A 72,089-nucleotide genomic window follows, 5' to 3' on the forward strand; every position below is an offset into this window, starting at 1 on the left:
ACATTGAATTCTAGAGGCTGACTTGATTAGAATGTATGAGGAGCTAGGGAACGGAAGTCTAACATTTCAACAATATAAAGCATGTGTGCATGTTTCTGCTAAAGTCAAAAGTTGTTTTAAGATAAAGATATCATATATATATGAAGATGCTATCTGTTCTTTCAGACATGTCCGAAAGAACAGGCACCATCTTCATATATATATAATTAAGGTTCACCGGCCATTTGACCATCTTGTTCAGTGCGGATGCACAAACAGTGCCCGAACGCTTAAGGGAATGGGCAACAAGCAGCGAGTAATGAGTATAGTGGGCAAGGTCACTATGAATATAGTGCGGGACAATAAGTTCGGAATGTGGGTCTCACAGGAGGCATGCCAGAGATAAGCCCCTGCAGTCACACTATTCCCTGTGTCCTCAGTGCCTCAGAAGAATAGAGCATCTGCCATGTAAGCAGGAGAGCCCGGGTTCGTGTCCCGGTAGGACACAGATTTTCAACTGTCCCAATTGACTTACATCAACGCCTATATGAAGCTAGGGGTATTCATTTCATTGTAATAACGATATCGATCACCTGTCCTGGCAGGCACGTAGCAAGGACTACGAACCCTAACAAAATCATTGCCGAAGAGATTTTTTAAGGTAATTAGGAAGAAAGTACGATCAATGCAATAAGACAGCAGGGCAGTGAGCACCTTTACACCAGTTTTCACCCAAGAAATGCAGACGCCTTATTTTGTTACTTGTGTTACGAAATAAACTATGTAGTTCCGTCATGACTGTATATGTCATACGTATTTAAATACAAATGGTTCAAATGGCTCTGAGCACTATGGGACTTAACACTGAGGTCATCAGTCCCCTAGAAGTTAGAACTACTTAAGCCTAACTAAGGACATCACACACATCCATGCCCGAGGCAGGATCCGAACCTGCGACCGTAGCGGTGTGTGTGATGTCCCTAGGTTAGTTAGGTTTAAGTAGTTCTAAGCTCTAGGGGACTGATGACCTTAGAAGCTAAGTCCCAAAGTGCTCAGAGCCATTTGAACCATTTGAATGCACTCGCGAAATTTGATAGAATATAAGCACAGATGTTCATAAACCAAACGTTGTTTTATAAAGTCGATGCAAAGAGACACTGCTGAGCTGTGAAAGAGATGTCCCTTAGCAGAGCACCCTTGATGGTGGTGTCTATGTTTTCGACAGGGCGACGCCGCGGGAGCGGGCGGAATCTGGCTGCGAGTGAGGGGGCCAACGAAGGCGAGGCACCGTTTTGATTTGGAGCTGTTTACGCAGCCACGCAGACCGCCCCTGCACCCGACGCCATCACAAGTCCCTGCCTCACAGCCAGCGCTGCACGGCCCACGCCCATCAGCGACGCGTCAGCCGCTGCACGCGCCTGCCGGAGCGGCACAAATGCCAATAACAGCTGGCGCGCGGCGCGCGACATCCCTGGTTCGGGCCGCGCCGAAAAACTCCTCCCGATCCTCCTCCCCCCCCCACCGCCCCCTCCTCACACCCTGTCAGAGGACGGCAGCGCTGCCAGGCCACACACCCGGCACGTGCGGCGGTGTAGCGGCAGCCACTCATAACTGTGACCCCATGCATATTTTATGGCTTTTAATTTACGACTTTCTAAAACCCTGCCGGTTTGTCATGTGGCTCAATTCCCGGCCGTGAATTTTAAAATTATAACCGTAGCGAGGGCGGCAGCTAAATGTTCATCGCGGACAGCGCACTCGCACGAGGCAGGGCAATGTGCAGCACAGCAAAGCGATTCGACACGTGCCCCTCCAACTGTCTGCAGGAGGTCGCAAATATCACACTGGGTGGTTGCGTCAGGCTATTTTTTTTTTCCTTTATTGTTATTTTCATACCTGATACAGGTAAGCCAGCAGCGACATATTACGCCGCTCTCTGGCCACAAAGAAAACTAAGGATACAAATGAAGACAGTCGTAGAACAGACAGGGTGGATATACAGACGTAGACATACAAAATTAAACACACGGAGCCGTTCATGGGCGCAGATTCCAATATCAGAATGGTCAGGCACATGGACACGCACAGAGATCACAGATGGCTCACGCGAACTTTGGATCACACACGAATAAACTCTGGAACACTTGAGCACAAACACGACGCCACACACAAACACTAGGCGATGATCTCCGGCGCGCGAATGTCCACGTAATGTGTGAGAGTCCGGGGACCTGCCAAGAGGGGAAGAAGCGGGTGGGGGAGGGAGAGGGGAGGGCAAAGATGCCAATGGCAGAGGAGATGGTATGAGGAATGGAGGTATGGGGGTAGGGGAAGCCCGGGGGAGGACTGGGGAGAAAGGGAGGAGGTAGGGGAGGGGGAGAGAAGGGAGAGGGGGTGCCCATAGGAACAAACACAGGAAGACGGAGGGAGGATCAAAGTTGGTAGGAGGAGTAGATGGAGGGGAGGAGGGCATCATCAGGGAGGGGGAGCTGGCGGAAGCCACCTTGGGAGAGGGTATGGAGAGTGGAGAGATGGAGAGCAGGTGGGACATGGAAGTACAGGCGTGACAGAGGTCGGGGCGAGAGAGGATGGAAGAGACCAGTGGGTGAGGAGAATCGAGTTCACTGGAGGTGTAGAGGATTAGTATCTGTTCGAGGCATAGGAGGAGGTGGGGGAACGGAATAAGGTCGTACAGGATCCGCGTGGGGGAAGGGGTCAGGCTGTTATCAGCACCTTTCCTTACCTACATGGGAAAATGAAAAATAAATAAAATTTGAGAAAGCGTTCTTGACTGGAGCACAGCGATCGGTATAAAATGTGAAAAATCAGTAAAAACGCTCTCGATAGCCTCTTCAAATTTTTTATTTGTTGCCAACCTGTTTCGTCCCTTTCCTGAGACCATCTTCAGGTTTACACCACCATTATGGCTGCTGGCGGTGCAGGCGGAGCGAGATTCGTCGAAGTACGGTTACACAACCATACTTCTATGGATCTCGCTCCGTCTGCCGCCACCAGCAGCCATAATGGCGGTGTAAACTCGAAGATTGTTTGAGGAAAGGGCCGGAACCGGTTGCCTACAAATAAAACATCTGAAAATGCGTCGAGACTGTTTTTATTCATTTTTAAAAATAAACTTACTTCTTAACGGTGTCTTTCCGTCTATTCTGCCAAGTTGTTGTTTCCATTTTATACTCAATATTTCTACGACCGACCCACAGGCCTCCTTTAGGTGCTGCCAGTCTTCCTGTTAGGTGAACTCGGCGCCTGCGCTCCAACCACAATGCGAACTATTATTCATCCCGCAGCGCTATTCGTAACCGAGTCTTATTCTCAGTGTTCGCTACGCTCTTTGATGCACTTTTGTGTTTCAGCTCGCACTGATATTCTGTGAAACGCGTATTCTCTGAGCATTTTCCGGCGCTGGTCGATAGGGTGGCCGGCAAGAGAACTAAGAAACAGCAGAAGCCCCAAGCGTTATTTAAATTGGAACCACGGTCCCTGTTTATTAGATCTTCTGACATCTACATTTCGATAGACACCTTAATTAATATCTCCCAGAAACTTGATATCTGACGCACGATACTTTTCTCATCGTATTTAATTTCATGATTATATTCTAGGCTCAGCGGCGGCTGTTGTGTAAGAGCACAAGACCACGTGAATAATTTAAAATTTGACGCCTTGCGGATTGGTTGTTTTTATTTGAATGCTGTTAAACGTAATGTAGATGTGGTAATCTGAAATAAACATGCAACGTTGATCATCCTCTAGACTCCTTGAAACTTGACGTCGGGCTCGTGAGCACACCTTCGCTTGTACACTTTTTAAGGAGCTTTTGCACATGCACAAGTGGCGTGACGTAATCGTCTTGCGAGCGAAACCCATACGGCTTTGATAGAGAACTTGCACAGGTAGCCCGTACCACTCAGCTGCACGTTTACGTCAATGTCACCAGGTGCACTGCAGCAGATTTATCCCCTTTCGTTTGACATAAATCCCGCTAGTCAGCAGCATCTTCTGCAGATATGCCAATTGACTCACTATATAGTAAAACTAGGTCGCACATTAGTATATGTTATAGTTACACTGATAGAAAACCTATTTTGTGGGATTTTGAATGAGGCATGGTATATTAAGTTTTGGATTTTATCATATATTAGTCTATTTGAGGCACTGACAACCATACAGCAAATCATCGTCGATTGTGAGACTGTAGCATGTATTAATGTTTCTGAAATCTGTTTATCTCATGGTGGGTCAGGTTTATCTGTAATGTAGACCCACAGTGTACATTCACGAAAACTTTCTCTGATATTCACTTAAATGTGAGATCGAAGACGATGTGCTTTTGGTCTTTACGGTTCGTAGCGCCGCATTTGCATTTTAGTGAAGTGCCATTATTGATAGACAGTACTGCTTGTATTTAATCATTTCCACAAGCGGATGTTTGTATTTGGAGCTGCTTGTTTACTTTGTAGGAATCCGATTTTGTATGCAGTGTCAACATGAACTCTGTTGAATCTGTTTTAAAAGCCAACAGAAAAGAAAATGGCCATGAAAAGTTAGCCGCAAAGGAACTAGGCCCCAGACCAGATCTGTTGACCGAGAAAGTTCTAAATCATGTAAACGTGACTACCAGGGAACATTTAACAAAGAAGTTTCTGTGTGCTTGAACTTAAGAATGTCTCATTTTCACCCCGGATGTTAATTCGGTAACTAATACATAGCTTAGGTACCGTGTACATTTGTCCGAAAAATAAAGCTCGAAAACTCCCACTTATGCGAAACTGCGAAACAGAGAATAGCGAAAAACAACAAAATTCCACCAAAACAGTTCTTTCTGCTTTCAGAGAAGTTACGCATATTATTATTATTATTACTATTAGCAGTGGCTGTAGTTGTATAAATATGTCGATAGGCATCATTGTTATATAGCAGATGCTGTTACTTTTACGTTCTCATATTTATCTGAATCTCAAAATTTGTGAACACCCAGAATATATACTGTCGAGCCACCACTGTCTAGGATATGCTCGGCAAAAGCATATTTGCTTGGCTGTTTGAATGCGGTGTGTCGCTGAGCTTTCATGCAACTGTCCACGACTGTTCTGATAGCCTGCTCTACGTACGACAAGTTACATTCGCAAGGTGTACCATGCTCACCTAGCGTTCGGAGAGCTAGATCGTCTCAACTTACAAAAAAAACTTTTTATCTTAAGTAAAAGAAGCAAAAAATTAAAACACATAAGAATAGTAATACGGAGAAATCGGCAACCAGGCTATTGAACTGAAAAAGCAATACAGTCAAAATGATGAGAAAGAGGTTGAAATTGACAGCAAAGAAGAGAAGCCAAAAATCGCTTAGCTCTCGTATGCTGAACCAATATCCGGAATCATCGATTGACTCCTACGGAAACACAGCATGCTATTTGTTTCGCTCCGTTCAACTATGATATAAACTGTGTTCTGTTATGATAAGATATCGGACTCTGAAAACTGGGTGTGCATCACATTCCTTGCGACTGTGGCGCCTTACGTGGGGCAGACCATCAGAATAGTCGATAAGAGATAGAAGAAACATCATCAGCGACACACAATACCAACGAAGACTGTCACCGAGCGCAGCCTCGAATATCGCCATCACATGAGATACGAGGAGACGATTATCATGGTGCGAATACCAAGTTTCTGGTTAGCATAGTAAGGAGTCTATTGAGACACAGACACTGACCTCAGAAAATCTAGTAAACAGTGACGAAGGTTTCAATTTAAATCACGCTTGCATACGGCACTCAGTTTAGTAAGGTGTCGCCAGCTACCACGTCCGCCAGAAACGGAAAACGCATAACATCAGTGCAAGGTCCCCGGAGCACTATTAATCAGTCGCACCGATAAAACCTGAGAGACCTTATCCCTTTTTGTCTTGCCCGATTGAATTTTCTGTGATACGCTTTTCCCTGTGTGAGGTACGGTCACGTTGAGAATGTAGCCGTTACTTTGTTGAAATGTTATCGACAGCTGGTCAGGTCACGACCTCATCTACGTGGGCTAGGCAGCATCAGACAAGAATCTGAAAAGTGTTTTGTTTTCAACACAGCTTATAATTTTGCAGAATTTATTATCATTTTGAAACTTTTAGATTTCATACTATTTTCAAGCTACATAGATGGGTGGATCACATAACTAATGAGGAGGTATTGAATAGAATTGGGGAGGAGTATGTGGCACAACTTGACTAGAAGAAGGGATCGGTTGGTAGGACGTGTTCTGAGGCATCAAGGGATCACCAGTTTAGTATTGGAGGGCAGAGTGGAGGGTAAAAATCGTAGAGGGAGACAAAGAGATGAATACACTTAGCAGATTCAGAAGGATGTCGGCTGCAGTATGTACTGGGAGATGAAGAACCTTGCACAGGATAGAGTAGCATGGGTAGTAGCATCAAACCAGTCTCAGGACTGAAGACCACAACAACACCAACTATTTTATTCTGTGAAGTTAGGTGAGAGGTTCGTAAACTGGTATATATACACTCCTGGAAATGGAAAAAAGAACACATTGACACCGGTGTGTCAGACCCACCATACTTGCTCCGGACACTGCGAGAGCGCTGTACAAGCAATGATCACACGCACGGCACAGCGGACACACCAGGAACCGCGATGTTGGCCGTCGAATGGCGCTACCTGCGCAGCATTTGTGCACCGCCGCCGTCAGTGTCAGCCAGTTTGCCGTGGCATACGGAGCACCATCGCAGTCTTTAACACTGGTAGCATGCCGCGACAGCGTGGACGTGAACCGTATGTGCAGTTGACGGACTTTGAGCGAGGGCGTATAGTGGGCATGCGGGAGGCCGGGTGGACGTACCGCCGAATTGCTCAACACGTGGGGCGTGAGGTCTCCACAGTACATCGATGTTGTCGCCAGTGGTCGGCGGAAGGTGCACGTGCCCGTCGACCTGGGACCGGACCGCAGCGACGCACGGATGCACGCCAAGACCGTAGGATACTACGCAGTGCCGTAGGAGACCGCACCGCCACTTCCCAGCAAATTAGGGACACTGTTGCTCCTGGGGTATCGGCGAGGACCATTCGCAACCGTCTCCATGAAGCTGGGCTACGGTCCCGCACACCGTTAGGCCGTCTTCCGCTCACGCCCCAACATCGTGCAGCCCGCCTCCAGTGGTGTCGCGCCAGGCGTGAATGGAGGGACGAATGGAGACGTGTCGTCTTCAGCGATGAGAGTCGCTTCTGCCTTGGTGCCAATGATGGTCGTATGCGTGTTTGGCGCCGTGCAGGTGAGCGCCACAATCAGGACTGCATACGACCGAGGCACACAGGGCCAACACCCGGCATCATGGTGTGGGGAGCGATCTCCTACACTGGCCGTACACCACTGGTGATCGTCGAGGGGACACTGAATAGTGCACGGTACATCCAAACCGTCATCGAACCCATCGTTCTACCATTCCTAGACCGGCAAGGGAACTTGCTGTTCCAACAGGACAATGCACGTCCGCATGTATCCCGTGCCACCCAACGTGCTCTAGAAGGTGTAAGTCAACTACCCTTGCCAGCAAGATCTCCGCATCTGTCCCCCATTGAGCATGTTTGGGACTGGATGAAGCGTCGTCTCACGCGGTCTGCACGTCCAGCACGAACGCTGGTCCAACTGAGGCGCCAGGTGGAAATGGCATGGCAAGCCGTTCCACAGGACTACATCCAACATCTCTACGATCGTCTCCATGGGAGAATAGCAGCCTGCATTGCTGCGAAAGGTGGATATACACTGTACTAGTGCTGACATTGTGCATGCTCTGTTGCCTGTGTCTATGTGCCTGTGGTTCTGTCAGTGTGATCATGTGATGTATCTGACCCCAGGAATGTGTCAATAAAGTTTCCCCTTCCTGGGACAATGAATTCACGGTGTTCTTATTTCAATTTCCAGGGGTGTATGCATAAAAAAAACGAAGACTTGCATTAAAAAGCTATCAGTTCCCCACATTTTCACAGGTTCGTCATCCGACGGAAAACTGGATTCATGAAGCTGTTCCCCAGTCAGGTTAAAAAGAAAAAATTGCTTGTAACTAGGTAGGACTCTACGATAGATGCACCAACAGTTCAGAACGAATGCTTGGAATGCATCAATAAGGAAAAATTGCTTGTAACTAGGTAGAACTCTACGATGGATGTTCCAACTGCTCAGAACGAAGATTCGGAATGCACTGGATTATTTTTCCAGGTGAAAGACTGCGGCAAATATTTGAAGCAAAATTGTTCGTTCTCTTAATATCCTCCTGCTATTTATTTTCGCTTTGAGCTTTAGCTTTCACAGCATCTCAAAGCAGCTAATCGTCATTATTAACTGTTGAGCAAGTGCAATGATATACTAGACGGCCTTTCATGACCCAAGACTCTCATTTTTTTCCATAGTCGAAGATGTATGTTTCTATGTCTCTGACTCTGCGATTAGACGGATCTGGTGTTGTATAGTGACATCGTGTTCCTGCAAACCGAAAGGTTGTGGGATCCTCTCAATAATGTGAAAATTTTCCAGACAAGACAAGTGGTGCGGATACTACATTTAATTGTAAGTACCATTTCGACGACACAAGTATTAGAGTATGATAGAAAGACGCAAGCTGCCAAAGTGGCGTCCAGTTGATAGCTGCCTTTGAGCCACTCGAAATTATAATGTTTTTGCTGCTGGTAATGTTCATGGGTTTCAGGCTAAACTTCTAAGGTCATCAGTCTCCTATTCACCCCCTCCATTCCGGCCCCCTTCCCCCCTCCCCTCCACAGGACAGTATCACTGTACCACCTCAGTCAGCGTTTCGACTGAATTCAAAGAGCAAGTGTGAGAAAGTTTCTCAAAATGTTTACGTAGCGTGTATCTGAATCGGGACATGGTTACCAGAAAGCATTCACCTTGTAAAGGTGGGAAGCCGTATAAAATCCACATCCAGGCTGACCTGGAAACGGCCCTCGTTTTTAATCCGCCGAGTGGATTCGAACCGTGGCCGGTGTACCAAATATCCTGGAATTTGTGACAGGCACGTTATTTCGCGTGGGTATTGTCATACATTCAGTCACATTCAGGTGACCACCTGTCAAAAGCCTGAAGCATAGATGCATACTTGTGTTGACCCACGGTGCCTTCAGAAAGGTGAGATCACCCAGGGAATGTCATGAAGACTTTTCCCAGATAGTAACTCTCCGTCCTGCTGCCCGGACCATTCTGACGATTGTTGCAAGGCATTTTCTTCCATAACTTTCACACCGTCCTATAATGTTCCATCAAGTGTTAGCGGATTTCGTGACTGTGTGTTTTAGTGCAGTAGCTCTCAGACGATTTTATCCTTGAAATGAAAAAAAAGGCACTGTGATTACAACGAACTTAATTTTTCTGTAATTTAAATGAACAAGGACAACCTTTTTTGTTCTCGAACTTCCTTTTCAGCTATTGTCTGGTACGGTCACAAAAATATGCTTCTGAGCACTATGGGACTTAACTGCTGAGGTCATCAGTCCCCTAGAACTTAGAACTACCTAAACCTAACTAACCTAAGGACATCACACACATCCATGCCCGTGGCAGGATTCGAATCTGCGACTGTAGCAGTCTCGCGGGTCATAAAAAATATTACGTGGCTTATGTTAAGTAGAGATTTTGTTGTTTGTGCTCATTTTGCAGTGTGGGGATGTCTGTTAGTGGATGATCGCGTATTAATGGCGCCAATCAGTGTGATGCGTTTGGTTTGCTTTCAGAACAGAACCAGCATCTACAGTTTCACTTTTCACAAAACTAAGTCCGATAGCTTTAGGCCTAAATCACGTCCCAATGTTATATTCACCATCAGACAATCCGAAAGAGGATTCTAGCTAAAAAATATGCACCACGATGGTGGTAATTATATTCCAATTTCAATGTTAAAAAATGTTTCTACATGATTTTTCAATTAGGTAATTTTTCGTGATTCAGACATGCATTTGAGTTCAAACATTTTAAAGCCAGAATAATACATAGTTAAATAATAATGAAAAAACAAAAGAAGCCACCACTAGAGTACACGCCAATGACCGTAAGTCCGATGGAGCATAGAAGGTGAGTCATCTGAAAAGGCCACTTGTTGCCACTCAGTGGAGGCTCTTACAATACCACCACTTGCAAAGTAGGTTAGAAATCAGATTAATAATGTTGCTCACGCAGCATATGTTCGCTTTATCGGGCAACAACCAAGTTATTGACTGTGCATGGTATCGTCAGAATGGAAATAATGAAGTCACTGTAAAAAAGTCAATAATTTTGGCACTTATGTTGAATGGATTCGCACGTAGATTTCGTCGAAGTTGTTATGGCTCATCTTGTTGATTCGAGGGTGATTCCATTTTGACTGCTAGAAGGATCAGATCTGTATTTTAGCAATATTTGAAGACCTAACAAGTACGTTTTTCAGGAAATTCTTAATGATCAAACAATCCCAGATCAGAACAATGGTATGGTAGAAATAATTTTTGACTTGGTGCTCACGAGCTAGATTTTTATTAAACTTGTTGTAGATTCACATATACTTCTTCTTAACTGTCACATCATCAAGAAAACAGTTTTGTATCAATCTTCTTATATTTAATTTCAACCTTAACCAAACACAAGACTTGACTGTTCTTCTACAAAGCGTAATAACAACTTAACTTCTGCAAAGTGAAACAAAGACTGCTCTGTGCGCATTCGCGTCAAAACGGTTACAAGTGAGTGAAAGATTATGACAGTGTCGCAGAAATGAATACACACAAGAACCATATCACTGTAATATATCGATACATCGGAGTACCTATACATTAATAAAACCAAATGTGAATATTGTCACAAAAATATGTCTGTTACTTCGCAGAAAAGTAGTAGGATATTACTGGTATCGAGAATTGGGGTTGGAGTGCCGTAATGGTCACGTAAATAAAGAACCATTATAAGGTGCAGCTGCGTGCTAATTTCAGCCTTCGTCGCCGGCGAACAGCAGTCAGCATAGGTGAATGAACCAGCAGCTCCTGAGGAGACCCATACGCGGTAACGTGTGGTGAACGGTTGTTGAGCAATTCTTTGCTTCATCTTGGCGGTCAGCTGCTCTAGACTTGCGTGTCTATTCGCTCGCTCCTCTCCACACCTGTCCTTCACCCGTGACGTATTGCACCACTCGGCCCTGGTTTTTGAGAGCTCCATTATGCCATGCACGGTATCCTTTAACGACGGTGACACGCGAACAGTTTACAGACTTAACCGTTTCGGAAATGTTTCCACCCTTGGCCCGAAAGCCAAAGATCGTGCCCATGTACACGGAAATAAAGTGTTCCGTTTCTGCATTTTGACAGTGAATGCACTGTTTGCCGCATCCCTCTCCCCACCCCAAACAAGCTTTGTGTGCCCTCCGCTGCCACTTGTCGTCTGTGAGTCGATATTGCACTTTGACGTGGAATATAGGCGGTGGTCACATTAATGTGTCTAGACTATATATTACTCTATGTTTCGTACTGACTGAGCCAGGCCTCATCAAAGGTAACTATGCCACTGAAACAGCCGGATACCACGTTTAATTGTAAATTCCATTACCAGTACACAAGTATTACAGTACGTTAGAAAGACGAAAGCTACCGAACTGGCGTCCATTTGAAAGCTGCCGTTGAACCACTTCCAGACTCCATTAAATGGACGCCATTAAATGTGATTTCAGATTTCATTATTTCGAAGCAGCCCTGTTTGCTTTAGTCAGCCAGTTTATATGGTACCCAACGAGCATCAACTTCGCAATATTTTAGAGGTTAATGGAAGATGGGAAATTCTGAGCTGTGACAAATGTTCAGAGTAAATACACTCCTGGAAATGGAAAAAAGAACACATTGACACCGGTGTGTCAGACCCACCATACTTGCTCCGGACACTGCGAGAGGGCTGTACAAGCAATGATCACACGCACGGCACAGCGGACACACCAGGAACCACGGTGTTGGCCGTCGAATGGCGCTAGCTGCGCAGCATTTGTGCACCGCCGTCGTCAGTGTCAGCCAGTTTGCCGTGGCATACGGAGCTCCATCGCAGTCTTTAACACTGGTAGCATGCCGCGACAGCGTGGACGTGAACCGTATGTGCAGTTGACGGACTTTGAGCGAGGGCGTATAGTGGGCATGCGGGAGGCCGGGTGGACGTACCGCCGAATTGCTCAACACGTGGGGCGTGAGGTCTCCACAGTACATCGATGTTGTCGCCAGTGGTCGGCGGAAGGTGCACGTGCCCGTCGACCTGGGACCGGACCGCAGCGACTCACGGATGCACGCCAAGACCGTAGGATCCTACGCAGTGCCGTAGGGGACCGCACCGCCACTTCCCAGCAAATTAGGGACACTGTTGCTCCTGGGGTATCGGCGAGGACCATTCGCAACCGTCTCCATGAAGCTGGGCTACGGTCCCGCACACCGTTAGGGCGTCTTCCGCTCACGCCCCAACATCGTGCAGCCCGCCTCCAGTGGTGTCGCGACAGGCGTGAATGGAGGGACGAATGGAGACGTGTCGTCTTCAGCGATGAGAGTCGCTTCTGCCTTGGTGCCAATGATGGTCGTATGCGTGTTTGGCGCCGTGCAGGTGAGCGCCACAATCAGGACTGCATACGACCGAGGCACACAGGGCCAACACCCGGCATCATGGTGTGGGCAGCGATCACCTACACTGGCCGTACACCACTGGTGATCGTCGAGGGGACACTGAATAGTGCACGGTACATCCAAACCGTCATCGAACCCATCGTTCTACCATTCCTAGACCGGCAAGGGAACTTGCTGTTCCAACAGGACAATGCACGTCCGCATGTATCCCGTGCCACCCAACGTGCTCTAGAAGGTGTAAGTCAACTACCCTGGCCAGCAAGATCTCCGGATCTGTCCCCCATTGAGCATGTTTGGGACTGGATGAAACGTCGTCTCACGCGGTCTGCACGTCCAGCACGAACGCTGGTCCAACTGACGCGCCAGGTGGAAATGGCATGGCAAGCCGTTCCACAGGACTACATCCAGCATCTCTGCGATCGTCTCCATGGGAGAATAGCAGCCTGCATTGCTGCGAAAGGTGGATATACACTGTACTAGTGCCGACATTGTGCATGCTCTGTTGCCTGTGTCTATGTGCCTGTGGTTCTGTCAGTGTGATCATGTGATGTATCTGACCCCAGGAATGTGTCAATAAAGTTTCCCCTTCCTGGGACAATGAATTCACGGTGTTCTTATTTCAATTTCCAGGAGTGTACAATAACACCAATTACGGCACAACGATTATCACTACGAGTATTATTCACTAAGCTATCTCGGTGTTCCTGTCCGTTACGAGTATTATTCACTTGGTGTTCCTGTCCGTTTTCGAGATCAAGCGACGCTGACTTGCCTCCATAATTTGCTTTGCTCAGCACTACGTCTTATTGTGGATATTATGCGAGATGCGTTGAATGGAAGGAAATATAAGGTATCACAAGATTAATGTCAAAAAGAAGAAAAGAAAAGTAATGCGAAGCATCTGTCAGTGAGTGGAATTTCTCTCTGTGTATGCTCGTTGAACAATATGGCAGCAGAATAATTTTAGACAACAACAAAGCTGGATTATTGTATTTTACCATCCGAATTTGCTTCACTGGAGAAGTTAACAACAAAGTTCCAAATACAGACCGTTGCACAAACGCGATGATCACAGACTTAAAAGCGTCTGCCAGTGGTCTGGCTGGCTCGTTTCATGGGATACTAATTCCCGCCACTCTGACAAAAAAAGAACTGATGTGGAATTAGACAAGTGTCAGAAATAATTTCTTAAGACTAAATGCTAGTACATCCCACACATGACCATCCGTTTGTACTTTAGATGCATCTCGAGGTGGAGGCAAAGCATTAGCGATTTTTCTATTCGTTACGACGTCTCGATTCGTTGCCAAATCTGTATAACCATCGTGACTCACGCTTCGTCGGAGGCCCCACATATCCTGATTAAACATACCTCTGCGGGATCCATAACCAGGCCAGTGTCTTCTTTTGTGTTCCTTCACATTATTCAGCTCGTTTACTTTGCATTTACTAGTTCTCTAGGGATGGAAACTTCGAAGGAGGGACGCCATTTACGCACTGAGGGACTTGCTGTAAGACGTCATGTATCAAGAACACGCCTCCCCCTTGAGTGTTGGAAAAATTGGCATTACAAACTGGAGAACTTTTTCGTCATCGGCTCGTTGAGACTGAGCGGCGCCATCCCCCAAGTTTCTCATTTCTTTGTAGAGACTCTGGCTTGGTCGGGTCTTCAGTAGTTCTAAGTGAGGAACGCTATCCTTGCCCCGTGAAAGTTTGAATGAAGGTGTGAATCGGCTGACACGCCCAGAGACGAAACTTCCTTGTTCTTCTGAAACAACTAGGCTGTCGAATTTCGAAGTTCCTTAAGACATGTATATTTTGATAAATGGATCCAGCTCTCTCTCTCTCTCTCTCTCTCTCTCTCTCTCTCTCTCTCTCTCTCTTCTTGAAAGGGAACTTTCAGTTGAATATTTTCAGAATTTTTTTAAGACAATGTTTCGAGGAATCCATCTCCCCTTTTCTCTTTGACTGCCTATTAGTCATGTGACTTGGTTTTAGAGCGCTGCTTTTTACTGGAACGATAAGGGGGGTAGCGAAACGGTATTTTTCGGCACTTAGATATCACACTGCGACAGACGCAGACACTGCGTCTCTGGTGGCATATCTTGAGAGGCTCAGATGTTCTGACTCTGGAGCGAAATTCCGTCCAGGTCGGAATATTCCTGGATACTGGAGCCGACGGGAGCGGATGCTGCCTTCAAACTCTGGCGCCAGTCTTTGTTAGTAAACTCTCCTTTGAAGGACAGGATATAGCTTCGAGCAGGCCTTCGTAATCCTGAAGAGATTTTCAGGAGGCGTGTGATTTATTTAGTTACACGCCAGTGATTGCATTTGTTCCTTTGTCCGACTGGTGAGTGGGTGTCGCCTTATAGAATCGTGTCCATACGTTTCCGAAAGATTCCTCATGCAGTGACGAGTGCATGCCCTTAATTTCTCACGTGTGTGATTAACATTTCTTTCAGTTGTCATAATCAAAGCAATTATTTCTGCAGCACTGGAGAATATAAATATGCCAGAGATCCTCAGAGCTGCAATATTTCTTACCATACCCATTTTCCTTTGTCCTACCCATAAGCCTTTCATCTACACTATTGGTCATTAAAATTGCTACAAGAAGAAATGCAGATGAGAAACGGGCATTCATTGGACAAATATATTATATGTAACAGTTGTGTTACTAAATGTAACTGGGTTTTCTCTTTTGATGCTGTCAATTGTCAGGATGAGCATTCTAAAGCATTCTGTCAAGGTGAACATATTAAATAAATTAACTTTTCTCTCTTAACAATATGTGGGCACGGTGGGTCCTTCCTTGGCTCGGGTATGAGGTAGAATGAAACAGCATTTTTACATGAGATAACTTTTATTGAAAGTTTCGTACAACTGTATCTTACTGGATGTTCTGGTTCGGAGAACGGCAGCTGTGTCGTTTGCATAGCCTTCTGCTGCGGCAGCGGCGGCGGCGGCGGCGTCTGATTACGCGTAGCGGTGTGTATCTCGTGTCGCCGTCTTGCCCAGCTGACCGGAGACGCGCAGCGCTAGGTGGCCCGTTTAATTATTGCGAGCGAAGTCGTGCATCGGATGGTGATACCTTGGATGAGGCGTCCCAGTGTGTCTCTTCTCTAAGCGGCCGCGTGTGTTGTGCGTCGGCCAGCGGAGCGGCGCGGCGGGGGAAGGCCAGTGTCCCGGACTCGAACAACGGACTCCTGCTTGCCAGTCTTCGGCTGTCAGATCTTCATCCCAGCTCACAGGTGACTGCTGATGTGAGGCCTTCTCCTTCCCGTCCTCACGAGTCACCCGGGTACGTAAAAATCAGACTTTAATACCTTTTAACTTCTGTCTTCTGGTGCCGAGGCTGCTGCTTGCTATTCCATTACAGCGGCGGACTTGGTGCGTCTGTGCATGATGTAGTCTCTTCTTGCATGACGGTCTTCAGCACCGAAACTGACTGAAAACTACTGCTACACTTCTTCGTTTTCTTCGTCTCTCGTCCCCGTCTTCGTCTTCGTCTCCGTCTCCGTCTCCGTCTCCGTCTGTCGGGCCCACCGCGTCTCGCGTATTTATTCACTTTAGGTCACTGGAGGTGAACGACTTCACGGCCATTGCCTCTTCTGTCACGTTGAAAAGCTTCTCGAAGAATCTTCTTAACGTCGGTCATTGGCTCTTGAGATGTAGGCGAAGGCCTCTGCTCACATGTGACAACTGAGAAACACGTGAGCCGGTCGTTGCCTCTTCTGTCACGTTGAAAATCTTCTCGAAGAATCTTCTTAACGTCGGTCAGTGGCTCTTGGGATGTAGGCGAGAGCCTTTCCTCACATGCGACAACTGAGAAACACGTGAGCCGGTCGGGCAATGCCCTGACGGCTGAATCGACAGCGCCCGCTTATGTGGAACTTGCTGACTTCATGGTCATTGTCTCTTCTGTTCTGTCCGCTGTTTGCCAGTATATAACTCTCTAAACTAAACCAAGTTTTTCATTTATATTCTAATTTCTACTTCACTTTGATTTCACTAATTTATTTACTTAAGTACCACTCAACATATTCTAGAACTGACATGTGATTACATTTTCACGCAATTTGGATGCATAGATCCAGAGAAATCAGTGCCCAGAACAACCACCTCTGGCCGTGATAACGGCCTTAATACGCTTGGATGGCGTGTACAGGTACAGCTGCCCATGCAGCTTCAACACGATACCACAGATCATCAGAGTTGTGACTGGCGTATTGTGACGAGTCAGTTGTTGGGCCACCATTGACCTGACGTTTTCCATTGATGAGAGATCTGGAGAATGTGGTTGCCAGGGCAGCAGTCGAACATTTTCTGTATCCAGAAAGGCCCGTACAGGACCTGCACGGTCGTGCATTATCCTACTAAAATGTAGGGTTTTGCAGCCATCGAATGAAGGGTAGAGCCACGGGTCATATCACATCTGAAATGTTCGTCAATGCGAACAAGAGGTAACAGAGACGTGTAACCCATGGCACCCCATACCATCAGCCGGGTGATACGCCAGTATGCCGATGTCGAATACACGCTTCCAATGTGCGTTCACCGCGATGTCGCCTAACACGGATGCGACCATCATGACGCTGTAAACAAAACCTGGATTCATCCGAAAAAATGACGTTTTGCCATTCGTGCACCCAGGTTCGTCGTTGAGTACACCATCGCAGGCGCTCCTGTCTGTGATGCAGCGTCAAGGGTAACCGCTGCCGTGGTCTCAGAGCTTATAGTCCATGCTGCTGCAAACGTCGTCGAACTGTTCGTGCAGATGGTTGTCTTGCAAATGTCCTCATCTGTTGAGTCAGGGATCGAGACGTGGCTGCACGATCCGTTACAGCCATGCGGATAAGATGCCTGTCATCTCGACTGCTACTGATACGAGTCCGTTGGATCCAGCACGGCTTTCGGTATTACCCTCCTGAACCCACCAATTCCATAATCTGTTAACAGCCATTGGATCTCGACCAACGTGAGCAGCAATGTCGCGATACGATAAACCGCAATCGCGGTAGGCTACAATGCGACCTTTATCAAAGTCGGAAACGTGATGGTACGCATTTCTCCTCCTTACACGAGGCATCACGTTTCCCCAGGCAACGCCGGTCAACTGCTGTTTGTGTATGAGAAATCGGTTGGGAATTTTCCTCATGTCAGCACGTTGTAGGTGTCGCCATCGGCGCCAACCTTGTGTGAATGCTCTGTAAAGCTAATCATTTGCATATCACAGCATCTTCTTCCTGTGGGTTAAATTTCGCGTCTGTAGCGCGTCATCTTCGTGGTTTATCAATTTTAATTGCCAGTAGTGTAGTATCCAAGTTCCCATGCTTATTAATGGTATTGTTTCTCTGTCATATGTGTTTATTCTGTGGTTTTCTTTTTGTTATATGCGTTCTCGTGAGAAATATAAGTGGAGATGGAGAAGTTTTCTTTCAAAGGCCGTACAGACCAGAATCGCTATGCCAATTAGGCAAAATCACCGTGAGCCCTCAGGCAATTATCCCACCGACGCACAAGGTTTAAAGTACCCTTTTGATAAAATATCGTGTCCTAATGTTGAAGAAGTCAGTAGTTGCCTGCTGCACTCCTCGTCCAACACTAATCCATCAAGACCTTTTATACGGGACCGAAGGCGCGATAGTGGCACGGGGAGATATCAGGGCAATAGGGCGGGTGCTCCAATGTCTTGAGTTGCCGTAATTCTGCGTTACGACATGTGTCACATAGGGACGTGCATTATCATGAAGGAGCATCACCAATTCTCACTCACCATTACACTACTTTGGTTTTCGACAGACATCCTGCCTTACACACATTCTTCATTCTCCGATGGATCTCTACCAGAGTTTGGCCTTCAGTGGCCAGGAAAGGAATAACGGGACGTCAGCCATATTTGGACGTTTATGCTAATAACGTGTCATTAGTTTATGTTTCCCCTTTTACCGCTCGCAAGTCAGAAAGACACGAATGCTACACCTGCCCCTTCCCTACATGTCGGTGCTCATTTACCTGCAACGGAGTCGCGCCACGTTGCATATACGCTGCAGCGATGCACTGGAACAGAAACATTTTGATCACCCATGACATTAAACTGAGCAAGCCTTTTTTTACTGTCTCTCTTACAGAGTAACGTAATCCCCGCCCCTCTATCATTTCAATAATTAATGCAAGACAGGTTACCATTGTTCATGTGCGAGGTATTTCAGCGTTATCCATTTAATAGATTTTTATACTACGTATCTGAACCCTTGGAGGTTGTTCTGATTCCCGATAGTCCAGCCGGGATCCGATATTAAATCGACCAGTTAATTTGAAGCCCACTTACAAGATATGAAATTTAGTAAGCGTGGAAATGTAAAGCTTCAGAAGATTCTCAGTCATGTGTATTATTTTATTTTAATGGTTGTGCGAATATTTTATGCAAATTTGTTTTTTTATTGCTCAACTCCTATGGAGCTAATCTCTATCTGGGGACGTCCTTTTTATGCATTTTTTTTTAAATTGCTGGACTGCCAGCGCTCGCATCTCTCTAATTTTACATTCGTGATCTCCTCGGGAGGTATAAGTAGGGGGAAGCAATATATTCGATACCTCATCCAGAAACGCAACCTCTCGAAACCTGGCGAGCAAGCTACACCGCGATGCAGAGCGCTTCTCTTGCAGAGTCTGCCACTTGAGTTTGCTAAACATCTCCGTAATCACGGTTACCAAATAACCCTGTGACGAAACGCGCCGCTCTTCTTTGGATCTTCTCTATCTCCTCTGTCAACCCGACCTGGTACGGATCCCACACTGATGAGCAATACTCAAGTATAGGTCGAACGAGTGTTTTGTGAGCCACCTCTTTTGTTGATGGGCTACATTTTCTAAGGACTCTCCCAATGAATCTCAACCTGGTACCCGCCTTACCAGCAATTAATTTGATATGATCATTCCACTTCAAATCGTTCCGCACGCATACTCTCAGATATTTTACAGAAGTAACTGCTACCAGTGTTTGTTCCGCTATCATATAATCATACAATAAAGGATCCCTCTTTCTATGTATTCACAGTACATTACATTTGTCTATGTTAAGGGTCAGTTGCCACTCCCTGCACCAAGTGCCTATCCGCTGCAGACGTTCCTGCATTTCGCTGCAATTTTCTAATACTGCTACTTCTCTGTATACTACAGCATCATCCGCGAAAAGCCGCATGGAACTTCCGACACTATCTACTAGGTCATTTATACGTATTGTGAACAGGAATGGTCCCATAACACTCCCCCGTGGCACGCCAGACGTTACTTTAACGTCTGTAGCCATTGAGAACAATATGCTGTGTTCTGTTTGCTAAAAACTCTTCAATCCAGCCCCACAGCTGGTCTGATATTCCGTAGGTTCTTACTTTGTTTATCAGGCGACAGTGCGGAACTGTATCGAACGCCTTCCGGAAGTCAAGGGAATTGGCATCTACCTGGGAGCCTGTATCTAATATTTTTTGGGTCTCATGAACAAATAAAGTGAGCATTACGGACAAAACTTACGAAACTTTTCTGACCATTATAGAAAAACATTGTCGCCGAAAAATGGAAACGTTTGATACTTGATGTATGTTTTAACAAATATATCCGCACAAATCATGTTTTCTTTTATTTCCATATAAAAAATATAATGTGAGGTTACACAAACAACACCATACTAATAAAGTTCGATCAGTTAACCACTGTAACGAACAGCCAAATGTAGAAAGTTCTATTATTTAAAAGAAATTTTTGGAATATTACAACTATAGAAAGGTAAATTCCCCTCTCCGAACTATTATGCGCCATGTCTTACTTGTATGAAAATGTATATGATTGCACAATAAGGTGTATGGCAAAGGCTAATTAGGGTATTACATTATTTGCTTCTCTCCCATTCCATTGAATATCTTGCTCTAATATTTCTAATTTCGCGGGCACAGTGAAACAAAATTCCACGGACTGATGTGATACAGTAGCTAACACCTCTTCCAGACCTCTCCAAGCATTGCAACTATCCGCATCCCCAGCGTTCCAGTTTCTTTCCTAATGTTAGATAAGCCACCCTATTATCCTCGCTCCAGTCTGTTATTATCTCTAGAAATTTAGCAAAGAACATGTTTGGCCCATGTATCATCTGTTCTCCTGGCTACATGTGTCGATAGACTCCCTTTAATATTCCTTGAATTATAATTATGTCTTGATTCGTTTGTTAATTTCTTTGTCTCTCCTCGCCTAAGAGTTTAGCAATTTAAAATATGTAATAGAAGCCTATGACACAGTTGTATGTATTCTTCAGTTCGCTAAAATAGGTTGAAACAGTGTCCATGTTTCCGCAGTTATCTCAAAATTTATGCAGCCATGGCTATTAGAATATTTAGTTTTCTAATTTTCAAATAGCGTATTGTGATATATTTGCTTGAAAAATCAGCGCTCCGTTTTTCCCGAGGTGGCCAAGATAGACATGAAGCCCACGCCTACTACAATAGTACAAGTTTATACGCCAACTAGCTCTGCAGATGACGAAGAAATTGAAGAAATGTATGACGAAATAAAAGAAATTATTCTGATAGTGAAGGGAGACGAAAATTTAATAGTCATGGGTGACTGGAATTCGGTAGTAGGAAAACGGAGAGAAGGAAACGTAGTAGGTGAATATGGATTGGGGGTAAGAAATTAAAGAGGAAGCCGCCTCGTAGAATTTTGCACAGAGCACTACTTAATCATAGCTAACACTTGGTTCAAGAGCCATAAAAGAAGGTTGTATACAGGGAAGAAACCTGGAGATACTGATAGGTTTCAGATAGATTATATAATGGTAAGACAGACGTTTAGGAACCAGGTTTTAAATTGTAAGACATTTCCAGGGGCAGATGTGGACCCTGACCACAATCTATTGGTTGTGAACTGTAGATTAAAACTGAAGAAACTGCAAAAAGGCGGGAATTTAAGGAGATGGGATCTGGATAAACTGATTAAGCCGGAGGTTGTACAGAGTTTCAGGGAGAGCATAAGGCAACAATTGACAGGAATGGGGGAAAGAAATACAGAAGAAGAAGAATGGGTAGCTTTGAGGGATGAAGTAGTGAAGGCGGCAGAGGATCAAGTAGGTAAAAAGATGTGAGCTAGTAGAAATCCTTCGGTAACAGAAGATTGAATTTGACTGATGAAAGGAGAAAATATAAATATGCAGTAAATGAAGCAGGCAAAAAGGAATACAAACGTCTCAAAAATGAGATCGACAGGAAGTCCAAAATGGCTAAGCAGGGATGGCTAGAGGACAAATGTAAGGATGTAGAGGCTCATTTCACTAGGGGTAAGATAGATACTGCCTACAGGAAATTTAAAGAGACCTTGGGAGAAATGAGAACCACTTTTATGAATATCAAGAGCTCAGATGGAAACTCAATTCTAAGCGAAGAAGGGAAAGCAGAAAGGTGGAAGGAATATATAGAGGGTCTATACAAGGGCGCTGTACTTGAGGACAATATTATGGAAATGGAAGAGGATGTAGATGAAGATGAAGTGGGAGATATGATACTGCGCGAACAGTTTGACAGAGCACTGAAAGACCTGAGTCGAAACAAGGCCCCGGGAGTAGATAACATCCCATTAGAACTACTGACAGCCTTGGGAGAGCCAGTCCAGACAAAACACTACCACATGGTGAGCAAGACGTATGAGACAGGCAAAATACCCTCAGACTTCAAGAAGAATACAATAATTCCAATCCCAAAGAAAGCAAGTGTTGACAGATATGAAAATTGCCGACCAATCAGTTTAATAAGTCACAGCTGCAAAATACTAACAAGAATTCTTTACAGACGAATGAAAAAACTGGTAGAAGCCGACCTTGGGGAAAACGAGTTTGGATTCGGTAGAAATATTAGAACACGTGAGGCAATACTGTCCCTACATCTTATCTTAGAAGAAAGATTAAGGAAAGACATACCTACGTTTCTAGCATTAGTAGACTTAGAGAGAGCTTTTGACAATATTGACTGGACTACTCTCTTTCAAATTTTGAAGGGGGCAGGGGTAAATACAGGGAGCGAAAGGCTATATACAATTTGTACAGAAACCAAATGGCAATGATAAGAGTTGAGGGGCATGAAAGGGAAGCAGTGGTTGGGAAGGGAGTGAGACAGGGGAGTAGCCTCTCTCCGATGTTATTCAATCTGTATATGGAGAAAGCAGTGAGGGAAAGAAAAGAAAAATTTGGAGTAGGTATTAAAATCTATGTAGAAGAAATAAAAATGTTGAGATTCGCCGATGACATTGTAATTCTGTCAGAGACAGCAAAGGACTTGAAGAGCAGTTGAACGGAATGGATAGCGTCTTGAAAGGAGGATGTAAGATGAACATCAACAAAAGCAAAATGAGGATAGTGGAATGTAGTCGAACTAAGTCGAGAGATGCTGAGGGTATTAGATTAAGAAATGAGACACTAAAAGCAGTAAAGGAATTTTGCTATTTGGGGAGCAAAATAACTGATGATGGTCGAAGCAGAGAGGATATAAAATTTAGACTGGCACTAGCAAGGAAAGCGTTTCTGAAGAAGAGAAATTTGTTAACATCGAGTATAGATTTAAGTGTCAGGAAGTCATTTCTGAAAGTATTTGTATGGAGTGTAGCCATGTATGGAAGTGAAACATGGACCATAAATAGTTCGAAAAAGAAGAGAATAGAAGCTTTCGAAATGTGGTGCTACAGAAGAATGCTGAAGATTAGATGGGTAGATCACATAACTAATGAGGAGATATTGAATAGAATTGGGGAGAAGAGGAATTTGTGGTACAACTTGACTAGAAGAAAGGATCGATTGGTAGGACATGTTCTGAGGCATCAAGGGATCACCAATTTAGCATTGGAGGTCAGCGTGGGGGGTAAAAAGCGTAGAGGGAGACCAAGAGATGAATACACCAAGCAGAGTGTGCTCCCTGCCGCCGTTGGATAAGCAGCTGCAGCAGAAAGTCGTATACTCCTAGCTCACTCATTTGTTACATAGTTTAATTCTTAATTTCTTTGCGTGTTTTTGGTACTTGCATTGTTTAATTCATAAATTTCGGGCGTATTATAGTATTTGAGAGTTGTAGCATCGCGTTTTAGTACCTGAATAGTGTATATTCGCGTAGTCGTCTGTCAACTGTTTTTGTTTTGAACGGCCAGTGTCGGTTGGTCACAGTCAGTGTGCTCCCTGCCGCCGTTGGATAAGCAGCTGCAGCAGCAAGTCGTATACTCCTAGCTCACTCATTTGTTACATAGTTTAATTCTTAATTTCTTTGCGTGTTTTTGGTACTTGCATTGTTTAATTCATAAATTTCGGGCGTATTATAGTATTTGAGAGTTGTAGCATCGCGTTTTAGTACCTGAATAGTGTAAATTCGCGTAGTCGTCTGTCAACTGTTTTTGTTTTGAACGGCCAGTGTCGGTTGGTCACAGTCAGTGTGCTCCCTGCCGCCGTTGGATAAGCAGCTGCAGCAGCAAGTCGTATACTCCTAGCTCACTCATTTGTTACATAGTTTAATTCTTAATTTCTTTGCGTGTTTTTGGTACTTGCATTGTTTAATTCATAAATTTCGGGCGTATTATAGTATTTGAGAGTTGTAGCATCGCGTTTTAGTACCTGAATAGTGTATATTCGCGTAGTCGTCTGTCAACTGTTTTTGTTTTGAACGGCCAGTGTCGGTTGGTCACAGTCAGTGTGCTCCCTGCCGCCGTTGGATAAGCAGCTGCAGCAGCAAGTCGTATACTCCTAGCTCACTCATTTGTTACATAGTTTAATTCTTAATTTCTTTGCGTGTTTTTGGTACTTGCATTGTTTAATTCATAAATTTCGGGCGTATTATAGTATTTGAGAGTTGTAGCATCGCGTTTTAGTACCTGAATAGTGTATATTCGCGTAGTCGTCTGTCAACTGTTTTTGTTTTGAACGGCCAGTGTCGGTTGGTCACAGTCAGTGTGCTCCCTGCCGCCGTTGGATAAGCAGCTGCAGCAGCAAGTCGTATACTCCTAGCTCACTCATTTGTTACATAGTTTAATTCTTAATTTCTTTGCGTGTTTTTGGTACTTGCATTGTTTAATTCATAAATTTCGGGCGTATTATAGTATTTGAGAGTTGTAGCATCACGTTTTAGTACTCGAATAGTGTTAAATCGCGTAGTCTCCTTCCGACGCCGAGCAGTGTGTCAGCAGTGCACAAGTGGCAGCATTACTGCATTTACTAGGCAATCTTGTATTTTAATAACCGCTTCAATTTTGTGTCGTTTTGTTTGCGCTCTCTGTAGATTAGTTCAGACGTTCTTTGCACAGTTTTTAGCATGGATAGGGACTGCAACTGCTGTGTTCGGATGCAGGCTGAGTTGGCATCCCTTCGCTCCCAGCTTCAGGCAGTGTTGGCTTCGGTCACACAGCTTGAGGCTGTTGCCAATGGGCATCACTGTGGGGGTCCGGATGGGGGTTTGTCGGGGACGGCCAGCTCGTCCCACGCATCCCCCGATCGGACTACGACTGTGGTTGCCCGGGATACTGCCCGCATTGAGGCTGATCCCTCACCTGTGGTAGAGTGGGAGGTCGTCTCAAGGTGTGGCAGGGGGCGAAAGACATTCCGGAGGGCTGAACGGAAGGCCTCTCCAGTTTGTCTGACGAACCGGTTTCAGGCTCTGTCTCAGGCTGATACTGATCTTCAGCCTGACATGGCTGCTTGTCCTGTTCCAGAGGTTGCCCCTCAGTCTGCAAGATCCGGGCAGTCGCAGAGGGTGGGCTTACTGGTAGTTGGGAGCTCCAACGTCAGGCGCGTAATGGGGCCCCTTAGGGATATGGCAGCAAGGGAGGGGAAGAAAACCAAAGTGCACTCCGTGTGCATACCGGGGGGAGTCATTCCAGATGTGGAAAGGGTCCTTCCGGATGCCATGAAGGGTACAGGGTGCACCCATCTGCAGGTGGTCGCTCATGTCGGCACCAATGATGTGTGTCGCTATGGATCGGAGGAAATCCTCTCTGGCTTCCGGCGGCTATCTGATTTGGTGAAGACTGCCAGTCTCGCTAGCGGGATGAAAGCAGAGCTCACCATCTGCAGCATCGTCGACAGGACTGACTGCGGACCTTTGGTACAGAGCCGAGTGGAGGGTCTGAATCAGAGGTTGAGACGGTTCTGCGACCATGTGGGCTGCAGATTCCTCGACTTGCGCCATAGGGTGGTGGGGTTTCGGGTTCCGCTGGATAGGTCAGGAGTCCACTACACGCAACAAGCGGCTACACGGGTAGCAGGGGTTGTGTGGCGTGGGCTGGGCGGTTTTTTAGGTTAGATGGCCTCGGGCAAGTGCAGAAAGGGCAACAGCCTCAACGGGTGCGGGGCAAAGTCAGGACATGCGGGGACCAAGCAGCAATCGGTATTGTAATTGTAAACTGTCGAAGCTGCGTTGGTAAAGTACCGGAACTTCAAGCGCTGATAGAAAGCACCGAAGCTGAAATCGTTATAGGTACAGAAAGCTGGCTGAAGCCAGAGATAAATTCTGCCGAAATTTTTACAAAGGCACAGACGGTGTTTAGAAAGGATAGATTGCATGCAACCGGTGGCGGAGTGTTCGTCGCTGTTAGTAGTAGTTTATCCTGTAGTGAAGTAGAAGTGGATAGTTCCTGTGAATTATTATGGGTGGAGGTTACACTCAACAACCGAGCAAGGTTAATAATTGGCTCCTTTTACCGACCCCCCGACTCAGCAGCATTAGTGGCAGAACAACTGAGAGAAAATTTGGAATACATTTCACATAAATTTTCTCAGCATGTTATGGTCTTAGGTGGAGATTTCAATTTACCAGATATAGACTGGGACACTCAGATGTTTAGGACGGGTGGTAGGGACAGAGCATCGAGTGACATTATACTGAGTGCACTATCCGAAAATTACCTCGAGCAATTAAACAGAGAACCGACTCGTGGAGATAACATCTTGGACCTACTGATAACAAACAGACCCGAACTTTTCGACTCTGTAAGTGCAGAACAGGGAATCAGTGATCATAAGGCCGTTGCAGCATCCCTGAATATGGAAGTTAATAGGAATATAAAAAAAGGGAGGAAGGTTTATCTGTTTAGCAAGAGTAATAGAAGGCAGATTTCAGACTACCTAACAGATCAAAACGAAAATTTCTGTTCCGACACTGACAATGTTGAGTGTTTATGGAAAAAGTTCAAGGCAACCGTTAAATGCGTTTTAGACAGGTACGTGCCGAGCAAAACTGTGAGGGACGGGAAAAACCCACCGTGGTACAACAACAAAGTTAGGAAACTACTGCGAAAGCAAAGAGAGCTTCACTCCAAGTTTAAACGCAGCCAAAACCTCTCAGACAAACAGAAGCTAAACGATGTCAAAGTTAGCGTAAGGAGGGCTATGCGTGAAGCGTTCAGTGAATTCGAAAGTAAAATACTAGGTACCGACTTGACAGAAAATCCCAGGAAGTTCTGGTCCTACGTTAAATCAGTAAGTGGCTCGAAACATCATGTCCAGACACTCTGGGATGATGATGGCATTGAAACAGAGGATGACAAGCGTAAAGCTGAAATACTAAACACCTTTTTCCAAAGCTGTTTCACAGAGGAAGACCGCACTGCAGTTCCTTCTCTAAATCCTCGCACCAACGAAAAAATGGCTGACATTGAAATAAGTGTCCAAGGAATAGAAAAGCAACTGGAATCACTCAACAGAGGAAAGTCCACTGGACCTGACGGGATACCAATTCGATTCTACACAGAGTACGCGAAAGAACTTGCCCCCCTTCTAACAGCCGTGTACCGCAAGTCTCTAGAGGAACAGAAGGTTCCAAATGATTGGAAAAGAGCACAGGTAGTCCCAGTCTTCAAGAAGGGTCGTCGAGCAGATGCGCAAAACTATAGACCTATCTCTCTGACGTCGATCTGTTGTAGAATTTTAGAACATGTCTTTTGCTCGAGTATCATGTCGTTTTTGGAAACTCAGAATCTACTATGTAGGAATCAACATGGATTCCGGAAACAGCGATCGTGTGAAACCCAACTCGCGTTATTTGTTCATGAAACCCAGAAAATATTAGATACAGGCTCCCAGGTAGATGCCATTTTCCTTGACTTCCGGAAGGCGTTCGATACAGTTCCGCACTGTCGTCTGATAAACAAAGTAAGAGCCTACGGAATATCAGACCAGCTGTGTGGCTGGATTGAAGAGTTTTTAGCAAACAGAACACAGCATGTTGTTCTCAATGGAGAGACATCTACAGACGTTAAAGTAACCTCTGGCGTGCCACAGGGGAGTGTTATGGGACCATTGCTTTTCACAATATATATAAATGACCTAGTAGATAGTGTCGGAAGTTCCATGCGGCTTTTCGCGGATGATGCTGTAGTATACAGAGAAGTTGCAGCATTAGAAAATTGTAGCGAAATGCAGGAAGATCTGCAGCGGATAGGCACTTGGTGCAGGGAGTGGCAACTGACCCTTAACATAGACAAATGTAATGTATTGCGAATACATAGAAAGAAGGATCCTTTACTGTATGATTATATGATAGCGGAACAAACACTGGTAGCAGTTACTTCTGTAAAATATCTGGGAGTATGCGTGCGGAACGATTTGAAGTGGAATGATCATATAAAATTAATTGTTGGTAAGGCGGGTACCAGGTTGAGATTCATTGGGAGAGTCCTTAGAAAATGTAGTCCATCAACAAAGGAGGTGGCTTACAAAACACTCGTTCGACCTATACTTGAGTATTGCTCATCAGTGTGGGATCCGTACCAGATCGGGTTGACGGAGGAGATAGAGAAGATCCAAAGAAGAGCGGCGCGTTTCGTCACAGGGTTATTTGGTAACCGTGATAGCGTTACGGAGATGTTTAACAAACTCAAGTGGCAGACTCTGCAAGAGAGGCGCTCTGCATCGCGGTGTAGCTTGCTCGCCAGGTTTCGAGAGGGTGCGTTTCTCGATGAGGTATCGAATATATTGCTTCCCCCTACTTATACCTCCCGAGGAGATCACGAATGTAAAATTAGAGAGATTAGAGCGCGCACAGAGGCTTTCAGACAGTCGTTCTTCCCGCGAACCATACGCGACTGGAACAGGAAAGGGAGATAACGACAGTGGCACGTAAAGTGCCCTCCGCCACACACCGTTGGGTGGCTTGCGGAGTATAAATGTAGATGTAGATGTAGATTCAGAAGGATGTATGTTGCAGTAGGTACTGGGAAATGAAGATGGTTGCACAGGATAGAGCAGCATGGAGAGCTGCATCAAACCAGTCTCAGGACTGAAGACCACAACAACAACAAACAATTAATAACCGTTAATTGCTAACAGTTGTGGTGAATATATTCCACAATGAGGAAACGAAACTAGCAGTAATATTAGTTTTAGTTATTTTCTGTTTCGTTTCTTGTAAGGCAATCACAGTTTTATTTCAGTTTTCGGGATATGTCGTTCTCCATAGGCATTCTGCAAATCGTTTTTAAGTTTCTCTTGTCTAATGTGACCTCCAGCTTTAACCACTGTAATTAAAACATGTTTTCAGTATACCTCTCATTTATTGGCATTCGTGCCAATTCTGGGTTGTTCTTATTTTCAGTAACAACTGTATTTCCTGACTTGAACAGTTCAAACTTTCAAAGATTTCCAGGGGTACTAGTTGTATAATCATTCTGTTACTTGATGCGTCATCTACTATCTCAGCTAAAAAATAGTAATGTCAAAATACAATTTTCCATTTTGTTTTCTTCACAATCCGTAAGTTGTCTGGTGTAACGCGATTTAATGGCTGTGGGACATGTGGAAACAGTTGAAGGAAACAAATTTAAAACGCGGGTTTGCATATAGGTTTTTATATTTGCATTTCTTTAAAGGAAATAAATACATTTTGTCTTGTTACTGTACGAATCAAAACGTTCGGCAATCGTAACAACCGTTTTGCTAACTTCCTCTCAATTTAATTTCTGTGCACAAATCTCTCTTCGTCGGTAACCGATTTAAGCATTGCTCTCAGCTGCCTTTAACATGTCAATACCAGTAAATCTTTACAGGCGCCTGTGAACAGTGGAGGAGAACTGCATCCGGATCAGGAAGCGTTAAACGAAACAATCTCTCCATCAAGAATAAAAGCGTTACAAGTGTGTGGTTGACGTCCAATACACAGAAATGAAAAGAACAAATCATACAATTTCATCTCCTGAGTAATCACGGACGCCGATTTATTCAGCAACTTAGCCTATAAAGGTTAAACGTACCCTTTCACACGCAATTGTGTGTGCTATGGAATTATTAGTACGCTTTTAGTAGACATATTCATATTTTTCAGTGCCGATTTTGCATAAAACCAATAATATTCTGTTTCTCTAAGCTTCACGAACGTTGACTGGGTTTTCTAATCCAGAAGCAAGGTGTATTTCTAGATACTGATGTTCGGCAACCTACCCTGGCATTTTGTATTAGGCTTTGAGTAGATACCATTGAATATAATTCAAAAATAATATTTTATCGTGGATATTTGTGCGTCTGTGGTGCACATCTATTATGGACTGTCTATGGAAGAGAATCTTTCTTCGGAAGCATATTTTTTGAAAAGTACTGTTTATTCCAAAGAAAAATATGAAGTATGTCGGTTGCCACGAAGTACCACAACCGCAAAAAGTTGTTGTTGATGATAGAATAAAGATGACAAGTTCATCTTTTTAATTATTTACAACATGATAATACTTGCGATGACGATTCAATGTACACGAATGCGAATTACAGGTCACAAACGTTCTGCAATAGGGCAGAGTTCAGGCTTCGTGAATGACACCCCATCCGAAGGTGAAAGATGGGTAGACTGAGAAACATTAATGCCTTAAAAGTGCTGAATAAGTCTAACAAAAAAAAAAGGTAATTGACGATAGCAAGAATCCGTGGTATTGCAGTATTACTACTGGCAATTATAATCTTGATACGAAGAGGACAGAGCAGTCAGTGCAGACTAAGGACATTTTGGGTATGTACCTATAATCTGTAATTAAGTGCTGAAGTAATTACACCAAAGTGTTCTTCACACTTAATTTATTTCTTCCTATAAAAATGTGAAGACTGTCACTGGAAAAAAGCTGTAGCTAAGAGCTAGTCCTTAATTGGGTGCGATTTTTTTTAATTTTCTCTGGAAGTGCAGCGTAAAATGTCATGGTGAGATTCGTTGGCGACATACTTTGGAAAGACGCAGAATTACAGTAAGATTCAGAAATCATTAAGAGATAAGCACATGCGTCTCCCCAGCTTTACGATAACTGTCATTCTAACATCTGGTAACAAAAAAAATCGAGGCGTAATGAAGAATTTTTATGTTTCTATTACAAATTTCATGCTTTCGAAATAAATAAATATTTAATGATTGCGAAAATTTCAGTGCATTCACAGTGATGTAAAATAACATTTTTCGTAGGTGATAAAGAGATGTCGTTATTAACTTCATGAATTTTTCATAGTTGGGCAGATAAAGATTTCTGAAAATATTCGAGGAATACTTTTGCAGTTAAGTAGGTTCGTTAAAAGTAAAGTAAGGCAAAGATACTTTTATATACCTCTTACTTTCACAGAGAAATCATATATGAATTAATAATGGAAAGCTGATTGTAGGTTTGTATTTATACACCACACGGGACAATAATCACTATCATATTACTTTCTTTGTTTATTTTGATTGACAGTGAAACTTGAAATGAGTGTCAAATCGACCTGCCGTTAAAGTTAATGGCTATATTATGAAAGAGACCGTTTGCTACTCACCATATAGTGAGGATGTTAAGTCGCTGACAGGCACAACAGAAAGACTACTGAACAAGCATGCTTATGGCCAAAAGTCCTTCTTTTTAAGTAGACAACATACACACATTCACTCAAAAACAACTCACACATACATCATCACTGTCTCTGGCTGCTGAGTACTAAGTGTCAAACGAAGTCGACATTAATAAAACCGACAAACTGCAGGGACGGATATGAACATGTGTCCGGAAATGTGTCGTTGCCACTGTTGATAGAATGGCGAATGACATTTCCGTTGACCACGGGCCGTATGTTTCTTGTGCATTGCAGGCTGTGTGACTGAGGTAGAGTGCTGTAAGTAGCAGAACGGTTCGGTACTCATGTCGGGAACAAGCCGAGATGGTGTTCGTCTACGGCCACGCATATAGGAATTGTCGAGAGACAGCACGGCTACACCAAAACAAGTACCCTCAAGGCACCAACTACATCACACCTCATTTCAAGCCCTTTTTTGGGCGTATGTGTGATCCCGGGTCCTATCAAACAGATGAACGTACAGTGGGGTGGGGAACTGTGCATACACCAGATTTGGAGGTCCGGGTTCTACTGGATATTGAGACAAAAGCTAGAACAATCTCCAGGCAAATTGCTGTAAGCTGAAGTACGATTATGTGTATCCTTCATGACAACCGTTACTATCCCTGTCACCTGCATTCCCGTGGAGGCCACTCTGAAAATCTGTTGTGATGCGGTGCGATACAGCTCTGTAGTGTATTCGGCGACGACTTGTTGTCGTTGGACGCACACCGTCCATTTCCGGACATACGCTCAAAGGACCTTATTTTCTCCATATCCACCCAGGAATCCGTCCCTGCAGTTTGTCGGTTTTATTAACTTCTACTTTGTATAAGTCAATGTTCTAAACATGGTGGTTTCAGTTCTTTAGGAACGTTACGATAATGGTAGTGAGAGTAAAAGATACAACACGGGAATCATCTGCTACGGTTTTTTGTCCTCAATTTCCAAAAGCAAATAGCTTTTACTGTGGTACGGTTATTGGTTTGATGAAGCTCTCAACGTTAGTCTATGCCATACAAGCCTCTTCATCTGTAACTACTGCAGCGTATATCAACTTGAAACTATCTGCTGTAGTGATGCCTTGATCTCCATCTTTAATTTTTACCCAGTGCACTTCTTTTCGTTACAAGATTTTCAATACTTACTTATAGTTAAGTTATGCATCAAATTTATTTTTTCTCCAATTAGATTGAATTCCTCTTCATTAGTTATCAGATCTACCATCTAATCTTCAGCATTCTTCTGCAACACCACATTTCAAATGTTTCTTTTCCCCTCTTCACCGTACTGTGTGTTGCCGACGTTTCAGTCCCGTCAAGTCCAGTCAGTCATTTTCAGAAAATGGCTTCATAAAACCCAAGGTCGTGCTAAATGTTAAAGAGCATCTCTTTTCCAGATACGCTTTTCGTGCTGTTGTTAATCTTAGTTTTATATCGTTTATAATTCAGGCAGAAATGGTTATTTTGCTGTCCATATAGCAATACTGTATCTACCGTATTTCATGTCTCATTACATAATACGTCTCCTTACTGACGTCTGATTTAATTCGACTATACTTCATTGTCTTTGGTTTTTCTGGTACCGCGAGCCACGAAATTTGAATCTCCGCCAGACGTCATGGACGTCCAAGACGATCGCGCTTAAGCTGTGTCGGCACGTCCCTCCTGGCCCTCTTTTAGTGTGAGGGCGCCACAGTGGAACACGTGGTCCGAGCGGCCAATAGCGGCGCCCCAGATAGCATGCTTAAGCGCCTGCCTCGAGCTCAGCCAGCAGTCTAATATGGCGTTGCGTCTCAGGACATATCGTCTCAGACAGCGTATTTACTTCGTGTTTCTATTCCAGTGGATGTGGTTGTCATGTTTGGTTCCTTACTCTGTTGTCTGTTCTTGTTGTGTCGTAAGGTCCTCCGCTGGTCGTATCCGTCCTCTCCCGTTGTGTTGTTGTTCGCGGGCCGATCCGTGGGTCCGCCGCGTTTCCAACCCTACAACCCCGCGACCGTTCAGACCGCCGTTACAGCAGTTTGTTTTTGCTGTAGCTCGTCTCGTAACTTTTGATAAAGACCCTCTCTATTCCTTTCACTTGACCTTTTCTGTCTTCCACAGGGTGAAACGTTGGCTAACTTCAAATTTCTTCTCCGTTATTATGCATTTTTGACACACACACACACACACACATACACACACACACACACACACACACACACACACACATACACACGCAAACAAACAAATTCGTCTGTTTTCTGGTAGATTTTTAAAAGGTACTCCACTATGTTACGTGTCGCTTATACTAACCATAGCTGAGCAGTGTGTTGCAACTTAATACAGCTCTGGCCATTGAAATTGGAACAACAGGAAGGAGTAACAAAAGTGAACTTATTTTGTACACGCAAGTGTAATAGGAAGGTATACATGATTACATTACATGATTACATTAGCAGGTGATTTGGAGTTACACAGCGCGTGAAATATAGCACACAATGGTTCTAGCACTGCTGGACATCGAGTCGAACTTATCTTAGCTGACAGATACTGATACGTCACTCCATGTTTCTTCTGTGCCTACGTTTATCACTCACAGTGACTCCCATCCACCCGTGATCAGATATTTCCAGTGGGTGGGAGGTCAAGAGTAAATGATGGACAAGGCAACAGCCCAACATGCTCTGATTCGTGGTAGTGCAAGTCAGGTCAGATGATCAGAGGCAAACTAAGGTCTTAAGTTGTCCTATAGAGTAATAAAGTTACTAGCACTGTGAAGTTGCGGCACATCCGGCGGCCTTGAGAAGACAGCAGTGTAACGGCTGGTGTCCTAATTACCAGTTATGTGAATCAGAAGTTGAAGATAATTCTCATTTATTGTCCCGTCTCAGTTGCACATTTTTTTAATCAGACAAGATACACTCCTGGAAATTGAAATAAGAACACCGTGAATTCATTGTCCCAGGAAGGGGAAACTTTATTGACACATTCCTGGGGTCAGATACATCACATGATCACACTGACAGAACCACAGGCACATAGACACAGGCAACAGAGAATGCACAATGTCGGCACTAGTACAGTGTATATCCACCTTTCGCAGCAATGCAGGCTGCTATTCTCCCATGGAGACGATCGTAGAGATGCTGGATGTAGTCCTGTGGAACGGCTTGCCATGCCATTTCCACCTGGCGCCTCAGTTGGACCAGCGTTCGTGCTGGACGTGCAGACCGCGTGAGACGACGCTTCATCCAGTCCCAAACATGCTCAATGGGGGACAGATCCGGAGATCTTGCTGGCCAGGGTAGTTGACCTACACCTTCTAGAGCACGTTGGGTGGCACGGGATACATGCGGACGTGCATTGTCCTGTTGGAACAGCAAGTTCCCTTGCCGGTCTAGGAATGGTAGAACGATGGGTTCGATGACGGTTTGGATGTACCGTGCGCTATTCAGTGTCCCCTCGACGATCACCAGTGGTGTACGGCCAGTGTAGGAGATCGCTCCCCACACCATGATGCCGGGTGTTGGCCCTGTGTGCCTCGGTCGTATGCAGTCCTGACTGTGGCGCTCACCTGCACGGCGCCAAACACGCATACGACCATCATTGGCACCAAGGCAGAAGCGACTCTCATCGCTGAAGACGACACGTCTCCATTCGTCCCTCCATTCACGCCTGTCGCGACACCACTGGAGGCGGGCTGCACGATGTTGGGGCGTGAGTGGAAGACGGCCTAACGGTGTGCGGGACCGTAGCCCAGCTTCATGGAGACGGTTGCGAATGGTCCTCGCCGATACCCCAGGAGCAACAGTGTCCCTAATTTGCTGGGAAGTGGCGGTGCGGTCCCCTACGGCACTGCGTAGGATCCTACGGTCTTGGCGTGCATCCGTGCGTAGCTGCGGTCCGGTCCCAGGTCGACGGGCACGTGCACCTTCCGCCGACCACTGGCGACGACATCGATGTACTTGTGGAGACCTCACGCCCCACGTGTTGAGCAATTCGGCGGTACGTCCACCCGGCCTCCCGCATGCCCACTATACGCCCTCGCTCAAAGTCCGTCAACTGCACATACGGTTCACGTCCACGCTGTCGCGGCATGCTACCAGTATTAAAGACTGCGATGGAGCTCCGTATGCCACGGCAAACTGGCTGACACTGACGGCGGCGGTGCACAAATGCTGCGCAGCTAGCGCCATTCGACGGCCAACACCGCGGTTCCTGGTGTGTCCGCTGTGCCGTGCGTGTGATCATTGCTTGTACGGCCCTCTCGCAGTGTCCGGAGCAAGTATGGTGGGTCTGACACACCGGTGTCAATGTGTTCTTTTTTCCATTTCCAGGAGTGTATTTCGATCACTCTTGACCATCTTCAGATCTACGCAATTGCGTCAGCACCTACTTAGAGCAACATATCAGAGATACTTTGATATGTGGTTCTGATTAGATAAGACAGTTGCTAACGCAACTACTTAGATGTGAAGATGATGATCGAAACATGTAATCTAATTAACAAAGTTGCAACTGAGACGGAACAATAAATGAGAACTACACTACTGGACATTAAAATTGCTACACCACGAAGATGACGTGGTACAGACGCGAAATGTAACCGAAAGGAAGAAGATGCTGTGATATGCAAATGATTAGCTTCTCAGAGCATTCCCACAAGGTTGGCGCCGGTGGTGACACCTGCAACGTGCTGACATGAGGAAAGATTCCAACCGATTTCTCATACTGAAACAGCAGTTGACCGGCGTTGCCTGGTGAAACGTTGTTGTGACGAATCGTGTAAGGAGCAGAAATGCGTACCATCACGTTTCCGACTTTGATAAAGGTCGCATTGTAGCCTATCGCGATTGCGGATTATCGTATCGCGACATTGCTGCTCGCTTTGGTCGAGATCAAATGACTGTTAGTAGAATATGGAATCGGTGGGTTCAGGAGGGTAATACGGAACGCCGTGCTGGAACCCAGCGTCTTCATATCACAGTCAAGATGACAGGCATCTTATCCGCATGGCTGTAATGGATCGTGCTACCACGTCTCGATCCCTGAGTCAACAGATGGGGACTTTTCCAAGACAACAACCATCTGAACGAACAGTTCGTCGACGTTTGCAGCAGCATGGTCTATAAGCTCGGAGACCACGAATGCAGCTACCCTTGACACTGCATCACAGACAGGAGCGCCTGCGATGGTGTACTCAACGACGAAGCTATGTGCACGAATGGCAAAACGTCATTTTGTCGGATGAATCCAGGTTCCGTTTACAGCATCATGATGGTCGCATCCGTGTTTGGCGACATCGCGGTGAACGCACATTGGGAGCGTGTATTCGTCATCGCCGTACTGGCGTATCACCCGGCGTGATGGTATGGGGTGCCATTTGCTACACGTCTCGGTCACCTCTTGTTCGCATTGACGGCACTTTCAACAGTGAACGTTACATTTCAGATGTGATACGACCCGTGGTTCTACCCTTCAAATGGTTCAAATGGCTCTGAGCACTATGGGACTTAACTGCTGTGGTCATCAGTCCCCTATAACTTAGAACTACTTAAACCTAACTAACCTAAGGACATCACACATATCCATGCCCGAGGCAGGATTCGAACCTGCGACCTTAGCGGTCACGCGGTTCAGACTGTAGCGCCTAGAACGGCACAACCACTCTGGCCGGCTTCTACCCTTCATTCGATCCCTGCGAAACCGTACATTTCAGCAGGATAATGCATCAGCACATGTTGCAGGTCCTGTACGGGCCTTTTTTTATACAGAAAATGTTCGACTGCTGCCCTGTCCAGCACATTCTCCAGATCTCTCACCAATTGAAAACGCCTGGTCAATGGTGGCCGAGCAACTGGCTCGTCACAATACGGCAGTCACTGCTCTTGATGAACTGTGGTATCGTGTTGAAGCTGCATGGGTAGCTGTACCTGGACACGCCATCCAAGCTCTGTTTGACTCAATGCCCAGTCGTACCAATGCCGTTATTACGGCCAGAGGTGATTGTTGTGGGCACTGATTTCTCAGGATCTATGCACCCAAATTGCATGAAAACGTAATCACATGTCAGTTCTAGTATATTATATGTGTCCAATGAATACCCGTTTATCATCTGCGTTTCTTCTTGGTGTAACAATTTTAATGGCCAGTAGTGTACCTTAAATATCTACACAGTTGGTGAAGCTCTCATGACTGTAGTGAATCAGAACTGTTGTGTGTGTGTGTGTGTGTGTGTGTGTGTGTGTGTGTGTCGAATGGCACCAAATGCATCACACAAGATGTTGGCATATACGACGATGAGAAATGCTATCAGATCCGACAACGTCGACGCTCCACACGTGTACGACTTCCATAATACTGCGTGCTGAATGAAGCCTCATTTCGAAAACGAAAGGTGCCGCTCCTGAATCCATTGTTCTAATTGGGCGCACCACTGTCGCTACGTCTCTCTCTCTCTCTCGCTCGCTCTATTGCCGTTCGGAAGAAGTTGCAACGTTGTTTGCCACGATGCCAGTCCGTGGAGCTCCAGATATTTTCAAACTGTTCGTGTGGATACTTGTCTTTCAACAAACAAGCTCATATCCTGAAGTAATGGACGTAGCCGTACTCTCCATCATGGCCAAGCGAAAAAGGTTATGTCTTCTCTGTCAGTAGTAGCGTGGAGACGTTGAGATCCTGCATCACGTTAAGTAAGGCCCTCCTGAACCCAATTATGATGTATTCCCATAACGGTCACGGGACTGAGACAATGCCAGCAGAATCGTCGTGGAACGATGAAGTGCAATCTCGTGAGGACACAATCCTGCTACTAGTGAATTCCGACGACGTTTGTCTCCTTCTTAAACGAAATATAACATGATCATCACTGAAACAATAATATTCAAGTACAATTTCTGAATGGAAAACTCAATAAGTCATCTTCGTTTAGATACAGGATGTAGATGCCCTTAAGTTCACTTGCTTTCTGTGGGAGCATTGGAAACTTAAATACTCTATTACATAGTAGACTTCATGCCTGTTTGACGTTTGTTGTATGTAACCTTTGTGGTGCTGCAGGTTTAGCAGGCAGAACAATATGTACAAGTGCAACATATCATTTCCGCATCCTCACAGTTTGCAGGTCTTGGAGAATGGACACCAAATTTTCATTCAGGATGAAGAGTCAAACAATTCGCCAGATCTCCCCTAAGCATTTTTCATCTGCCCGTAGGATGGGGGAAGCAAATTATGAAAAAGATACATGGCACGGCACATCCACTTCAAATGCTCAAGGGTATTGTATCATTAACTAACGACTTTCATGGGGGTAAATTCAGGTTTACTCATTAAGCTACCAAATTTAATCTATTTGTCCTCAACAAAACCCCTCAAAAAGCAAACTAATACTCAACATATAGGTCCTAACATGTAACGCTTTCCTTCGGACTGTATCGGTCAGCTTGTTAACGGGAAAGGTGAAGTAAGATCTGAAATATTTCATCATATCAATAAACAATGAGAAGCTTACCAAAAATTCATTTGTCTGCAGACCAAATACTCAAGTATATTTGAAGGCAAGGATTATGTGATTATGAGCAGTACATCCATCCAGACTAATTTATGGCGCCGATATATGTACAGTGGGTGAATATGCTGAACGAAACCTCAAAACCGGCCAAGAGACTCTGAGGTGGTCGACATTAGGCTCGAAAAAGCAAAACCAAAACAATATAGGTCAAGTGATACACGATCTGTTACTAATGCCATTAACGTCCTCGAAAAGGAAGGAAGATATGTTAAGATTTAACACCCTTTCGATATCGATTTCATTGGAGCACAAGCTCTGGATCTTTCAAGGACGGCGAAGGAAACCGGGTGTGACCATTCAAGGGAACCATGCCGGCATCTGTTTGGAGCGATTTAGGGAATTCAGAGGAAACCTAAATCTGGGTGACCCGACACGGACATGAACTGTCATCTTCCCGAGTGGAATCCAGTATGCTAACCACTGCAACACCTCACCTGTTATCCTGGGACAGGCAGCTTCAATTGGATACAGGTCAGGACGACAGCTGTAGATAACTGGTATTTCAGTGCCATCGAACGAACTTGGGAAGACACAGGAATGCCATCAGACCTATGGGACAGGGACATCAAAAAACTCACTGGACAGAAGAGGAGAACAAAGATTAGTGAATAACCTCGAGACAAGTGCGACAATGCTGAGGTACACTCGACAGCAAAGAAAGTGGGTCACCCCTGAATTCCAACGTGTAGGCTGCACTTGCATGTATGCAACCAACACAGCATATCTGTGTTGCACATAATCGCAACCCTCCACAGTACAGTCGTAAGGTACACAATGGGTACCGCTAGAGACTACTAGAGAACACTGGTCTTTACGACAGTCTGTCGAGATGTAAAGTAACACCACGATAGTACAGAAGAGATCAGACAGTCCTTAACGTTTGCAAACTAAACTTAATTACAATAAGTGACATTTCAAATGTTATGGGACAACTAGTTTTGTCACATAAATCGTTCAGTAATCCTTAGGCACAATTAAATATTTGAGACAGTATATGGATTTATAAAATTGTATGGCTATAGGAAACAAGTTTTTCGCTGTCTAAAAGGTTTACCGAACACATGCTGAACGCCGTTCAACGTTCAGTGGGGGTGGTTTCGCATCAAATTTATGTAATACTAAGCAGTTAAAAGAAAACGTGATTAACTGCGGCAACCACTCTACGGAAATCCCATCATTAACAGCGAATCACAAGTAATATCATTGTTCACATTACTCATCAACAGTTACTTGTACACGAAGTTGTACTTTAAATGACATGACCAACGTCTTCGTTCTGGATCCGGATGCAAACCCAGAACGTAAAGCCATTGTTAACCAAGCAAAGTTTTGTGCCTTATCGAGACTCGCCCACTAGGCAGAAAGAGACGTCAAATATTGACGTTTGCACCAGTATCAGTTATCAATTCTCAACTTGAACGTAAATGACGATAATGTTTGCACGAAAGCAGGAACCCTGACAATTACCTTCTTGGTAATTAACCTCGAAAGACGTTGTATAATGTTGCATTGTCAAGGAATAAAGGATGCACATCTTTATAACTGAAATGCCATCATGTAATGCTGGGGACAAGGATGCGAACCCAGCACCTAATCGGATTGTTGAATAAGTACGTAAAATCAGAATGTAGATATCATAGTTTGTCACCAGTAGTGGGGTTGGAACCTTAAATGACGACTGAAGTTATATTGCCTGACCGGGATTCGAACGCGTCGCCTACCACCGTCGTTGTCTAACCAGGAACAGACGGGAAATGTCCAATGTTGGTCCACCATCAGCGAGATGTGCACACGTTTAACTAGAAATAAGGTGACGAAAACGTCTATGCTGACTGAGACTCGAACGCCGCAGACATGGTTATGAAGACACGTTAATAATCAACTTCATATTCAGTAGTAGCTAGGAGTAGCATGTTTAGTTGCAAAACGTAAGGCCTTACTCATCCCTAGTAACGTGTTGCCTAATATCTGCGATGTCATAATGTTAATTTACAAGTGGATTGACTGCCGTAAAGAGCAATGTTCTCTAGTAGTCGTGTATCATTGAGATGTAAATGAAGTGCCTCAGCAGAAAGTAATTTCCGTCGTGCAGCACGTATTGTTTCAGAGACACTGAGTACATGTTGCAAGTGCACAAAACGTGTGTTATATACTAAGTATATACTATTATTTGGAGAAGCTGCCGCCAAACCTGTTTACTTTTACATTCCGCTTAGTTGTCGTGGTTGAATACAGGTTTTCTTAAGGCTACATCTAACGCACAGCGCTTACAAGAAAGTATAGTTTCCTGCGTCATGCTATTGCTAGCTAGGTGAAATATTTTGTGGTAGCTATGTTTAAAATGAATGTATTTTTGAAAGTATTGTTCGTCAAATATTTGAATAAATCGTCAACTGTAGGTGTGCCTGCACATGTTATAGCATAATAGCTATAGCTGCGTTAGTTTGTACTACAGACTTGGGTAGGTTAGGTGTAACTTTTGATCCTTCACGGGGTGATCGTGGCCATGCGGCCCGGGTCTGTACTAGCCGCGGCTCGCGAGCTACGGGCCAGCCAGGCTGGCCGAGGCGAGACGCAAGTGAGCGAGCTGGCGGTGGCGTTGGTGGGCCAACAGCCCGGGACGAGCCAGCACGGCTGCGCCGCATGCCTCTGCCTCTGCCGCTCCGTTTGACGTAAATATGTTTACCTCCTCTCCTGGAATCAGTATAAGAGCGGCAAGCAGAAATACACATCAGGCTGTCTGCCGTAATGGCTCACTGGGAGACGTCTATTCGAGGTAGAGTCAAAAAATGGTTCAAATGGCTCTGAGCACTATGGGAATTAACATCTGAGGTCAACAGTAACCTAGAACTTAGAACTAATTAAACATAACTAACCTAAGGACATCACACACATCCATGCCCGAGGCAGGATTCGAACCTGCGACCATAGCGGTCGCGAGGTTGCGGACTGAAGCGCCTAGAACCGTTCGGCCACTCTTGCCGGCCGTGGTAGAGTCGCCGCTCTCATTGAGGAAGGAGGATGTTCCATCAGAGAAGCTGGCAGACGGTATGGCGTACCACATACAACTGCAACGAGATGGTGGAGGATCTGCCTTGAAAGAGGAACCACCAACAGCGCTCCTGGCTCAGGCAGGAAGAGAGTGATCTCACAGCAGGAAGACAGGGACCTCGTCTCTAGGAACAGAGAAAATCCCTTTCTGAACGCGAAGCAGTTGCGGCTGGAGACCAACTTCCCCGGCTCCAGTGACACGATTCGCCGAAGGCTGAGGGACGCTGGACTGCATGCACTACGATCCACCGTGAAACAAGAGCTCAGCGAAGACAACGTTTTATACCGGCTAGCATTTGCGGAGCTCCATCTGAGGGCGTCGTGGGACGTCATTTTCACTGATGTGGAGGTGTTTTCCACCAATAACGACGGTCCACGAGTCGTTTACAGGCCACAAGGGACTCGCCGTCGACGCGAATATGTAACCAAGACGAGAAGAAGTGGCCTGCTGGGGTTGGAATTCTGCGAGAGGGGCGGGAATTCTTCACAGGATAGAAGGAACTCAGGACAGCGCGCAGTATGCCCACGTATTGAAAAATGTGATGCTTCCGTCAGTGCGAATGCTGTACGCAGAAGGGGACGTCACATTGGAAGAGGACCATTCTCCCATTCACAAGTCTGCATTTGTTCAGCAGCGGCTCTCCACGATTGTCGTCAACGTCATGGACTGGCCGCCACGGGCGGCTGATATGAACTCCATGAAAAACATATGGGCTGACGTCGCTATAACATTAACAGAGAACCGGCCACGAAACCAACCAAATACTGCGGACGCTCTTTGGGACTGCGTCCTGGAAGCCTGGGAGGAAGTTGCTTCTTCAGGCTGTTACGTCCGACGGCTTATACATTCTATGCCAAGGTGCGTGATAGAAGTACAAAATAATGAAGGATTCTGGATAAAATATTAGAGTTCTTAAAATGTTTTGTTATGTCTTCTTTTTCGTCATTGTTCCTCATTAGGTGCTAGTGGAAGATCGCGTGGCAACAGAAAAGATAAATATGGGTTAGCTTTCCTTTGAGTTGCTTTTTTAATTCAAGTGGGTTTCTTTTGAATATACAGTTTATTAATTATTCTATTTTGATTCCATTTATACCCTGTCTACATACATACAAACCAATCTGCGTAGATGGACTCTGTCACAGTAGTTTTTGTTATTTCAAATACGTCTCTCTCTTCCCCTCCATCCATGAATACACCCTCCGTCCTCCACACAATACGCCAACGATTTCGTATTATGTTTACTCGCCGCGCGGGATTAGCCGAGCAGTCTAAGGCGCTGCAGTCATGGACTGTGAGGCTGGTCCCGGCGGAGGTTCGAGACCTCCCTCGGGCATGGATGTGTATGTTTGTCCTTACGATAATTTAGGTTAAGTAGTGTGTAAGATTAGGGACTGATGACCTTTGCAGTTAAGTCCCATAAGATTTCACACACATTTGAACGTTTATATTTACTCGTTTTTAATATCTCTTATATTGTCTCTCACACTCTCTTTCTCTGACACTATCGCCGCAAGTGCCCTTCTATTACACTCCCCCAAAACTTTGTAAACAAATCTAGCGGTTTCCAATGACGCTACATGTTCTCTTTTAATTGCTGCTGTCTTTACTCTCTATCATTCCTCTCACAACTTATGAAATCGTATTCTTTGATCTCCCCTTCCCTATAACCCATTCTTCGTTCTGAGAACAGTCCTTCCTTATCTCTCGGTCCTAAGATAAAACGAACTGTGGCACATATCTAAGTAAGCAATACTTTGCAAGCATTTCACGCTTATATTTTGCATTTCTGCACTTCTATACATTCCCAGATCCCGCCCTCCTTCCTCTTACGCGTCCCTTGACGTGTGCATCTACATCTAAATGAGTACTCTGCGATTCATAATTAAGTGCTAGGCAGGGGGTTCTGTGGTCTGGTGGATTAATCTTGTATTGATGTGTAAAACGTGTAGGTTCACATCTCACGTCAGGCGTAGAGTTTTAACACACACAAGTAGCTCTCCATCACCCCAAGTGCAGAGCGCCAGTAAGCTCCGTAGTTCAATATCCGCAGTAAAGATAACATCCCTTCGTTGCCGACTGGGCATTCGTTTGAGCTGTGACAGATGGAGGAACCCCGTAAGGCAGAGACTCTGTCACTAGCAAGCCGTCGTAAACTAGAAGACGTATTTCATTTAATGAACCAATGGCCATGTCCGTTCACAAGGCTCTTACTTTATTTGAAACTGAGATGTTGAAAACTGTTGTGCTGGACTGCGATTAGAATTCGATTTCACTGTGTTCCCGAAGATTGCAAACTCTTCTAGGCGTCCTCGAAAGGCACCTATCTGGTTTCGAATCCTGATCAGCACAAAATATTCATAATTTCATTTCAAGCCCTATCACGTGCACTCCGAACTACTGGTGAAAAATAGTTGCATTTTCAACGCGTTGTCAGCTGTAACGTGTTCGATTCAACTCACAGCCACATGATGAGCTTTTTATTACAACATTACAAGATAAAACGTTTCCTTACATCTTTTCAAGTTCAAACATTCCTCTCCATCCTACTGGTGAAAACGGATTTGGGTTTGACGTTGTGTTCGTTGTGATCACCAACGGCGACATGTTGTGGATTCAACTTCTAGCCAGCAGAGTATTTTCCATCACATCACTGAAAGTAAAAACTTGCCATTCCTAGCTATTAATGGAAAAGACCGAGCGGGGTGGCGCAGTGGTTAGACACTGGACTCGCATTCGGGAGGACAACGGTTCAATCCTGCGTCCGGCCATCCTGATTTAGGTTTTCCGTGATTTCCGTAAATCACTGCAGGCAAATGCCGGGATGGTTCCTCTGAAAGGGCACGGCCGACTTCCTTCCCTAATCCGATGAGACCGATGACCACGCTGTCTGGTCTCCTTCCCCAAACCAACCAATTAATGGAACAGAATCTGATAGTTAACGTTTCTTCATGACCACGTGTGCGGGGTTTGAATTCCATTCACCACAGAACTTTTCATCGCCTGATGTCTAGCTAAACATGCGCCCATCTCGCTACTGGTGAACAAACAATAGCTATTTAACGTCTGTTCCTGGCTAGAAAGTCGACGGTGCTAGATGCTGGGTTCGAATCCCAGTCAGGCAAAAACAATTCTATCGTCAATTAAGGTTCCAGCATTTCGCTATTGGTGGAAACATTTGATATTTAACTTCTGATTTTATGTACAGTCGTGCTCAAAAGTATCCGAACGATCTGAATTGCATTTCACCTGAATCCCATGCGAACTACATAACGCAGCGGTCTAGCAGGTCCTCTAATCCCACCTTGGTACAGTCGTTTGACTATTGAAAATGGTTCCAACAAATCACCACTATGAAACACTGCTCTGTATCGCAGTAACTCAAGATGTAAAGTAATACCACGATACTACAAATATCAGGGAACACCTCATCACAGATAAGACTGTCCTTAAGGCTTGTAAGCTTACATTTATTGCAATAAATGACATACCCGAAATGTTAGCACTCTCATTAGGTAATGCACGTAGTAAGTTCGTCGTATTCATGATCTCCTCGTCAAAGTAACATACCCTACTTGTTATTTAACACAAAATGTCATAAAAAATTTACGTTATTCACGAGCAGCTAGTTGAGAATATGTATGAACTTCAAATGACACGACCAACCGCCTCGTTCTGCATATGGATTCAAACCCAGGTCATGCAGGCTAGGCCACGGTGGGCGTGCGTATCTAGGCACTTCAGTCCGGAACCGCGTGACTGCTACGGTTGCAGGTTCGAATCCTGCCTCGGGCATGGATGTGTGATGTCCTTAGGTTAGTTACGTTTAAGTAATTCTAGGTTCTAGGGGACTGATGACCTCAGATGTCGAGTCCCATAGTGCTCAGAGCCATTTGAACCAATCATGCAGGCTAAGATTTCGTAACTGACGGAAATTATCTGTCATTCCTGACTAGGCATAAAGAGATAGATATACCTCATTTTTGGACAGTAACAGTTAGCAAATATCAACTTTAAATTACATAACGTAACATTTTTAACGGACTAGCGTAACGGTAAGCGTCGCGCACTGTTGATAACACGTCGCGTGCTCTATTACATTCGCTACTACATATTTTTTTAAAAATGTTCTAATGTGTGTGAAATCTTATGGTACTTAACTGCTAAGGCCATCAGTCCCTAAGATTACACACTACTTAACCTAAATTATCCTAAGGACAAACACACACACACACACCCATGCCCGAGGGAGGACTCGAACCTCCGCCGGGACCAGTCTCTCAGTCCGTGACTGCAGCGCCTTAGACCGCTCGGCTAATCCTGCGCGGTACATGCTGTGTCATACTCAACAGGTATGCAAACGTGGTATTTCATAAATAAAGTTACGTATTCCTAGAAACCCAAAATTTGCTTGTCAGCAGCGGAAAGAGGCGTTACCTCTTGTGCTGCATTATAAGTTTTTCACCATTGCACTTTGAGCTGAAAGTTTTTTCTTGAGATTGGCAAATCAATTTATTTCCTTCATACTTATCAACCTGGCATGTGAGTCTTAACTGAAGAACATTATTATATTACGTATCGCTGACGGTCGATTCGAATTTCTTCAGCCGCTTGTATTGTATAGCAGCTTGGCAGTCAGAAAGCCGAGATCTACGACCATTAACACAACTTACTGAGTCGAGCGGCCAAGAGGATTTGATGTGTAAAGGTTTTCTTCTGATGTTGTTACAGAATTTTTTCTGGGAATTCGCAGCTCCATAAAACAATAATAAAAAAAAAGCTCGCACGCGCTGCCTCTACCACGGTTAGAACTGACGATTTTCTTAATCGTTGGAACACGAGACACTGGCGGTACCACGGGGATACGGACACACTGCTGCCAGCCAGCCACTCTCGTCATGGTATTGGTCGCTCAGCCTCATAACGCATCGTGAAAGATATTAAAGTTGTCACTTATGTGAAGAATAGTATTTCTTTAGCTAAAAAATTGAAATTTCTGTCTCAGTGTCTTAGTTTACGCGAGGATTATAATACCGCGAGTCATTCAAATGGAAATTGAATATCAAGTGAATTTAGCGAGTCAGTTCAGTACCATACGCGGAAGTGATTGCACTGTCACAGTGTTGCCAAATGTTTGTGACGATGTTGCCAATTCTCAGCCGTGCTAGGAGCAGCTCTGTAGCGTTATAGGAGGAGAATCCTGTGCTCGTGTCATAGGAGGATACGGAGAGGAGTCGCGGGGTTTGGTTAATATGCAGTGTTATCTCCTACCAGCTGTGTCAAACATTCAGGTGTGTAATCTTCCCTCACGATTACAGTTTCCCACAAAATATATACGAATATATACAAAATATATACGAAATACGAAATATATACGAAAAAACACTTACCTTGTTACTTTGTTACAAAAGATTATTTCAGTACCATAAAAAGTCTTTGGAAATCAACTTTGCCAACCTGTCACGAAAAGTAAGATAACAAACACTTTGCACCTCGAAATCGATTGCATCTATGTGCAGTCTTGTAATCATACAAGTAGAATTTCATTAATTGCACGAGAATGTAGAAAAATGTTGGTGCGAATGTAAGAAACACAGTTACCTAATTATTCTGTACCACGTAATAATCAATTCATTTGATAATTCAGAAGAGAATCTCTCGGATTACCCTCGTATACGTGTGTGTAAACGCCTTCCAATGCCCACTCAAGGAAGACAAGGATACCTAGTCTAGCTTCAATATTACAAATACGCCTCTGTTTGTGGATGATCGCAGACTTAGGTTGATAATCATTTTGAATATTTGTCAGTACTGTACCCATCGGTGTGAAAATCGTTTTCTACCAATGATTCCCAAAACTACAGGAACACTACTCTAATACCTGTTACACAAAATACTTATCCAGTGCTATCAGACAAAAAGATCAACCTGACACAAACTGTGGGAAGTTTGTTTTACAATCTTCGTACCTGGATTAAGAGCTTTTCCTATTTGAAATATCTGTGAACGTTGCTGCATAAGACGATTTAAGAAGAAACTAAATTCCTTCAGCTACGCCAACGTTTAAAGAAATCGTGTTAACGGCACTAAATCGTGGTTTGTAAATCGTTTACCAGCCGTACTCAGCCGCATTTCGCTGGTCCGAAGCAAAAAGCTTACTGACAAATTTCACAGAAGGAAAAGGGGGACGAGATGTCGTTTTACTTAAATCATTACAAAATCGGGTAAAACGAACAATGAGGTTGTCAGTATAAGCACATTACTGTTGTCAATATGATGTTGCACCGCCCAGGGCCTGTAATGATAAAGGGCCCGTTTAGGCCAGGCATATTGTACACAGAAGTGGAAGAGAGAGCACCACTAGATTCTACAATCCGTATGCATTGCATACACACATAAATTACTGTTACAGTGTACTTATGGAGCCCAATGAGTGAATTGCATATTTTCCGGTGAGAAAGAGCACTGGTAAACAGTCTTCGCTACATTAGGTTACTTAAACTGGCGTCACTTTGAGCTAGAATTTATGGCCATCGACTAAGTGCAAGGACAGTGAGTCGGATGCGGGTTTCGCAACTGTGAAATACTTTCCTTACATTATAGAAGCGAATATTAAATTTGAAATAATATTGCGAAAATTTTGGACTTGGATAGCATAGAATGAAAATCTTTCTGTTTATTGCAAAGGAAAACAATTGATTTTCTAAAACATTCTCTGTCATACACAACTTGAAACAGGTCACGTCGACCAAATCATATGGAAGAACCGACAGCGACGTATATTGGAAGGCAGTAGGATCCCGAGGCTTTTGGTTTGGCAGTACTCGACAGCCATTTATAGGCGCAAGTAAATGAAGAAAGGCAGCGCGTTTTCGATATCAAGTAACGTCTGCATCAATAACTTTAGTTTTAACGTGATCTAAGTCTTGTGACAGCCAGAGCGAGAGCACCAGCAGCAGCGAGTACTGTTTGTATAAAGCGTTTATTTTGCATTTTGTTTACGACCTTCCACTAAGGAAGGGATTCTATTTGTGTTTATCTGCTCTGCATAGTAACTAACAGTTCTTGATAAAACTTTACGTAGTTTTCGTGTTAGATTTCTTAGTGTTTTCTTGATCGTTTAGAACAGAAAGCGCCCTAAAACCGTCTTTTGTTTGTTTCGCGGCCGTTAGCCACTAGTCACTTGAATCAGCAGTTGTCTTGTGACAGCCAGAGCGAGAGCACCAGCAGCAGCGAGTACTGTTTGTATAAAGCGTTTATTTTGCATTTTGTTTACGACCTTCCACTAAGGAAGGGATTCTATTTGTGTTTATCTGCTCTGCATAGTAACTAACAGTTCTTGATAAAACTTTACGTAGTTTTCGTGTTAGATTTCTTAGTGTTTTCTTGATCGTTTAGAACAGAAAGCGCCCTAAAACCGTCTTTTGTTTGTTTCGCGGCCGTTAGCCACTAGTCACTTGAATCAGCAGTTGTCTTGTGACAGCCAGAGCGAGAGCACCAGCAGCAGCGAGTACTGTTTGTATAAAGCGTTTATTTTGCATTTTGTTTACGACCTTCCACTAAGGAAGGGATTCTATTTGTGTTTATCTGCTCTGCATAGTAACTAACAGTTCTTGATAAAACTTTACGTAGTTTTCGTGTTAGATTTCTTAGTGTTTTCTTGATCGTTTAGAACAGAAAGCGCCCTAAAACCGTCTTTGTTTGTTTCGCGGCCGTTAGCCACTAGTCACTTGAATCAGCAGTTGTCTTGTGACAGCCAGAGCGAGAGCACCAGCAGCAGCGAGTACTGTTTGTATAAAGCGTTTTTGTACTTATTTGCTGCGCTTAGCTTTTAAATAGTTTTTCTGGGAAAACCTAGCGTAGTTTTCGCGTCTCGTATTTCAGTGAGTGTTTCTTGATTATCAGAGTAGCTCATCAGAAGATTATCTTGGGAATTTGTCACCGTATAGGGTAGGGTAAACATAGTCATGTGTAGGGACTGTGGTTGTTGTGAGCGGACGCAAGGAGAATTGGCCACTCTTCGGGGGCAGGTGGAGGCTTTGTCTGTTAGGCTCATCGAGCTCGAGGCGCAGGCGTCGGCTCGTAGTGGCGTTGGGGCAACTGTGGTGAGACCTATGCCTACTTCGGTGGCCTTGGAATCACATGGAACCCCTGATGTCGCTGCGTCTTCCGGCAGTGAGCATCTTACCGGTCAGCCATCACTCCAGGGTGAATGGCGGACAGTGGTGGGCTCGCGCGTGCCTGGCCGAAAGGCGAAGGTGGGATCTGGCCGCGTGGCAGCTGCCTTACCCATTTCCAACAGGTACGGGGTGCTTCCTAGTGGTGATGACATCGTTTCCGAGCCACCACAGGATGCCTCGCCTGTTGGGCCAGTGGCCGATTCTCCGGCAAGGTCCCGACAGTCACAGAGGGCGGGCCTATTAGTTATAGGGAGCTCCAACGTTAGGCGGGTTATGGAGCCCCTCAGGAAAATAGCGGGTAGGTCGGGGAAGAATGCCAGTGTGCACTCGGTGTGCTTGCCGGGGGGTCTCGTCCGTAATGTGGAGGAGGCCCTTCCGGCAGCTATTGAACGCACTGGGTGTGACCGGCTGCAGATAGTAGCACATGTCGGAACGAATGACGCCTGCCGCTTGGGTTCTGAGGCCATCCTTGGTTCCTTCCGGCGGCTGGCTGATTTGGTGAAGACAACCAGCATCGCACGCGGAGTGCAAGCTGAGCTTAATATCTGCAGCATAGTGCCCAGAGTCGATCGCGGTCCTCTGGTTTGGAGCCGTGTGGAGGGTCTAAACCAGAGGCTCAGACGACTCTGCGACTATAATGGTTGCAAATTCATCGACCTCCGTTATTGGGTGGAGAACTGTAGGGCCCCCCTAGACAGGTCAGGCGTGCACTACACACCGGAAGCAGCTACTAGGGTAGCAGAGTACGTGTGGCGTGCACACGGGGGTTTTTTAGGTTAGAGGGACCCCCCCTTGGGCGAAACGATAAAATACCTGACGGCTTACCAGAGAGGACATTATCATCGTTGATAAAGAACGTCCGTCCTCAGAGACCAAAAACAGGAAAAGTTAACGTAATATTGGTAAACTGCAGGAGTATCCAGGGCAAGGTTCCTGAATTAGTATCTCTTATTGAAGGAAATAGTGCGCATATAGTATTAGGAACGGAAAGTTGGTTAAAACCGGAAGTGAACAGTAACGAAATCCTAGACACAGAATGGAATATATACCGCAAGGATAGGATAAACGCCAATGGTGGGGGAGTATTTATAGCAGTAAAGAATTCAATAATATCCAGTGAAGTTATTAGCGAATGCGAATGTGAAATAATCTGGGTTAAGCTAAGTATCAAAGGTGGGTCAGATATGATAGTCGGATGCTTCTATAGACCACCTGCATCAGCAACCGTAGTAGTTGAGCGCCTCAGAGAGAGCCTGCAGAACGTCGTGAAGAAGTTTCGTGATCATACTATTGTAATAGGGGGAGACTTCAATCTACCAGGTATAGAATGGGATAGTCACACAATCAGAACTGGAGCCAGGGACAGAGACTCTTGTGACATTATCCTGACTGCCTTGTCCGAGAATTACTTCGAGCAGATAGTTAGAGAACCAACTCGTGAAGCTAACGTTTTAGACCTCATAGCAACAAATAAACCGGAACTTTTCGACTCCGTGAATGTAGAAGAGGGTATCAGTGATCATAAGTCAGTGGTTGCATCAATGACTACAAGAGTAATAAGAAATGCCAAGAAAGGAAGGAAAATATATTTGCTTAACAAGAGTGATAGGGCACAAATCGCAGAATATCTGAGTGACCACCATCAAACGTTCATTTCTGAGGAAGAGGATGTGGAAGAAAAATGGAAAAAATTCAGAAACATCGTCCAGTACGCCTTAGATAAGTTCGTACCGACTAAGGTCCAAAGCGAGGGGAAAGATCCACCGTGGTATAACAATCATGTACGAAAGGTACTACGGAAACAAAGAAAGCTTCATCATAGGTTTAAGAGTAGTCGAATCATAGCTGATAAGGAAAAGCTGAACGAAGCGAAAAAGAGCGTAAAGAGAGCAATGAGAGAAGCATTCAACGAATTCGAACATAAAACATTGGCAAACAATCTAAACAAGAACCCTAAAAAGTTTTGGTCATATGTAAAATCGGTAAGCGGATCTAAATCCCCTATTCAGTCACTCGTTGACCACGATGGCACCGAAACAGAGGACGACCGAAGAAAGGCAGAAATACTGAATTCAGTGTTCCGAAACTGTTTCACTGCGGAAAATCGTAACACGGTCCCTGACTTCAGCCGTCGCACGGACGCCAAAATGGAAAATATTGAAATAAACGATATCGGAATTGAAAAACAACTGCTATCACTTAGTAGCGGAAAAGCATCCGGACCAGACGAGATACCCTTAAGATTCTACAGTGATTATGCTAAAGAACTTGCCCCCTTTCTATCAGCAATTTATCGTAGATCGCTGGAAGAACGTAAAGTACCTAGCGACTGGAAGAAAGCGCAGGTCGTTCCCATTTTCAAGAAGGGTCATAAATCAGATGCGAATAATTATAGGCCTATTTCGCTTACGTCAATCTGTTGTAGAATAATGGAACATGTTTTGTGTTCTCGTATTATGACGTTCTTAGATAATACAAATCTCCTTCATCATAACCAACATGGATTCCGCAAACAGAGATCATGTGAAACTCAGCTCGCCCTATTTGCCCAAGAAATTCACAGTGCCGTAGACACTGGCGAGCAGATTGATGCCGTATTCCTGGACTTCAGGAAGGCATTTGATACGGTTCCGCACTTACGTTTAGTGAAAAAAATACGAGCTTACGGAATATCGGACCAGGTTTGTGATTGGATTCAGGATTTCCTAGAAGAAAGAACACAACATGTCATTCTTAACGGTTCAAAATCTGCAGATGTAGAGGTAATTTCGGGAGTACCGCAAGGAAGCGTGATAGGACCTTTATTGTTTACAATATACATAAATGACTTAGTTGACAACATCGGTAGCTCCGTGAGGCTATTTGCAGATGACACGGTTGTCTACAAGAAAGTAGCAACATCAGAAGACTCGTACGTACTCCAGGAAGACCTGCAGAGGATTAATGCATGGTGCGACAGCTGGCAGCTTTCCCTAAACGTAGATAAATGTAATATAATGCGCATACATAGGGGCAGAAATCCATTCCAGTACGATTATGCCATAGGTGGTAAATCATTGGAAGCGGTAACGACCGTAAAATACTTAGGAGTTACTATCCGGAGCGATCTGAAGTGGAATGATCACATAAAACAAATAGTGGGAAAAGCAGGCGCCAGGTTGAGATTCATAGGAAGAATTCTAAGAAAATGTGACTCATCGACGAAAGAAGTAGCTTACAAAACGCTTGTTCGTCCGATTCTTGAGTATTGCTCATCAGTATGGGACCCTTACCAGGTTGGATTAATAGAAGAGATAGACATGATCCAGCGAAAAGCAGCGCGATTCGTCATGGGGACATTTAGTCAGCGCGAGAGCGTTACGGAGATGCTGAACAAGCTCCAGTGGCGGACACTTCAAGAAAGGCGTTACGCAATACGGAGAGGTTTATTATCGAAATTACGAGAGAGCACATTCCGGGAAGAGATGGGCAACATATTACTACCGCCCACATATATCTCGCGTAATGATCACAACGAAAAGATCCGAGAAATTAGAGCAAATACGGAGACTTACAAGCAGTCGTTCTTCCCACGCACAATTCGTGAATGGAACAGGGAAGGGGGGATCAGATAGTGGTACAATAAGTACCCTCCGCCACACACCGTAAGGTGGCTCGCGGAGTATAGATGTAGATGTAGATGTAGGTGGGTGCCAACAGAATGTTTTCACAATCGGAGGAGAAAACTGGCGATTGAAATTTCATAAGACGATCCCGTCGCAACGAAAAAAATCTTTGTTTTAATGAAATGAAATGTCGCGTGGCTAGGGCCTCCCGTCGGATAGACCGTTCGCCTGGTGCAGGTCTTTCGATTTGACGCCACTTCGGCGACCTGCGCGTCGATGGGGATGAAATGATGATGATTAGGACAACACAACACCCAGTCCCTGAGCGGAGAAAATCTCCGACCCAGCCGGGAATCGAACCCGAGCTCTTTGGATTGACAGTCTATCACGCTGACCACTTCTTTTGTTTTTTTTTTTTTTTTTTTTTTTTGCATTTTGTTCGTTATTGATCGTTGTGTTTGGTCGTTGCGGACGTCGCAAGATATCCTGTTCAAGCACATGTGTTGCAGCAGCGCTATGAAGAAAATTATAGTAATAAAGACGGTGATAATCGAATTATCCGGTAACTTCACACTTCACAGTGAATTTTCTCGAACTAAGAAATTTCCTGAATTAGTGAAAATTTCAAAATGGCTTCAAATCGAGGCTATGACGCCTAGACGAGTCTTTACATCCTGCTGACATGAGAATAGCATAATCTATACGTCAGAAGCTTGCTTCTACTTAACCATTTAATAGACTCGCGTTTTTTTCCCACCGTGACTAGTTTAGTAAGCTAAGCACATCATCCATTACAGCACACTCATGGGGCTGGGAAATGTGGCCACAATGGTCTGGTGGAACGAACTGTCACAAGTGCAATGCGTGGGTTCAGGCATTTACTTTTAAGAGGCACAAACAGATTTACTTTACCTCTGGTAACCTCAAGAGAAAGCTGTTATAATCCAGAATCCGCATTAAACATCACGTTCCTTCATTCCAAACTGGGCAGAGCCGGTTTACGTTGGAAAATGACATAGGTGGAGGTCAGGGAAAACAGAAATACTGTCACCAGTAAACTTACTTACATTAGAAAATTTTATTTTATTTGATGAACTGATAGCCATCTAAAGGAACAGGGCTCTTATTTTACTTGTACTTGATTGAACTAGAGACGTTGAAAAATTTGGTGCTGGACTGTGATTCGAATTCGTATCTCCTCTTTCGACGATCTGAATCTCTCGGAACAGTATAGTTCAATCATTTCATTCCTTTTCCCAAGACTGCAGTCTTCTCTAGGTCTCCTCCAAAGGTAAATATGTGGGTCCGAATCCTGATACAGTACAAAAATATTCATAATTTCATTTCAAGCCCTATCACGTGCACACCGGCCTGCTAGTGAAAATTAACGTGCATTTTTAATGTCTGTTCAAGCTGCCAACAATTTCTGGACAAACACGCACACATCTTACTGTTGGTGAGCAAGTAATTGATACTTAAGCAATATTCGTGGACAATAAAGAAGAACGATAGGCTTGCGGTTCGATTGTCGCTCAGGAATAAATATTTGTGCCCTTATTTTAGATTAAAAACCTAGCAGATGGCAAGAAAAACCGATACGTAACATTTGATTTTACTCAGTTAACAATCCGATTACGTCTTGGGTTCGTATCTTAGTCGCAGAACTTCACATCATGCACTTCACGTTTAAATTCATACACACTTCGTTACTTCTGAATTGAGGTATATCAGACATCTTTCATGGTTAGTTAACGGGGAAGAAAGGGTCTTGATAGGAGTCCCGGTTTATTACAAAAACTGTCGTCTTTTATTTTGAAGTTTAGATTTGGTTACTGATATAGGCGAAAATTTCGATACTTCATGACTCTTCATGGATAGTCAGCAATATGACGTGATTAGATTAGATTAGATTAATACTTGTTCCATAGATCATGAATACGACATTTCGTAATGATGTGGAACGAGTCATTTTAATGAAAGATTTCTTTACATAACAGTATTCAATTTCTTTACAACAATTTTTTACCCCCCCCCTCTCTCTCTCTCTCTCTCTCTCTCTCTCTCTCTCTCTCTCTCACACACACACACACACACACACACACACACACACACACACACACACACACATTCTCTTTTTATTTTTATTTGTTTGTTGTGCTCGACTATCGGCGAGGCACGAAAACGTCCGTGAATGAGTTTCTTAGTTTTGAGTACAGTTACGAAAGAAATATAAAAACAACTATGACAGTTACTGATTTATGATGCTTAGTAGCAGTCAGTTCTGAGTATTATTAGTAACTAAGCTCCAGTCCCTAAACCTAGTTACAGAAATGCGAATCAGACACATTACGTATTCCAGGCCGTAGCAGCCGCGTCTTTGAGGCGCCAGCTATGGCCACTTCCCAGCCCGCTGTAGGATCACATTGGTTCGTCTTCTTCCTGCTGGTAATGTAACTGAGTTTTGGCAACAACGCAAGGTATGTTTGCCAACTCTGTGATCGACGAGTTACTTCCTGGTGTGCACGGAATTAAGCCTCAAAGTTCACTTGGTTTCTCGTGTCATTTCCATTGAATAACCAGAGTTGATATCGCTTGAGGTGTAACAGATGATTGTATATTTACGGTTTTCAGCCCAGCAAAGTCGTTGAACGTGGCAATCACAACTGATCTCGTCCTGTAAATAGTTTACGAGCTATAGCTCCTACTGCCCTCGTCAGAGCAAGGCGCAAACCATATCTATCCTCTAGCTCTATGTTGACGTGCTGACCTGTCGAAAGGCGAATGTTATGATTCGCGGTTCCAGCCTCGCTGAAAGAAACGTTTTTATCCCTTCTGTGTAAGAGCTGCAAGCAGTCAGATCAAACATCGATAAGCAAATCGTAAGAATATACTTTCAGCTCATAGTGCAATGGTGAAAAACTTACAATGCTGCACAACAGATAACGCCTCTTTCCGCTGCTGACAAGCAAATTTTGGGTTTCTAGGAATACGAAACTTTATTTATGAAATACCACGTTTGCATACCTGTTGAGTATGACACAGCATACCATTTAAACACAGAACTGTGAGTAGTATTTTACTAATTCGTGCAGATAGAGGCACGCTTGTGTACAGATACTCAGTTTTGTTAAAACAGACGTTCTTCGTAAGGTTATCGTGGGTAGTTTTATTTCATTTCTTACAAAACAGTGCACAGTTTTCGTAAGGTTTCTTTTAGTGTTGTTAAAACAATACTAAACATGAGAGAGAAATTAATCATCAACGATATATGCGGATTCTCTGATGTTATCAATAACAGTCCGACAATGCACATGCAGTTTATTGATTACACGCATGTAGAAAAATTGTTCTGAGTTAAAGCTGTCAAACAAGGTTTGAAGAAGAATAAAATGCCACTACCAAACGACAGCTAATGTAGAAAATACTTTTCTGACTATTTTAGCACGATGCGCTCTCCCCATGCATAATACAAAAGCTTCGAGGGCATCTGCTGCCTGGCCGTCTATTAAACCTGAAAAGAACAAAATGACGCAGAAGTTAGCCTTTTTTCCAGGTGCGACTATTTTGGGTTGACAAGTGAAGAGAATTATATTCAAAGTTCCATTTAACTGATAACTTCAGCAGAGAGCAGAATTGCGTTTTAAAAAAATCTAGTAGCGAATGAAATAGAACACGCGAAATCTTACCAACAGTGCGAGACGCTTACCGTTACACTACTTGCTGTGATGCAGCTATAGCGCCTCTGGAAGTGAAGAACAATAATAAAAGAACAATAATAAACAAGAACAATAATAAAAAAAAAAGCTCGCACGCGCTGCCTCTACCACGGTTAGAACTGAAAATCGCATTAAACATGATATTCCTTCTCTACCACGTTAACGTTAGGTGGAACCACAATAAAGTAAGGAGTGGCGACATGTAGAAACTCTATCACCAGTAACCTTTCTTATACTAGTTATTTATTTCTAGTGACGAAACAAACCCTGTGTATGGTCACAGGACCCTTATTCCGTCTTTTATTTGAGCTTCTGTATGTCGATAATATTGGTTCTGGACTGGGAATGGAACTCAGACCGCCCTTAACGCGGAATTTGATTCCTTCGTGACAATACAGCTCGATTACAACTTGTTGTTTGTTCAAAACTGCAGATTCCACAACATCTCCACATATTGCGCATGAATGGGTTGGGATCCTGGCCCAGCACTACACTTTTCACTATGTATTATCAAGCTCTAGCATGAGAACACCTATCTGCTGGCGGATAATAATTTTTATTTTTAATGCATTTCCATTCGTTGTCGAAACTACCGATATCTGACGTTTTTTACTCCTAGTGAGACGCAGAACTTTTTGCGAGGTCACTGTACGTTCAAGGATGTTATTCCGAGCTGCTGGTGGAGAAAACTTCGGTAGCTGACGTCTCTTTGTGTGTAGTCAACAACGATATGTGTGGGGTTCGATTCCTAGTCAGCACTGAACTCTTTGTCATATTATTTCTAGTTCAAACATGCTCACATGTCGCTGCTGGTGTAACAAACCCATACTTAACGTTCCTTTTCTCTAGAATATAACAACGATACGTGCCAGGTTGGAGTCCTTGGAAGGAAATAATTAATGTTTCGTCTCGTCATTTCAGTTAATACATCTAGCTACCACCGAGAAAATCCGATAAGTCAAAGTTGAATATGCTTCGATAACAATCCGATTAGGTTCTGGGTTCGCATCCCTGTCACAAGCTTTATATGATGGCATTTCAACTTTAAATATGAGCATTCCTTGTTCCTTGTGAATGACACCATATTAAACGTCGTTGGGGTTAGTTCCCAGGACGGTAACTGTTATGACCGGATTCCCAGTTCAGTACAAACATTTTCGTCATTTATTTTCAGGATCTGATTTGATAACTGATACTGGTGCAAACGTCTATACTTCGTCTCTTTATGCCTAGTGATCCGATCTCAATAAGGCACAAACAAAGATTAGCTTAGTTAGCAATGGCTATAACCGAGCGAGGTGGCGCAGTGGTTAGACACTGGACTCGCATTCGGGAGGACGACGGTTCAATTCCGCGTCCGACCATCCAGATTTAGGTTTTCCGTGATTTCCCTAAATCGTTCCAGGCAAATGCCGGGATGGTTCCTTTGAAAGGGCACGGCCGTCTTCCTTCCCCATCCTTCCCTAATCCGATGAGACCGATGACCTCGCTGTCTGGTCTCCTTTCCCAAACAACCCAACCCAACCCCTCTAAAATCTCACAGAAAAAAAATGGCTATAGGTGCTGGGTTTGAATCCAGGTCCAGAACGACGACGTTGGTCATGTCATTTAAAGTTCAAATCTGTGTACACGTAGCTGTTGATATGTTACGAGAACAATGATATTACTGCTGATTCGCTGTTATTGTTGAGATTTCCTTAGAGTGCTTGTTGCCGTTAATCGCGTTTTTCTACTGGTTCGTCCAATACCCAGTTTCCAGAGCCACTCACCGTTGACCGACCTTCAGCATGTGGATGGAAAACGTTTTAGAGAGCGAAAAACTTTTTCCAATTGCCATACAGCTCTGTAACTCCATATATTGTCTCAAGTATTAAATTTTGTCTAAGGATTACTATATGATATATGTAAAATAATCCATTTTCTCAGAACTTTAGGAATGTCAGTTGTTGTAATTAAGGTTAGTTTATGAGTGTTATGGGGTGTCTCATCGCTGAGAACGTGTTTTCTAATATGTTTTGTATGACGATATTAGTTGACGCTTAGACTGACTGCCATAAAAACCTTTGGTCTCTCAGTCTCTTGCGGTACCCATTGTGTGTAGTCAAACGACTGTACCCCACATGGTTTTGGCGTTTAGAGGACCTGCAACAGAGCTATGTTATGTTGGTTGTATTCGACAGTGACCCAATTTTTTTGCTGTCAAGTGTAGATTAACAGTACATTCTTTTCTATTTTCTTTGGACTTTCTTTGCCAATATTCTTAGAGGCGGGTATTGGTATTTAAGAAAAAAGCTATTGCCAAAAGTAAAACCGTAGACAAGAGTCTTTGCTAAGGATTACAGCTTCTACACATTTAAAAAGTATATCTGGTAAGTTTCATACGAAACACGTAAAGGTTATAACACTCCCTGTCTGCTACTACTGTACCATAACCTCAATGCCAGAAGCAGGTTGTAACATGAAACAATTTTGTAAAAGAAACTATGGCACAAAGCAACAGAGCAGTGTTACCCTCTGAGAGGAATTTTGTTAGTTTGACCGTGTTGTTCCTAACGGAGGTGGCTTATCGTAAATGAAAGTAAGAATTACGTAAATATTGGAATAGTGACAAACAAAATTTTGCCTAGCTATACTATTCCTAGAATAAGGGAAACAGTCGCCAGCCTAATTAGGCAAGAGAAAGATTAACATTCTCGTTTATGAAAGTAGGTATAAGTAACTATAATGGACAACACAACAGACACAACCTAGACTTAGTAACACGCGAGTGCAATGAACTCTGACGCACATATGTTTTAAGATTGAAGCTAACAGTTAGAGTAGCAGGAACTATTTTCAAAATTATAACAGATACAGAAAAACACTATCACTTTCAGGGTTTACACAAACTGAGTGGTCTTTATACTGTTAATATGCACACAAGAGAGATAAACACTTGGCATACTTGAGAATGTAACGTTTCACAACTGCAGCTTTCTCACTTTTACTACAACACAATGTTGACAAAATTGCAAGAAACTGACTCTCCTTTTAGAATTTACTACAGGCAACAATGTGTTCATTTACATTACTTAAGGACTTTTAATTTTACCGTTAGCAACAGTACTTTGATAAGCAGTTTTACTAGGAAAATTGTTTTCAGCAATTATCATTCACTTTAACTTTCTCTTTAATAAGTTCAAGAGGCATTATTTAACAGAGCTCTAGGCTTCAATGTACTTTCAGTAAGGACACTCGGTAATCACTTTACTTCAAACGGAGAGGACCCTGAGAGGTGTTATGATGAGGAGTAAAATCAAGGTAGGTAAATAAATTCCGATATGAATTACCTTATATTTCAGCACACTAACAAATCCATTAGGCTGATCCTTCACTGTACATCAATATAGTATTACGTTACAGTGATTGCGCAATGTGGTGGCAACTGCATGTTGGTAGGTGGAATTGCAGGTAGAATTGCTGGACTCTGTCATTTCTTGGTGGCGATGACAAAAACAAATTCCAGAATGGTTCCAGCTATTTGTCCACCCATCCGAGGCCTTGGAAAGAAGCAGGAAAAGCCTCTCTCTGAATCATCACAATATGCACCTTTATACTAGCAGTGCACGTACTCGTGGCTCGTTTCCGACTCGTGGCTACTCGTCTCCGACTGCTGGCTCATCTCCGACTGACTATCAGTTCCACCTTTTCCACCTATGCCAACCACAATTTGCGCGCGCTACACATTTCCGTTCCAGAGGGGAACCACTACACCATTTACATACAAACTAACTAAGAACCCTAAGTGAGGATCAGCAATTTACATAACAGCAAACAAATACATTAAATAAAACAGAACATTTTCACATATTGACACTTCTACAAAAAATTATTCACACAAAATTACAATTACATACAATAAGTTCTGTTCCCTCCAAATGGGACAAAGAACTTTAAATTACAGATACACTACTTTGCATAGAATCAAATCACGACATCAAAGGTTTGACAAAGAAAAGAGTATACAATTTTATGTTATCGATTCAAACACATTTACAGACGATCAACAATGTAACATTAAATAAAGCAAATTAAATCCATACAGCATAAGAGCTGTGGTGTTACAAGGTCTCGATGGAAAGAAATAACTCTTGTGGTCTCGTCGAAATAAGTGGAACGCTGCGTTAGAAACAAAGCAGTGACGTGCAGTGAACATGAAAGGGAAGTCGACAGATTTTCTTATAAGCAAAGCGGTTATTTACAATGAGAAAAAAGGAAGGAAGTTGTTGGCACTACGTTGACAATACCTCAGAACGTTCATATGCAGTAACTACGAAAACTAAGGAAATTGAACTTAACTGTTCGTAACAAGAATGGAAACTCGCTGGGTGTAGATATAAGTGAAAGTCCATCGCGCCAGACGTCACCTGTCCTTACTGGCCACTTCTGAATTAGAGTAGAAATTTTAAGCCACTTTTATTGCTAAAATCTTTCATATTTCATTTACAACAGTCAGGTACAGTCGTATGTACACACATTACAGCATCATTGCGCTTAAACATAATAAATATTTATCTCATGTTACTGTTCTCGAGATCTTTGGCATACCTTGCATACCGGAATTGTTGTACCTATTTTCTTGCCACTGTAGCTGCTTTCATAGCTTTTTATCTTTCTCTGGACTTCTCGTTATCTCTTTCGTCTTTACTTATGGCGGTGTGAAGTAAGAGAAAATGAAACTGATTCTTGTCTTAATTTTGTACTTTAATTAATTCTGGGAAGCAATTTCCTTGCCTCAGTATTTCAAAACCCTTTGTCCTGCTATTTATGAAAGCTATAAAGTAGATTGGGGCTTATCAGATTTACAATTACGTAATAATATTTTAACGAAATGAAGGCAAGATGTTTTAATTATCCAGTACCTTCTTTGTTCTCATCATAATTACTTTTTCTTTCTCGCAGGGATAAAAATTACTAAATCTGTGATGTTCCTTCGTTTCCATGAAGATAAATTCATCAGATACCGAAAATCAAATGTATCAAGTAGCTTCGTTAGTTGGGTTGTGAGCTGGAACGGAGTTCGTATAAAATAGCTTATACTTTGAAGTCTTCAGGATAGAATTACACTTTGTGATACATTGTGAACCACATTTCATTGAATACATTTTGGCTTCTATTTTAAGCAATCCCTAATTAAAATACTGGCTTCTGATCAAGACATGACGAAAAGCAGCATTTGTTGTACAGTTAATATCTGTTAAAAATATGTATATTGAAACTATCGACAGTGCCTCAAGTGGAGTTTTAATATACTGTATCTGCGATCCCAATAGATCACTTGAGATCAGGAAATATAGATTATTGTCGCAAAAGTGTTAATAGACAATAAACGATAGTAAGATAATAATTTAAAAAGGTTCATAACAAAAGAATATAGTCGTAAGAATGCAGATTATGAACCTACGGAAAATTGCGTTAAGTGCCAAACCACCAAGACGGCTGTTACCATACATCACATTTTGTACTTTTTATTTCTTTTTTATTTTTCAAGTCTTCGTCAGACTTCTTTTTCAGACATTCCAAAAACTAGTATTACCGTCCGCCATGCTGTGTGTCTTACATTTTTCATCCTTCACGAATACCGAAGCTGAGCACCACAAGCAATTTAAGACGTTGTGATCATGTTGTGTCTAATATAACGTAAGAGACTGAACTAGAAAGTTTTGCAGTTTATTCTCCATAGGATAGTGTTGCAGAAATTTCCCCTAGAATAATGTATCCAGTTTTTCCTTCTGTGGTCCATCTATATTAAGTTGGTCTTGCTTAGGCAGTATTTTAAAGCGGTAATCAGACGCATTATACGGCTGGTATACATTGCTGTTTTCCCTGTAATAGGAGCCTAGTGACTGTAAATAGTGTCTCCTCTTTGGCAGAAGGTGGTTCATTTATTGTGGGTAAATGTTAACTTCGTGATAGGCTACTTGTCATCCAAAATGTGACTGACGAACGATACAGTCAGCGTAACTATTTGGTATCACTATTGAGACACTTAACGTAGCTATTTCGGTCACAGTTAACAATGTATTTAAAACAGTAGATTACAAAGTTATTTTGTTATCTCATTTCTAATGAATATGTATATAGAAGTAATGTAACTATCGGGTTTCTTGCACTCAGTAGTTGCGGAATTTGGTTTGACGTCCACGAAGAGAGAAAAAGAAAAAAGCAAAGACGGAACACGAAGGAATCATCCGAATGACGGACATGTACAAACAAATGATTACAATTTAGAAAAGTTGAATTATTCATTCAAGAGAAAGAGCTTTACAAACTGGGCAAGCCGCTAACGCGCTGGTCTACCTCTGGCCCTTATACAAGGGGTTGTTATGTTTGTCATTGATTGACAGAGTTATTGGATGTCCTCCAGAAGGATATTGTGCCAAATTCTGTTCCAACTGGCGCTTAAGATAGTCAAAATCCCCAGCTGGTTGACGGCCCTGCCCATAATGCTACAATCGCTGAAAATTGTGGAGAGATCTAACAACCATACTGGCGAAGGTAATCTCCCGTAAGCACGAAGACAAGCACTAGAATCCCTCATCGAACGGACATTATCTTGCTGAAACGCAAGCGCAGGAAGGTTTGCCATGAAGGGCTATAAATCGAGGAGTAGAATATCGTCGACATACGGCTGTGCCGTAAGGGTGCGTCTGAAGTCAACCTCACTTGGAGTCTTACTACGACAAGAAAAGGTACCCCTGACCATCTCTGCTGGTTGTCGGGCCGTATGGAAGGCGACAGTCAGGTTTCTATCCCATCACTCTCTGGGGCGTCTACATGCACGTCGTCGGGCTGAGTTCGAAGTGGGATTCGTCACTCGAGACAATTCTGCTCCAGTCAATCAGAGTCCACGACATTTCGTTTGTTGGTTGCCATCCATGGTACCCTTACTGCACAGCGGTACATCGACAACATACTGCGCTCAGTTTTGTTGCCCTTCAGGGTAGGCCATCTTCGGCTTATTTTTCTGCAAGATAACGATTTCCCTCACGCGGCGAATGTTTTTACTGCTTGTCTCCGTGATTGCTAAATACTACTTTGGCCAGCAAGCTCGGCGGCCTCTTCTTAACTGAGAACGTTTGGAGCATTATTGGCATTGCCCTCAAACCATCCAGGGATGTTGACTATTTAAAGCATCAGTTGGACTGAATTTGGCTCCATATCCCTCAGAACATTCAACATGTCTTGTCAGTTAATGAAAACTCGAATAACAGCTTGCCGAAAGGCCAGAGGTGTACCAAGACGTAACTGGCCGTTCACTGTTGTAAAGCACTTTCTCTTCAATAAAACACCAAAATTTTTCTGAAATAGTTAACATTCATTAGCGTTTTATGTATGTCTGCAGGCTTTCGTGGCAGTTGTCACTAAAGGTAAAATCTTCTTAAGCCACGTCGTATTTCCTCTAAAAAAATTAATATTTTAGAGGAAATACAGGGTGTTCCAAAAATGACCGGTATATTTGAAACGGCAATAAAAACTAAACGAGCAGCGATAGAAATACACCGTTTGTTGCAATATGCTTGGGACAACAGTACATTTTCAGGCAGACAAACTTTCGAAATTACAGTAGTTACAATTTTCAACAACAGATGGCGCTGCGGTCTGGGAAACTCTATAGTACGATATTTTCCACATATCCACCATGCGTAGCAATAATATGGCGTAGTCTCTGAATGAAATTACCCGAAACTTTTGACAACGTGTCTGGCGGAATGGCTTCACATGCAGATGAGATGTACTGCTTCAGCTGTTCAATTGTTTCTGGATTCTGGCGGTACACCTGGTCTTTCAAGTGTCCCCACAGAAAGAAGTCACAGGGGTTCATGTCTGGCGAATAGGGAGGCCAATCCACGCCGCCTCCTGTATGTTTCGGATAGCCCAAAGCAATCACACGATCATCGAAATATTCATTCAGGAAATTAAAGACGTCGGCCGTGCGATGTGGCCGGACACCATCTTGCTTAAACCACGAGGTGTTCGCAGTGTCGTCTAAGGCAGTTTGTACCGCCACAAATTCACGAACAATGTCCAGATAGCGTGAAGCAGTAATCATTTCGGATCTGAAAAATTGGCCAATGATTCCTTTGAAAGAAATGGCGGCCCAGACCAGTACTTTTTGAGGATGCAGGGACGATGGGACTGCAACATGGGGCTTTTCGGTTCCCCATATGCGCCAGTTCTGTTTACTGACGAAGCCGTCCAGGTAAAAATAAGGTTCGTCAGTAAACCAAATGCTGCCTACATGCATATCGCCGTCATCAATCCTGTGCACTATATCGTTAGCGAATGTCTCTCGTGCAGCAATGGTAGCGGCGCTGAGGGGTTGCCACGTTTGAATTTTGTATGGATAGAGGTGTAAACTCTGGCGCATGAGACGATACGTGGACGTTGGCGTCATTTGGACCGCAGCTGCAACACGGCGAACGGAAACCCGAGGCCGCTGTTGGATCACCTGCTGCACTAGCTGCGCGTTGCCCTCTGTGGTTGCCGTACGCGGTCGTCCTGCCTTTCCAGCACGTTCATCCGTCACGTTCCCAGTCCGTTGAAATTTTTCAAACAGATCCTTTATTGTATCGCATTTCGGTCCTTTGGTCACATTAAACCTCCGTTGAAAACTTCGTCTTGTTGCAACAACACTGTGTTCTAGGCGGTGGAATTCCAACACCAGAGAAATCCTCTGTTCTAAGGAATAAACCATGTTGTCTACAGCACACTTGCACGTTGTGAACAGCACACGCTTACAGCAGAAAGACGACGTACGGAATGGCGCACCCACAGACTGCGTTGTCTTCTATATCTTTGACATCACTTGCAGCGCCATCTGTTGTTGAAAATTGTAACTACTGTAATTTCGAAAGTTGGTCCGCCTGAAAATGTACTGTTGTCCCAAGCATATTGCAACAAACGGTGTATTTCTATCGCTGCTCGTTTAGTTTTTATTGCCGTCTCAAATATACCGGTCATTTTTGAAACACCCTGTATGACGCGGCCTAATAACCAAGAAGATCATAACTGTATTTGTTTGCGTATTTATGTACATCACGACCACCTACCTTTTTTTGTCTTAGAGCAGGTGGACCGGTAATGGCGCGCCAAACTTCACGTGATCCAAATGTTGGGGCACGGGCGTGCCACGGCTCGGCTATTCCGACTTTGTGGTTCGTTCCCGGGAGTACTCGGTACGGCGCAATATTTCATTCTGTATTGCGGTGTGGCGTTTTTGATCGCTCTCATCTGTTTGGCAGAATCGTGGTGTCAGCGCTGTTTACCTATCGCTATTTGTTCGTGGTGTGATGGACGTTTACAGGTCGAGTGGATGTTCGCAAGAAAAGAGGAAGTCTAGCAATCTAGCGGTACAAGCCTATAAGCAGCAATGGGAATCACAGAAGAGAGGGATCGGAGTTCTCAATATCTATTATGCTGTCTTGCTGCAGGTACTGCAAATTGATATGAAACTGTATTACAATACCATACAGAAAGTTTTAAAAGTTGTAGCTAACAATGAAAGGGCAAAATATTACGACGATCGACAGACGGGTTTCACTGTTAGGTACATCAAGAATCACATGAAGCTTCGTGACAGATTACAACTGTGTGCCTGACCGAGATTCTGACACGGGACCTTTGCCTTTCTCGGGCAAGTGCTCCACCATTGAAGCTACCAAAGTACGGCTCATGACCACTCCTCACAGCTGCAATTCCGATAGTACCTCGTCTCCTACCTTCTAAACGTAGCAGAAGCTCTCCTGCAGACCTAACAGAAGTAGCACTCCTGGAAGAAAGGATATTGCGGAGCCATGGCTTAGCCACAGCCTGGGGGATGTTCCACAGTGAAATTTTCACTTTGCAGCGGAATGTGCGGTGATATGAAACTTTCTTCCAGGAGTGCAACTTCTGCAAGGTCTACAGAAGAGCTTCTGCGAAATTCTGAAGGTAGGAGACGATGTACTGCGGAATTAAGGCTGTGAGGCTGGGTCGTGGATCGTGCTTGGGTATCTCAGGTGGTAGGGCACCTGCCCGCGGAAAGCTAAGGTTCCGATGGTTCAAATGGCTCTGAGCACTATGGGACTTAACTTCTAAGGTCATCAGTCCCCTAGAACTTAGAACTACTTAAACCTAACTAACCTAAGGACATCACACACATCCATGCCCGAGGCAAGATTCGAACCTGCGACCGTAGCGGCCGCGCGGTTCCAGACTGTAGCGCCTTTAACCGCTTGGCCACCACGGCCGGCTAAGGTTAAGGTTCCGATGTCGAGTCTGTGTACGGTATACAGTTTTAATCTCCCAGGAAGTTCTGTCAAGAAGCACTTGATTTTTAATTTTCAAGCACGCACACCTGAAGAAATTGATGGTATGAATAGTAAAATTTATCGAGTTACATTCATTATTCCACTGTCATTTGCAACACTTGTTGATGAAACAGAACGAAGATTGTGGAAACTTTAGATGTTACAGCAAATCGCGTACGTGTAATGATTATTCTATTTAAATCACGCTATGGTTGAAATTTTAAAGAAAAATAGGAAGGCAGGAAAGAAAAGTAAAACATCCAGAATGGGTTGCAGACCTCACATTGTAAGTGGACGTGACTGTACAGTGCCCACAGTAAGAAACTTCAAAGTGAGAAACAGCTTCTTTTTGATTTGATGATGATACATAAAAATAAAGTCGCGTTATACACTGAAGAGCCTAAGAAACTGGTACACCTGCCTAATATCGTGCATGGCACCCTCGAACACGCAGAAGCGCTGCAACACAACGTGGTATGGATTCGAATAATGTCTGAAGAACTACTGGGGGAAAATTCAGTCCTGCAGGGATGACCTTAAAACAGTAGGAGCACGAGGAGGTGGAGATCTCTTTTGAACAGCACGTTGCAAGCCATCTCAGACATGCTCGATAATATTCATGTCTGTCGACTCTGGTGGCCAACGAAAGTGTTTAAACTCAGAAAAGTGTTTCTGGAGCCACACTCTCTAGACGTGTGAGATGTCGCATTGTCCTGCTGGAATTGCCCAAGTTCATCGGAATGCTCAATGGACCGAGCGGACTGAGGTTCTGCAGTCATAGACAGTGCGGCTTGTCCCGGCGGAGGTTCGAATCCGCCCTCGGGCATGAGTGTGTGTGTTTGTCCTTAGGATAATTTAGGTTAAGTAGTGTGTAAGCTTAGAGACTGATGACCTTAGCAGTTAAGTCCCATAAGATTTCACACACACAATGCTCAATGGACACGAATGGATACAGTTGATCAGAGAGAATGCTTACGTACGTCTCACCTGTCTGAGTAGTATCTAGACGTATAAGAGGTCCAATATCACTCCAGCTGCACACGGCACACACCATTACCATGCCTTCACCAGCTTGAACAGTCCCCTGCCGACATGCAGGGTCCGTGGGCTCATGACGTTGTCTCCATACCCGTACACGTCCATTCGCTCGATACAATTTGAAACGAGACCTGTCCGACCATGTAACATGTTTCCAGTCATCAACAGTCCCATATCAGTGTTTACGGGGCGAGGCGAGGCATAAGGCATTGTGTCGTGCAGTCATCAAGCGCACACGAGTGGGCCTTCGGCTTCGAAAGCTCATATCCATGATGTTTCGTTTTATGGTTCCCCGGCTGACACTTGTTGATTGCCCAGCATTGAAATCTGTAGCAATTTGCGGAACGGTTGCACTTCTGTCACACTGAACGATTTTCTTAAAAAAAAAAGTTCAAATGTGTGTGAAATCTTATGGGACTTAACTGCTAAGGTCATCAGTCTGTAAGCTTACTCACTACTTAACCTAAATTATCCTAAGGACAAACACACACACACACGCATACCCGTGGGAGGACTCGAACCTCCGCCGGGACAATCTCCACAGTCCGATTTTCTTCAGTCGTCGTTGGTCTCGTTGTTGCAGGATCTTTTTCCGGCAACATGGATGTGCCAGATTTCATGTGTTAGCGGATTCCTGATATTCAAGGCACCTTCGTGAAATGGTCGTACGGGAAAATCCTCACATCATTGCTACCTCGGAGATGCTGTGTCCTTTCGCTCGTCCGCCGACTATAACACCACGTTCAAACTCACTTAAATCTTGAAAACCTGCCTGTGTAGCAGCAGTAAGCGATCTAACAACAGCGCCAGACACTTGTTGTCTAATATAGGTGTTGCCGACCGCAGCGCCGTATTGTGCCTGTTTACAATCTCTGAATATGCATGCCTATAACAATTTGTTTGGCGCTTTGGTAACAGGGACACTTTCTCTGTTAAGCTCAATGCCGTTAAAGAAAACGCAAAATTTGAGGAATTTATTATGGTCTTGAGACATTTAAAGGGTTACTTTAAAGGTTTTGAGAACAATGTCAGTCTTACACCTATTTTCGTCTTTTGTCTCTTGAGTTTTAAAGGGCCCCTGTGCAGGTAACTGACGTGCAGGGTAATTGAAGTGTTATTGACAAATATTTTTACCTTAAAATTGTGTAAGGCGTCTACATCGCTTTCCCCAGGTAGAATTTCCAAGTTTCCATAATGGGTTTGAAAAGTGCTTCATTATTTCCATCGACGTATTTGCGTGAAAGACAATTGTTGATTATGAAACTAAACAAGTCAAGATTAAATCGTAGTCAGAAAGCGAAAGTATCTGAAGTTGTCTGCAGCTGCCAGTAAGCCGAAAGCTGATACTATGTCTTCGGCACGTCAAATGTAATTAATTAACAATGAAAATGTTTCATTTGTGCTCTATGTTATTGAGAAATGTGAATAAAACCAAATCGTATGCAATGCTACTGCTTCGCCGTTTAAATGTGGAGCGTTCAGAGTTTTCCCCTCTTCCGCCTGCTCGCGGTCAGATAGCGTGGAGTGGCGATGGGGGAAATGTGCAGCAAGACTGAGCACTTTGGCACTCGGGCCCTGGCACGGGCAGCGTGCCGAAATCTTGGCCAGCTGTGTCTTAGAGTGTGTCAGTGCGGTAACAGAGGCTAAGAAACACAATAATGGGATGGAGAAACTTCTCAATAAATAGATAAAAATGTGTTGCAAACATTCTGATTATTTCAGGAATTTTTCATTCGACCACTGTATCGATAATTTCACTTGACAATTTCACTTGTAGACAAAGTGGTCATGTTACGAAAATATATCTGCTTTTTCTTTCTAACGACGATACAGGGTACCAACGTAGAAGTTCACCTACATTAGCGACATTAATGAAGGCAGACTTTTATGGGCCGGAGTGTGGGAACAAGTATTCCAGGAACGGTGTAGCTGATCGGTTGGTCGTGTGATACTATCGTGAGCATCCATGAAAAGTAACCGACGGACGCTGAAGTTCGTAGGAGGTAAAATTTTAGATGTCCAGGTCCCATCAGAGACTATGGAAGCTTGACCTGTCTATAGTGCAGAACAGCCTGTGAAATAAGGCTGATCTGACTCAGAGTACAGTGGTAGCGGAGACACGTGTCTCAGATTACATCGTTCAGCTCACATTGTTCAACATGGTCCTCTGCAAAAGACTACCCTCACGTGTTCCCGTACTGCCCCAACGACATCATCCATTACGACTGCAGTTGGCAAAGTTTGTTGTCTTTCTGTGTAATTTGTGCTGTGTTCACTGAGCTAGTATTTATGTAGCAATTTGTCCCTTTCATGTTTTGACATTTTTGTCCACCTACTTAGCCGAGTAGTACGTGCTTGCCTACCACGTGCTTGCCTACCACGTCGCGGACCCGGGTTCGATTCCCGGCCGGGTTGGAGATTTTCTCCTCGCGTTGACTGCGTGTTGTTTCGTCCTCATCTTCACTGTCGCGCAAGTCGCCCAATGTGGCGTCCACCTGCAATAAGACTTGCAACCGGCGGCCGAACTTCCCCGGATGGGGCCTCCCATCCATCAAGTCCATATCATCATTTCACTTTTTGTGACTTTCTTTATTAAGAGGGTTGAATGAAAAGTAAAGCCTCCGCCTTCGTTATTTGGATTTGGATGGGAATGGCTCAAATGGCTCTGAGCACTATGGGACTTAACAGCTATGGTCATCAGTCCCCTAGAACTTAGAACTACTTAAACCTAACTAACCTAAGGAGAGCACACAACACCCAGTCATCACGAGGCAGAGAAAATCCCTGACCCCGCCGGGAATCGAACCCGGGAACCCGGGCGTGGGAAGCGAGAACGCTACCGCACGACCACGAGCTGCGGACTGGATGGGAATATTTTAATAAATCAAACGCAGAAACAATCCGTAGAATGTGATCTTTAGTTACTAATATTCACTTTTCCACGTAATTACCAGCTAATTGGATACATTTGTGCCAACGATGAACAAGTTTCCTGAAGCCGTCACGGAAGAAGTCGACACTCTGTTTCCGCAACCACAGTCTGCAAGTTCTCTCAACGTCTTCATCAGAAGCATAATGATGTCCTCGCAGATCGTCTTTCATTATCTGGAACAGATGGAAGAGGCGGTGCTAAATCTGGACTGTATGGA

This window comes from Schistocerca cancellata, chromosome 5 (genome assembly GCF_023864275.1).
Source record: "Schistocerca cancellata isolate TAMUIC-IGC-003103 chromosome 5, iqSchCanc2.1, whole genome shotgun sequence".
NCBI lineage: Eukaryota > Metazoa > Arthropoda > Insecta > Orthoptera > Acrididae > Schistocerca > Schistocerca cancellata.